Source organism: Pleuronectes platessa, chromosome 24 (genome assembly GCF_947347685.1).
Source record: "Pleuronectes platessa chromosome 24, fPlePla1.1, whole genome shotgun sequence".
Taxonomy (NCBI): domain Eukaryota; kingdom Metazoa; phylum Chordata; class Actinopteri; order Pleuronectiformes; family Pleuronectidae; genus Pleuronectes; species Pleuronectes platessa.
Genome location: NC_070649.1, coordinates 1552948 through 1621544, shown reverse-complemented (window position 1 = coordinate 1621544; position 68597 = coordinate 1552948). Strand labels below are relative to the sequence as shown.

General features: G+C 46.2%; 8 protein-coding genes and 1 long non-coding RNA gene across 11 annotated transcripts in view; 3 read left to right on the top strand and 6 right to left on the bottom strand.

Moving 5' to 3' along the window:
* LOC128431068 (fibronectin type III domain-containing protein 4) overlaps nt 1-566 on the bottom strand; it is an 8867-nt gene extending 8301 nt beyond the window's left edge. Inside the window, exon 1 of the mRNA XM_053417287.1 lies at nt 442-566. Coding sequence (XP_053273262.1) covers nt 442-544 — 103 coding nt within the window. The 5' untranslated portion in view covers nt 545-566. The remainder of the gene's footprint in view (nt 1-441) is intronic.
* A 15420-nt stretch (nt 567-15986) lies between these two features.
* On the top strand, nt 15987-22782 carry LOC128431010 (poly(rC)-binding protein 3). 2 transcript variants are annotated; one of them, XM_053417199.1, is made up of 12 exons: nt 15987-16061; nt 16204-16227; nt 16324-16356; nt 16455-16571; nt 17077-17208; nt 17306-17434; nt 18780-18854; nt 20319-20360; nt 21213-21291; nt 21823-21875; nt 22415-22584; nt 22728-22782. In XM_053417199.1, exons 1-12 carry the CDS (start codon nt 15987-15989, stop codon nt 22780-22782), a joined length of 984 nt encoding a protein of 327 aa, XP_053273174.1. The 2 variants fall into 2 exon arrangements, with proteins under 2 accessions (XP_053273174.1, XP_053273173.1); XM_053417198.1 differs by having other exon boundaries at nt 18780-18923; nt 21216-21291.
* On the bottom strand, nt 17299-19589 carry LOC128431012 (uncharacterized). Its single transcript, XR_008334095.1, has 3 exons — nt 19513-19589; nt 19107-19156; nt 17299-17428 (listed from the first exon to the last, which is right to left on the bottom strand). It is a non-coding gene; the product is annotated as an uncharacterized LOC128431012 (long non-coding RNA).
* A 6462-nt stretch (nt 22783-29244) lies between the features above and the next one.
* On the top strand, nt 29245-30030 carry LOC128431011 (leucine-rich repeat-containing protein 3-like). Its single transcript, XM_053417200.1, has one exon. It carries the CDS (start codon nt 29245-29247, stop codon nt 30028-30030), a length of 786 nt encoding a protein of 261 aa, XP_053273175.1.
* A 3842-nt stretch (nt 30031-33872) lies between these two features.
* Nucleotides 33873-43092, bottom strand: atp7b (ATPase copper transporting beta). Its single transcript, XM_053417489.1, has 21 exons — nt 42857-43092; nt 40126-40897; nt 39104-39340; nt 38851-39014; nt 38619-38780; nt 38464-38537; nt 38169-38352; nt 37703-37936; nt 37541-37632; nt 37337-37464; nt 37112-37266; nt 36886-37020; nt 36569-36763; nt 36012-36194; nt 35732-35915; nt 35508-35648; nt 35285-35427; nt 34995-35198; nt 34795-34912; nt 34580-34682; nt 33873-34498 (listed from the first exon to the last, which is right to left on the bottom strand). Exons 1-21 carry the CDS (start codon nt 43019-43021, stop codon nt 34231-34233), a joined length of 4041 nt encoding a protein of 1346 aa, XP_053273464.1. The 5' UTR covers nt 43022-43092; the 3' UTR covers nt 33873-34230.
* Nucleotides 43093-43823: 731 nt separating this feature from the next.
* On the bottom strand, nt 43824-48547 carry eed (embryonic ectoderm development). The gene is made up of 12 exons (XM_053417047.1): nt 48428-48547; nt 47463-47615; nt 47283-47375; nt 47130-47195; nt 46832-46957; nt 46638-46719; nt 46221-46312; nt 45949-46082; nt 45752-45857; nt 45482-45640; nt 45297-45370; nt 43824-44649 (listed from the first exon to the last, which is right to left on the bottom strand). The coding sequence occupies exons 1-12, from the start codon at nt 48545-48547 to the stop codon at nt 44523-44525; spliced, it is 1332 nt and encodes a 443-aa protein (XP_053273022.1). The 3' UTR covers nt 43824-44522.
* A 504-nt stretch (nt 48548-49051) lies between these two features.
* On the bottom strand, nt 49052-54557 carry pwp2h (PWP2 small subunit processome component). The gene is made up of 21 exons (XM_053417037.1): nt 54385-54557; nt 53976-54088; nt 53769-53863; nt 53571-53670; nt 53323-53466; nt 53101-53236; nt 52786-53018; nt 52540-52683; nt 52303-52373; nt 52077-52213; nt 51838-51986; nt 51591-51738; nt 51351-51501; nt 50913-51093; nt 50665-50812; nt 50419-50527; nt 50248-50313; nt 49943-50161; nt 49711-49861; nt 49471-49545; nt 49052-49302 (listed from the first exon to the last, which is right to left on the bottom strand). Exons 1-21 carry the CDS (start codon nt 54400-54402, stop codon nt 49134-49136), a joined length of 2757 nt encoding a protein of 918 aa, XP_053273012.1. The 5' UTR covers nt 54403-54557; the 3' UTR covers nt 49052-49133.
* A 714-nt stretch (nt 54558-55271) lies between these two features.
* On the bottom strand, nt 55272-57469 carry pjvk (pejvakin). Of its 2 annotated transcripts, XM_053417035.1 has the most exons (6): nt 57259-57469; nt 56589-56784; nt 56128-56269; nt 55935-56052; nt 55646-55789; nt 55272-55573 (listed from the first exon to the last, which is right to left on the bottom strand). In XM_053417035.1, exons 1-6 carry the CDS (start codon nt 57467-57469, stop codon nt 55272-55274), a joined length of 1113 nt encoding a protein of 370 aa, XP_053273010.1. The 2 variants fall into 2 exon arrangements, with proteins under 2 accessions (XP_053273010.1, XP_053273011.1); XM_053417036.1 differs by lacking the exon at nt 55646-55789.
* A 992-nt stretch (nt 57470-58461) lies between these two features.
* Nucleotides 58462-63900, top strand: fam171b (family with sequence similarity 171 member B). Its single transcript, XM_053417034.1, has 8 exons — nt 58462-58675; nt 59451-59684; nt 60746-60838; nt 61680-61838; nt 61929-62099; nt 62182-62298; nt 62384-62498; nt 62583-63900. The coding sequence occupies exons 1-8, from the start codon at nt 58462-58464 to the stop codon at nt 63898-63900; spliced, it is 2421 nt and encodes an 806-aa protein (XP_053273009.1).
* The last annotated feature ends 4697 nt before the right edge of the window (nt 63901-68597 follow it).

Genomic DNA, 68597 nt, shown 5'->3' with positions numbered 1-68597 from the left:
AATATGGTGATTTTCTCATATTTATGTTGAGGGAATAGTGGAAATTTAAATATAGAAGACAAAAGAAATAGGCTGAGCATCTTAAAAATACAAATTAAGGATAATTACTTCTTTCTTTCTTTCCGAAATAAGAAGATATACTTTTTATAAATGCACATTCAGTTTTTAACTAAGTAACTTCTAAAAAATGGTGTTTTAATATCATAGCAGGTTTAACAGAGATATCATTCACTGTAGTTAATGTATCTAATGTAAGTAAATAAGATAATTATTGTATTTCTCTCTCTTTATTGACTTCGATGCTCTTGGATGACGTTAAATTAACATCTGGAACAAAACCGTATTAACACAACTTGTTTGCATCTATTTCTAATCCCTGTTTGAACTTGGATTCATAATTAAAACTTAAAGGAATGTAGAGAAGCTACTGGTTGGACTCACTCGCTTCGACCATCCCTGGTGTTTCCCAGCAGGCCATCATCACCACCAGCAGCAGCATCAGCAGCAGCAGCAGCCCGGGCTCCAGCTGCAGAGACCCGGTCATAACCTCCTCCGTGTCTGGCTCTTCACCCTCCTCCTCTTCCTCACCTCTCCTCCGGTCTCAGTGCAAGTTCCCCGGCCGGGTGACCGCTGGCTGCTCGGCCCCCTTCACCTTCATCCTGCACGGTCCCGGGTTTTATCTCCAAGTTGGGCACGGTGGATCAGCGGGAGTCTGTGCGGCTGCGGATTCAAGGAGCCTCCGCTGCGTAAACCCGAGGCGACCCCCCTCAGCCCCGCGGCCCCGGGGAGCAAACAGGTAGCTCGGGCATCGCCGGCACTTCTCCCCGGCTCCTCTTCGTGCGTGACGGCGGGTTCTGCGTCAAATGTCCCCGGGACACGGTGCTCGTGCGCCGGAGGCTGAGCTCAGGCGGCTCCGCTGCGTCCGCCTGGAGGAGAGAGGAGCAATGAATAAGAGAAGGTGTGTTTGTCAAGGAGCGCAGAGGAGGTGCGTCTCTAATCCCACAGATTATATGAGGAGAAGATGTGTGTGTCTGCAGGAGACACACACCCACAGACACACACACGTCACCACACTGAGGATGAACGAGGATGAAGAGGAGGAGGCGGCTCCTGTCTTCACTGGATCACCTTCCTCATCTCTCTGAGGAGGCAACTGTTGATTGTGTTTATCACTTCGACCAGACTCCACTTGCTGATGTAGCGCCACCTACAGGTCTTATATTCATGGATTCATTAAATCGGTTATCAAGCAATTATTCAATTTAAATTATTGTATTAATTTTGAGGTCGATCCTCTTTATTAACGACTGAGGCTCTTTGCTTCACCCACCTCTCTTCAGAGCTGTGTGAGCACTTCATTAAATCATTAATTAACTCATTATAAATTCACCTTCTGGAAAAGTACAGCTCCAGGATATATGAACCCATGGAAACTATAAATCTCTGTCATATTATTGTCTGTGAAGTGTCACAGAACTTAAACAGTAATTGAAGATAGAGCAGCAGATAAACCAGAACAATAATTCCCCATTTATTAGAGAAACCTTCAAATAGATATGGATTTTTCAATAGAAAGCAAACAAGACCAATTCATTTTCCTCTTGTCAAATATCTTCTCATAACATCAACTACAAAGTTCAGCTGTGAAAGAAATCGAAGACGGAACTTATCGACCTCCAGTTACTGGTTTCAGTTTAATAAAACCCAGTTTATTAAAATACAGTTTAATAAACCACCTGTGGAGCAGCGTCCACTCCGGGAAGCTTCTTCACACGTCGTTAATCTTCAGTTGAAGCTTTTCCATTGAGCCTCTGATTCATTTATTCTCCAGTTCGTTCTCTGCAAAAGACTCAGTTTGACGTCTGTGACATTAAATATTGATTCAAGATCAAATGCAGTGTGAATTTCTTCTGGTAGCGATCAGTGGGTGGAAGTAGAAAACAAGAATCTTTCAAATACCATTAGTTTGAAATGTAAAAGGTTAATTTCTCTCATCTCTGCAGATTGTCATTTGACATTTGTCTAGACTGCTGCTTAAATATATTTGTATTTTTACGATTTACTTTCTTTCACACTTTATTCTGCACAGTGTGAACTGTACTTTCTCTCTTTTACCATCTTACAATATCAAATTCCTTGTTTTGATATTAAAGTTGATTTCTATCTTGATCAGTCACATTGAATGTGTTTACCTCTACACACCTCTCTCAATTTTAATCTCAGAGGTAGAGAAGTTTGGCAGCTTTGTCTGACAATCTTTGGGGGGGGGGGGGGGGGGGGGTCACAGATCTGTGAAATTAAATAAATCATCCAGACGTGGAAGCAGAGTTTTGTCTGTGTGGAGGTGGTTCACACATCTGCTCTGGATGCCTGCAGGGCGCCTCCCTGTGGCGCTTGTTGAGAACAACAGGGGGAGAGGACAGCAGTAAGATGAAGAACAAGCTGGAGGGTTTGAATATTCCATCTGGTGTGGGCACGCCTCAGGATACAAGGCTGCAGAGAGAAGGACTTTCTGTAGATAAATAAACTGTCATGACGTCAGTTAAACCTTTAGAGGGAGATTCTTTGAGTTAAAACTGCAGGAATCCTTATAAAATAATCATTTGACCTTTAACCTCTGACCTGACCCTAAAGATTCTCCAGTCCAGCGAAACCTCAGAGTTTATTCGTTGCTTTGTTGTTGAGCTTCCTCTCAGCTCCCAGGAGGACGTGTCTACTTCCTTGTTTACTGCAGAATGCTAATGAGGCAGAGGATCAACAGATTATGATTATGCTTATTCAAGGTTATGCTTTGAATAACTGTGCACTCACTTTACGCTGACTTTTCTTTTTTCAATCATTTTTGGGGGATTAATGTTATCAAAATATCAATTAAACTTAATGAGCACTTTTTTTTAATTGAAATTGGTGACTGGACACTTAAATGATCTGTTAACGATTGCACAAATTAATTATTTCACTGAAAAACTGTCTTTTACGATGCTGATCGTTTGTAATCATATTTTTTATCACATCATAACTCCCTTTAATATTGATAAGATTTCAGTGTACTGACTCCGTCCACCAGGGGGCGCTAGCAGCCTGCAGAACATCATGTGTCCTTTGGCGAGGCCGAGATTATGAGTCAACCAACTTCAGAACACGTCTTCCTCCAGCTGAGCAGAAACACACCCACACACACACACACACACCACATCACTACAACAACAAATCAAAAAACACACAACTGCAGATAAGAAAACACACAAATGCAAATCATACGTCCAATCAGCGACGGCCCTTGTAGACGGCAATTAAAACAAGCTACTGTTGTGTTGTCCCAGTTGTGTTGATGTGCACTTCAGCACCACACAATCCTCCTGATGTGACCTTTTGTCTCCTCCTCTTCTTGAATTAGGTCACTTGTTCAGATGTTTCCTGTTTCACACTTTAATGCAACCAGCACAGATTAGAACCCGCCCTCGCTGCAGCTTGCTTTTTGCTTGGGGGGGGGGGGGGGGGGAAGCTTGTAATTACGAGGCCTAATTTAATTTATTTTTTATTCTGCACTAATGATGGAAGGCAGCCGAGCGTGGTCTGATCGAGCAGCTCCACATATGGCGCCGCAGCCACGAGGAATGTCAGTTTCTGTCAGTGGTGAATCCAGCGTGCGCCCACGTCCATCCTGCAGAGAGAGACCGATGAGGCCGAGTCTTTATCAATGAGGGAAGGAAATATCATATCCATGTTTAATCTGCTGAAACCAGGAGTCAGAATCCAGAGTTTCAGGCTGTCAGATAGAAAACTCAGGATTTAGTCTCTTTGTATTAAAATCAAGGAGCAGCTCATTATTATTAAATGGTTCAGTCTGATTTATTTCAGTTTTTTCTACATTTTCCTTCGTCAAATCTTTTTGCTTTTGAGTCTGAAAGTCGTGGACGAGCAGAAGAAGAATCACGTCCAGTGGTTTCTGATCTGTTTTTAGAATCTGATGAAGTAGATGTTTGACCCTCGAGCAGATGATCCCAACGCAAAGACCTCCAGTTATGATCATCGCTTTGCTAAACCACTTCACTCATTTCCGTCTTTCTGTATGAACACACACACACTAGCACACACAGACACACACAGACACACACACACAGTGACACTTCCAGTGCATTCAGGGCATCAAGTCTCCAGTCCCACTGACACCCAGGGGAAGTTGTGTCCTTTGTCAAAGCAACTGGTTCTGCCACACTGGCAGCTGCAGCTAGGAGGCAGCCGCAGTGTGTGTGTGTGTGTGTGTGTGATTGTGTGTGATTGTGTGTCTGTGTGATTGTGTGTGTCTGTGTGTGTGTGTGAGAGAGAAATCACTGTAAATGAACGTGTGCTGTATTCAGATGTAAAACCACTTACAGTCATACACCCACAGCTTGATTGACAGCTGATCTCTAGCAACGGCACAGCTGCGAGTCCTTAGCAACAGGAACGAAGACGAGATGGGCCGTCCTCTTCGTCCTCTTCCTCCTCTTCCTCCTCTTCCTCCTCTTCGTCCTCTTCCTCCTCTTCCTCCTCTTCGTCTTCGTCTTTTCTCACCAACATTTCCTTGGAGGAGATTCGAGTTAAATCTAAAAGATTAAATCAATCTTCTAAATCAGCAGCTTCTCAGGGTCAAAGGTCACGAGAGTATTAGGGTCAGTTTGACATGAAAGGAATGACTCGAGCCTGAGTGAGGGGAGGACACTGGATTTATGGATCTCATCAAATTACGACTTTATTCTTGAAATCTCGTAATAAGTTGATTGATTAGGTAGAAATAATAAAAACCTGCAGTTGTTTTTGGTTTTAAATTAAGACTAAAACCTTCTCCACTCGCAGCTTCTTTCTATTGAATATGAATCATATGTATTCATGACTTCCTGTGTGACTCCACTGTGGCTCCTCCTCTCCATTCTGCTGCAGCTCTAGGCCCTGAGGTCGTCTCCAGAGCTCTGGGCCCTCGGACTTTTCTAGCGTCAAATAAAAACCGTCCTTCTGAGACTCAGCGATGTTTCCTCCAGTTGTGTGTCGAGTGTGTCTCATCTCCCGCCTCTGGCTCGGTCAGGTCGGATTTCTATCACGCCGCTCTGTGGAGGAACCGGGTCGCTCTGCCTCTGCAATGCACCAGCTCTCTCCTCATCTATCTGCTCATCTATACGTGCCTCTATCGATTGGCTCGTCGTGACTCCTCTGGATTTAAATCATCTCCATCACACGTGTGTATCCTTGCACCGCCCGCCCTGCAGTTTCACTTCCCATAATCCCCTTGGCTCATATCAGCACAGTGCCCCCCCTCGTCGTCATCATCCTCCTCATCTGGTTTCACAGCCTCTCATCTTAACATGTCAGATCCCATCGGACGGTGGGAGTTTAAATCCCATCGGGATTGTTCCAGGGGAGCCCACGTGTCGATGCCTTGATTAAAATAGATTTCCAGCCATATAGCGTTTGTTATGACTCAGGTCCGGTGTTCTGTCCTGTAGATAATCCTCAGACTCTGGCTCTGCATTACATAATCGAGCCAAGATGGCGGCGCAAGATGGTGGCACGAGGGTCCGGGGATATTCTGGCCTCATTTGTGGAGATTCGTCATTAGTAAAAAAATGTTTATGCTTGTCTGACCTGAATAAAATGTTTGACAACCGACAATAAAACCAAAGTGGGGTCAAAACCAAAGGTTTGAAATAGTCATCAATTTAAAATAATAATCAGAGTTAGAGAAAACAAGGGAAATGATTGTTTTTGGTGGAACTTGTGTGTTTGTTTTGATTTCATATTTAAGGTTAGATATGATCTACAAAAGGACGTCTAGAATAAAACTCTCCTCTCCTCTCAGGCCTGCGTCTCCAGACTCATTAACTCAAACAGGAACTAAGTGATCTGCAGCATCAAGCGTCCGGACGCGAACGTTTCAACTTCATCACTTCTCTTAAAATATTCTTTCACAACTTTTATTAGACCCATTTTTTGTTCCTTGTTTCCGTGTCCACAGGAAATCTGAGTTAATATTTCATCCGTCGCCGTTCAGAAGACAGATTGTCGGACTGATCTGGGAGAAGCAGGATCCCACTGGGACTGAAGTGTCTCCTCATCAATGTGTAATGCCCCCCCCCCCCCCCTCCTCCTTTGTGTGACAAACTAAACTAGAAAACTGAACTCGCTGCACATTGTATCCTGCATCTTGTTTTGTGTTTTGCACGCTCACAGAGAAAGAACCCGGCGTTTGAGCCCAGAGGAGCTGGACCCAGAAAGTTCCTTCACCGAACGGAAGTGTATTCATCATGGGTTTTAGCCTGGGGGGGGGCGGAGTGTGTCCATTAACGGCTGCATTGACCACATCAGTGGAGCAGGGTCAGGCCATGTTTTCCATTAGGAGCACGGAGCTGCTTTGTGTGGAGCGGCTCTCGAGTCGTGGACCGAGGCTTTCAGAGCTTTCATTGTGCCTGAGACACGGGAGTGCTGCGGTGACGCCTCCGGGGAAACACTCCGACACAAAGGAGACGAGGGAGACGTTATGAAACGACCTCTTTCTGATTCATGGAGTTATTTATGTTCCAGGACAGATTTCAGTCTCTGTGGTTATTACTGTTATTCCACTCATTTCCTGCACAGAACTAAGAATCTATGTGAATATTGATAATTATGAATATTAAGAGAACTTAAAGGTATTTTTAACCTTTTACATTAAAGGCAAAGTTGTTTTTTCTATGAGTTGTTCACCTTGAACTTCACCTTGGACTGAAATATCTCATTTGGAGGGAGAGCTGTGATATTCATGATTCCCAGAGGATGAACTGGGCAATAAAACTAATATAATTTTAAGAAAAGGTATATTGTTGATGCATTGTGTAAGAACATGTGGTTTCTGTTGTGAATCAAAACGACAGCGCTGATACAGAAGAGCAGCTGCCAAATAAATCCCATCACTTTACAGATTTAAGCACGAACAGATTAACTGAAGATAAAAGTTAGAAATTTATTGACATTTTAAACAAAAGTCAAACTTGTTGGCTGTCCTGTCTCATCTCTTATTTGTGCGTCTGTTACTTCTAATCATTTCTGTTCGTCACTTATCTGTTGAATATGGAATAATGAGCAGCAGCAGCAGGTTTGTGCCCAAAGTGTTGAATCTAAATGTCAGAGGAGACACTGGTGAAGGTTAATGAACAAGAATCTACATCTAATATGAGGAATTATATTGCTGAAAACATGTTGATGCTCTTTACAGGGCGCGTGGGATGCAAACCAAGATTTCCTTCTCATTAGGGGATGTGTTATTCTGACTGAACATCGAGAGGAAGTTGTAAATATAATTTTTAACAGCACAGAGGGTTAAATCCATCGTTGACATCCGGCCCCAGAGTAAGAATTTAAATTTTCTGTGCTCATAGTCAAGTGAATTTTTAATGGCTCTTAATCACACGCGCAGCCTCGGGCTTTGTAAAAGATAAAAATAGAAACGTGAGCAGGAAAAAAATAATCCAACAATAAATCGACTTAACAAAAGAGAAGCAAGAAAAACACAAGTTGTCATATATAAACAGGTTTTTACCACAAGTCGCTTGAGTAAAGAGGGAATAACGGATTAAAGAACTATTCTAAATCACCAATTTCATAAAATACTCAAACAATCAACACAGAAACGTCTCAAATATGTAACTGAATGAAATATGACATATGATTTTATTCCCTGGTTGTGACTCTAACCAGCAGTTTGGGCTTCATTGGGATCCCGAAGGTGGAATTTACATTTGTAGCTTAACCTTGGAAGCGGATGCCTCTGGGATTTGGGAGCAGGAGCTGGAACATTCTCCAACATGATCTCCTCACGCACACCACTCAAACCAGTTCAAACCACTGGGTTTAAACTGTGTGTTGGGACTGACACCCTGGGAGCCGACTGGCCGCGCTCCAGCTTCCTGACGATCAGAGGCTGCACGCACTCACACGTGGAAAACCGACATCGATTGCAGAGGGAGGGTGGCCGGAATAGCTCACAGCCAAAATGAACACTCTTCTATTTGCCTGACCCGCTGTTAAATGCTTTGTTTTTTATCCCCTTGCATTCATATAGAAATCTTACTCATCTAATATTTGATGCGTCTGGAGATCTTTCTAGATGATGATATGAAAACCTAGAGGTCCCCTCACCCCTTCACCACCAGGGCCCCCTCCATGGCTATTATTTTGAAAAGTAAATCTTCCTTGCTGCTCTGTGGGGTCGACGCACCCCCCCCCCTCATCAACAATCAGAGCGATTGACCCTCACTGTGAAATCCCTCACTCTCTCCTTCACGCCCTTCTGCCTCCATTAGGGCCCCGGCACCCTGATTGGAGACATGGGTGGCTATGAGGACAAACTCTGTATGAGGCGGGGTTGTAATCAGTGCTGTTGGGGGGGTGGGGGGGGGGTGGGGGGGGACCAGCCTGGGTTCATCACCTTGCTGGAGGGCATGAGCAGGCAGGCAGGGGGGGGGGGGGGGGTAGTCAACTTATAGGGGCCATGGGAGCTGCCCCAGCCCCTAGTTTGCCAATAATCTGCCTTCTCCGTGCTAAATTCCCAGACTGCACCTCTTCTCTGCTGATCAGGAGCCCCCCCCACCACAACCTCACCTGTGAGGACTTTGACCTTTGACCTGAAGGAGGACATCATTAAACAGGCCTGAGCGACGACTACTGATTCAGTTTTCAGGCTTTTCCCTTTAAACGAGGATCAAATGCTGTCAATTCATATTTCGAGCATTATCTATGAATTCAGTTCTCTGTCGCCCTCCGAGCCACGAGTCACATAACTTCACAGATTAAATCTCAAAGCTCTGAATGCATTGAGCTCTAATGAAGATCTGACAATTACACGTTATGTAAACTTAGTTTTTTTTTTTAATCCGGGGCTCCCACCACTCCTGGTTTTGGAGTTTTGAAGATGTCGCTCAGATATGAAACAGATTCTATTTTGACGTGACCCTCAGGTTTACACCAGACTCTAATTTCCTCTTCATTTCAATGTGGAGCAGATTTAATGCTCTATTTGTAGTTCATCCCACGGGCCATTTAACAGTCGGGTGGGTGGGTAGAGGCATGGTCACCATTTTGTGTTGCATAGGTGCAAACATCATGGAAGCCTCAAACACAAAGCCCATATGAACATCTTCCATTTCAGGACGGAGACTGGGTTTTGATCTGAGAGCATCTGTGCAGAATGAACACAATCGACAATGAGGTGAAACACTTCATTGTGTGCGTTGCCCCTAATCCACACAGCATCACCCCACTGTGTGCTTTCCCCTGGCAGCTCCCTTCAACATGCTGCTGCTGTCGAACCCTAATAATGTCAGATTAAAGCTCTGCACTGCCCATCTGACGTGAGGGCTGGATTTGAGCTGGATTGGAAAATCTGGATGTGAAGCCACCAAAGCTTTGTAATTCAGCACACACACACTCGCACACGGACGCACAAACACACACAGAAGCAGATTAAAAAAGCAGAGAGGATGGAGAGGATATGCATGTCACAGTGTGTGTGTTTGTGCACAGCTGTGTGTGTTGTTGTGTGTTTGGTTTAACTTCTCTGAGACGCACCGAGCCCCCGGGAGAAAAGTTCCTGAACTGACCCGAGAGCGTCCGTCACCACGAACACATCCACCTGCACCTCGGTGAGGTTCTGACAGAAGTCCGTCATCACTCGCACTTGAAGAAGAGTCACTTTCGTGTTTGTTGTCATCAACACAAGGACGAGAGCGGGGGGGGGGGGGGGGGGTGCACGACCCCTCCCCTGGTACACGAGTGCCCCGGAGGCTACAGTTCTGATCCAGGCCACCTCGTCCCCAGACATGCCCCCTCGATGCCCGTGTGCCTCAGTGGGCATGCCTCCCTTTTGTTGCAGTGGCGGGGGAAGAGTGGGGGAGGCGGCCGATGGGGGGGGGTGGTGGGCGATGGTCCCCCAGATTACCCCTCATCATACGGCCTATTTACACTTGACACCAAACAGTACGGCATCGCACCCCATCAGCATCGAACCTGCGCCCACTGAGGACGCCAGAGCGTTTTTCGTTTGCTCTTATAATTTCAACGAGCGTCACGTGTTCCCGTGGTCGCTCATGTGACCCGGCGGCTCGGACCAATAGGGCGGCAGCGTTTGTCCTGGGCAGAGCAAAAGGAAGAGGGGTAAAAAAATCATTTGCTCCGTGCGATTTTTAATCCTGCGTCGCTGAAAGTGGTCATCGTCGGATCGTCCTGTGACTCATTGAAGGTAAACTCATCTTTTTCTGGCTCTTACGAAGAATCATTTGGAAAAACACGTAGAATCTCTTTCTAGAATTAAAAACACTGAAATGCAGATTTTTTTATTATTTTTTAAATTTAAATTGACAAACTGACTCTTGTGTTCAAACGCCTCAAAACTCGTAGCAGCTCAACGGCGAGTCGGGAAAACGACATCAATAATTAATTAACTCGCGAACTTCGCCGCAGTCAAGAATGATCCCGACCCTCCTAACGAGCCGTGACGCCACTTATTGACTCGTTATCTAATTCGGTTATTCGAAGGAGATCAAGTTAACATTTTTCGGAAGTTACCCTCCGCATGCCGTCACCTAATTGGGACGCGGCAAGGAAGGATTTCCCCCCCGCTCCCTAGAGAATAGTCAATTTTCCGGTCAGTCGATTTAGCTGTTCTCGGGTCTGTTGATTGTCATTGTTTGCGTGGTCATTGTCCCCGGTGGTGATTAAGCTCCAGGACGGTTCATTGTTGCCGAATTAGCACCGATGAGAAGTGGCCGAGCTGCAGCTTGGACACGTTCAACGCTCCCGAGCTGCACCGAGCGATTTCACTGTGGGAATGAGAACGTGAATTTAAAAACCAGTTCCTCCCGATGGTCATTACTCCAATTACCATCACGCTGATATTAGCACTGCTGATGACCTGATTCTCAAAAGATGTCATTCGTCGTTAGCTCTAAAGCGCAAACGCCGTTTTTTGACTTGTTCACGCAGACAATGAACTCCTTTGTTCGGGTAAAACATCAAGAATCATCAGTGAAAGTGTTGTTTGCATTTAAACGTGTGATTCTATAAATAGAGCAACGAGGGGAAAACGGTGAGAAAACGTTTTTTTTAACGGAAGCGATTCTCCGAAGCCGCAGAAAGAAGCGAGGACGCGTCTCGGTTTCTCGTGACCGCTCGATGAGACGCTGCCCCGTGTGGAAGCCATGACTTTGTGACAAGCAGTGATCTCACATTACAAATTGTGGCAAATCTAAAATGGCCGACTTAACGCTGGGCTCTTAGCGCCGCGTTCACAGCACAACATGGTGTGCCTGCGCCCCCCCCACACCCCCACGGTTTGGACGACGTGCACTCCTCTGTGAGCGTGCACGTCTCTGCGAGGTACTTTTAAAGCCACTTGGTGAGAGTTGTCCCCTCGTGTCGGCCCCCCCCCCGCTCGTCTCCTCCTCTGATTCGACGGCTCGTGGTGAAGACGTGGCGGCCGCGGCTCTGATTGTGATCGGGGGCTGAGCCGTCAGGACGCTGGGCGGCTGATGTGGCCTGACAGCTCTTCAGAGCTCTGTCGTGGCGGCGCATAGGAAGGCCGATAGGGAGGCCGCCCCCCCCCCCCCCCACTCCGCCGCACCACGTACAAACAAAAGCCAGACGAGACGAGAGCTGCTCATATACCAGTGAACTGAGGGAGGAAACTCCATTTCCTCTACGTGATCTGCCGACAGTTTCTATATCTGACAGGAGCCATTATTCATCACCCTCCCCGCACCCCCCACCCCCCCGACCCTGCTCCTCCTGTATCTTCCCCCAGTCACAAACTTTGTCCACCAGAGGTGTCTAAAAAGTGCCAAAAGGTCCTGGAAGCGTGCAGGACTCATCCATGCAGAAGAGATCCTGTGGAAACATATGGATCATCCAGGTCACCCTCTGTGCTCCACCCCCCCCCCCCCCCCCCCCCCCCCGCTGCCCTACATGCACGCTCACAAACATGCACCGCAGGCCGGGCGAGGATTGACTGCGTTACAACTATTCACCATTAATATAAACCTGATACATTAATGGGGATGTTTTCATTGGTTCAGAGTTATTCAACGGCTGAGAAACAGAGAGGACGATTAAAAAATTGCCATAACGGAAGATTTACAGAAAACAGAGTATGAAGAGATTGATCCCTTTCTTTAAATGGAGGTTGTTTGATCCTTCACCTTGAAACCGACCTTGTCTTTCTTTTTATTTATGGAAAACAGGACATGAACGTGCACTGAGGCAGAAATAATAGACGGAGGGAGAAATAAAAACAAATATAACTCAACTGAAAGTGCAAAGACTCAGACGCCTCCTTCCTAAACATCTCAAATTCAAATGAAATTATTTGGGATTTGGCAAATCCGGCAAAATCTGCAGCAGGATGGAAAACCAGGAAACTTTTAGAGGTTCAGTTTGAGAGGACTGGTATTTGTGAGTCTGTGCTCATCACACTAACACTTGCAGACGTTACACACATTGTGACCAAATCGTTTCACTACATTCTCCGACACGTGTTAAAAAATCCGTGCATTAAACTTTCTCACAGCAATAAATTAATAATGATGTCAACATTTCCCTCAAACTACTGAGATGCTTCATTTCTCTGCCACATTAAAAGCTCTTCAGTGAAGCTCTGGTCTCAAACCTCTGCAGCTTCCGCTCTGCTTGTCGGTGATGGAGGATTTTATATCAAAACGTCATAATGACATATCTGTAGATATGTGGATTAGGACAAACAGATGACAGCAGCTTTGGCTCAGATTAGACGTGCCAGACGTCCATTTAATGATTTTCTTTACATGATTTCACGTCTCTCTCTCTCTCTCCCTCTTTTCCTTTTCTATCCGGGTGATGGTTGCACGACAACAGTGTGATTGTGATCACTGGTTTTCAACACATGCAACCTGCAGGAAACACTCCATTAGTCGTGTATTACATAATGTCATATTCCTTTCATTTGACGATTTCTTTTTGGGCTTAGGTCTAGAATTGTCATGTTTTCTGCTGGATTAATGGATTCTATTAATTCTTTTAAGCTTTACATTTGTTTTTGCTTCTCAAAATCATCTAAATTTACCCACATGAGTGAAGAAATCACTGATCATCAGAATAAAATATCCAACATTTGTAGTTCTGGTGCAACTTGAGCAGTAAATGCTTTTATGAATGTGATTTATTTAAATAATAATACATAAATCACACACAAGGGGACTTAATCCATAATTTTCTACATTTCTTTCATTTTTGTACCAGCATGTGAAGTGATTTGTCAATTAAAAACACATTAAACTGAATTAATAAAGCAGAAATTATTAGATCCTGCTTTTAAACCTGCTGTAGGAGCATCATCCTCTTCTTTTTATATTACCCGCTGTTTTTCTCGATTTCAAACCCTTTCAGGACTCGAGCGACAGAGCGATGTGGACCATGTGGGGGGGGGGGGGGAGTTCAGGGCCGAGTCAACAGAGAGGGAAGCCCACCTCTACATGCACACGGCTGTAATGAGCCACCTCGGCCTCCTTCCAGTCAGAGTTAAGACTTAGAAGAAGATAAAAACATTAAATTCAGTAGAAATGCCTTTAGACACTGATCTGTGCTCGTGTTTGAAGTTGTGTTCTTCCACGTGTGTCGTTCAGCTGCACTTAAATCATCTTTTCCCTCCATTTGTCCAGATGTGTTTTCCCATCATGTCCACACCGGTGCTTCTGCACAACAGCAGCATCGTCTCATTGTTAGCTGCACACAAAGAGGGACGAGGGCACAAAAAGGGAAGAGACCTCGAGTTCTTCAAGAGCAATGCACGAGTCTTTTACTGTGGCGAGCGCCGAGCAGACGCAGGGAGAGATGGGAGGCGGGGGGCGGGGGGGGGAGGTGGGGGAGCCATTTTGTGCACTGCGTTGTCCAGCCGAGCGTAAAGCGTGATTAATTCAATAGCCGCCATAGAGGAGGAGGCTAGCAGCTCTGCAACGCCGAGCGTGACCCACTTTCCCCGTCAGATGTCATGAAAAATTCCCTGCGATCTCTCTCTCTCTCTGCGTTTCTCGTTCGCCCCCATCGCCAACTTCCTGCCTGATTAGCAGAGAGACAATCAGGAGGAAACCACAGAGGTCGATGCGTCTGAAACCGCCAGTACAACTGGACACAGGGCGGGAGAATATAGATTTTTGTTTTATAAATTCAGACCCTAAAAAAAATAAAAACTGCTGGAAGGTTTTCGCCCATTGGGGCAAATGAGTCACGGGGCTTTGACCTAATTCTATTCTGCTACAGGATGTATGAGCAGGAGTCGTGTCCAGGAGGACAACTCTTCAGAACGCAGCTCTTAACGCTGACCTCCTTCGTCTCCGAGGTCCAACTCGTCTCTGTTGACCTAAATCCACACAGCAGCATCCCAGAGTCTTAATCACGGCAAAGCAAGGCTCCTTAAGGATGAATATACAGATTTAAAGGGCCGTTTATTATCGTGCATGAGCGGAGAAAGAGCGCATTAAATATAAAATGTAGTCCGGGATCGTATAAAACTAAATCCTAGCTCTAACGTCACTTCTTTAAGAAGTTCGTTGCCCCCTGAAACCTCACTGGGTCGTCTTGACAGAGGATGAATCCGGTGCCATCCATCATCAGCGTCAGCTCCAATCCCATCCTCAGTCCCCCCCCCCCCCCCCCCGCACCGCTGGCCTGGGTCTTAAACCCGGATTAAGGCTTTTTATGTAATCTGGTCTCCTCTGGGAGATTGGAGAGACAGCTGGCAGCAGAATCCCTGTCCTCTTCTGTCGAACCTCCGCTGGCCTCCCACCAGCGTGCATGCAGCGTAGATTAGAGCCGGGCCGATTTCTGGGGCCAGATATTATTTGTTTTTTAACATATGTGCGGGTCCAGTTGGAAAAACATAAACACCTGATCAGCTCAGCGTGAACTGGAGCTTTAAACTGGTCAAATGAACGAATCAGAAACTGTTTTAATAATCAGTCGAAGTTCATTTCACACCTTTTAAACTCTCCTTGCTTCATGTGCAGGTTTAAATTCTTTCAGAATTAAATCAGATGAAAGTTAGACTCATTTAAAAAAAGTATAAAGCGACAAACTTTCTTTAACAAGTGACTAAACTACGTCTCAGGATGTTGAAGTGATTTTGTCCGTCAAGTTTTTAGAGTTGAAACTGTTTCTCTTAAAGTAAATATCTTATATCAATACTCTTATCGATCATAAATAAATAAAACTACCAATTGCACAGGGGAGGATATAAATTAAAATTTTCTCTCCACATTTGATCTTTCAGGGGCTTATTTACTTATCTATACCAAACATCTTTCAAACTGCTGGTTCAAGAGAAATCTGCATTTTATCATTTATGTGTAATATTTATTATATATGCTTTAAATCTGCATATTTAAAAATCTAATCCTCATTTTTGTCATCACCAGGAACCACTGACTAAATCAGGGTAAAAAACAGGCAAAGAAATAAACATTTATTATGTATAAATAATAAAAAAATGTACCAGATTAACGTGACTGCTCCTCATGTTAATATTCCACACCCACGCTCAGGGACTCAGATTACAGACTGGAGCGCCCTCTAGTGGTCTCTACGCGGCGCTGCCTGACTCATCCCTTCACCTGTCAGTTTGAGGAGCTGCGGCTGAAACGAGTTGGATATGAATAAATATAACTCGACAGCAGAGACATATGCTGACCTACATTTGAATGGCATGGGAACAAAGCTTTTATCTGTATGTTCCCACAACAGCAATAGATGTGTGACACCATTATTCTATTAAATGTAATATTTAATCTATTCAACAATCCTCTATGCTACCCTGCAATTTCACATATATGTTAATTTAATTCTGTTTTAATCCGGCAGGTGACCGATTGGCTGACTCCACCATCCCACTCGCGTTGGCCCTTGAACCTCTCTCACGTGACCACGCCCCTTATTCCTTCACATCCAATCCCAACATGGAGCCCATTAAGGTCCAATCAGAGGGTGGACTGAATGTGACCCTCACCATCCGGCTGCTGATGCACGGAAAGGTAATAAAAACACACATCTTAAATTCACCTTCCTTCTCTTTAACTGTCTATACTTATCTGTCAAAAGAAAGCTGCTGGTTTCTAAAGCTCCCTGTGGCTGAAACTCACCTGACCATGTTGTGTTTGTGTTGTGTTTGTGCAGGAGGTTGGAAGCATCATAGGAAAGGTATTTATCCCCCACACGACAAACAGACCCTGTTAACCATCATCTGCCCCTGGAGGACACACACCAAGCAACTCAATGTGGTTTCTTTTCTTTCAGAAAGGAGAAACGGTGAAGAAAATGCGTGAAGACGTGAGTTTAACATTCCTCTAAATATTCTACTAATAAATATAATACTCATCACAGCTCTGGGTGGTTGATCGTTTATCTTTTGTGTGTTTGTTCTGCAGAGCGGAGCCCGTATCAACATCTCAGAGGGAAACTGCCCTGAGCGGATAGTCACCATCACCGGGCCCACAGACGCCATCTTCAAGGCCTTTGCCATGATCGCCTACAAGTTTGAGGAGGTAGAACGTGTTTTCACACAACATTGATTTAACTACGAGGATATTACAAGTATAAATCCTGCATTTTAGTATTTTATCTGCAGGAAAAAGACGATTTCAACCTGTAACAAAGGAAGAATCTCAAAGAGCGTCTCGTGTGTTTTGTGCAAAAATCCGATCTCACCTAGATGCCACCAGAGCTGTGCTTCAGCAGGATTTCTGACTCACACCCAAATGGAATACAAAGCAGGCTTGGCTTTGTTATGTAGGACAGAAATGTGCTGATCTAACCTTGCAGCACTTTTTGAACGAGGGCCAGTTCTGTGTTTTGATTCGTCTCAGCCCGACTGAGCCAAAGTGTTGAGACACTACACACAGACCTGAGCCGGGGGGGAGAGCGTGCGGGCCACAGAGGCTCAGAGCTCAGAAGAGTGGACTCAGAAATATTCAAACAGTATTTCCATTCAGCTATTTAAAGGAAGTTTTTGAATTCTCTATATCTGATGAAACCTGTGTCTCCCTTCAGGATATAATCAATTCCATGAGCAACAGTCCAGCCACCAGTAAACCACCAGTAACCCTGAGGCTCGTGGTCCCAGCCAGCCAGTGCGGCTCCCTCATCGGGAAGGGAGGCTCCAAAATCAAAGAAATGAGAGAGGTACAGAATAAAGAAGCTTATCTCCATGTCCCTACTGGAGCAGGATCAATAAAAACGTGATCTGATATATCTGTGTTTGATTCCGTCTCACCTCCAGTCCACAGGGGCTCAGGTACAGGTTGCAGGGGACATGCTCCCCAACTCCACCGAGCGGGCGGTCACCATCTCCGGGGCCCCCGAGGCCATCATCCAGTGTGTCAAACAGATCTGTGTGGTGATGCTGGAGGTACAGAATGGAGGGGGGGTGCATGAACAAGGGAACAGTATTAATAGTGATTACATTAGAAGATATATTGTCTGATATACTAACTGTCCTCATAAAGCTGTTATCTTTATAGTGAGGATATTATATTGTTATCATATTACAAAGAGAAGAAATGCATTGAACAGCTGTATGAGATAATAACGGGGTTCAGATTATGAAAATCTTAATGATTATATTTAAATAATTTAAACTAATGTGTCCAAACCTGTCCTGTAGTAAAATGTGTTTTTATCTAATATGATTTCACTTCTAATGCATTTGTTTAATTGTATGTATTTTTGCCAATCATTACTTGTGACACATTCCTTCATCAGACACGTAAACACACACAGAGGAAGTTATTGTTTGTCAATAAGAGGAAATATCAGCTCGTGCCTTTGATCTTTTTGGGTGAAGTGTTATTCAGAACTAGAACGACTCAGTAGAGACATTTCTCAGTTAAAGGTGTTTGGCTCTAATGTTTTATTTGGAACCACATGGACACTAAGCGTCTTCAAGATCAATGAATTATTCTCTATTTAATTGATAAAGAAAGTGATTAAGAGATTCCTGGATACCGGCCCCGGGTTGGAAGTCTTTTAAAGAATCTCTTCACGGGCTGAAAACACAACCCCCCCGGTGGACATAATAAAAGAAGCTGAAGAATCTGATGATTTGCCTCAGATCTGTGGAGGACGCATCATGGCTGCTGCTCTCTGTGGTAGGCTTAGTGCCAGAGAACCTCGGCCGACTCTGACTCTGAATAAGACTCACCCAGCAGATCAATACAGCCGGTGCTGACTCAGCTGTTTTTAACTCTGGAGCTTTCCCTCCAAACTGAATCCACTCACTCGCAGACACGTGTCTCCCTCAGGATAACGCTTCTGATCTCTGGGCTGCACGCTCTCTAGTTGTCTCTCTTCTTCTCGCACCATTAATTTGAACTATCTGCGCAGCCAGTTCTCCATTGGGCCGTCACGATGGCACCCACCGTGGATACTAGGAGATGTGTGACCTGAGCGTAAGTCTCTAGAATGTGGAACCCCCGATATCTCAGAATCAGTGTGTTGACTCATCATTATCCAGTTGAAAGTGGTGCTCCAGGTGAACCTGCGTTTAGTCCTGCACTGATATGGAGTCGGCATGCACACACACGGTGAAGAGCACTTCTGTTGGCCGTCTTCCCCGAGGCACCGTCCCTCTGGTCTCACTTAATGCAACGTCTCACTCTCTCTCTCTCTCTCTCTGTTCCCTCCCTTCTTTCTCTCTGGCTCTAACACTCTCTCCACGTCTCACTCCTTCTCTTACCCTCCTCTGCTCTCCTCAGTCCCCACCGAAAGGTGCCACCATCCCCTACCGCCCCAAGCCTGCCTCCACCCCTGTCATTTTTTCAGGTGGCCAGGTAAGAGCAGACCCGCTGGGGGCGTCCACTGCCAACCTCAGCCTCTTACTGCAGCACCAGCCACTGCCTGTTAGTGTCACACCAGGTTTTACTCACTTCTCCCCCCTTTCCTCACTCCCCACTGCCCCCCCCCCAGGAGCATGAACCCATCACTGTGTTTACTGTGCCCCTCACTGTCGCCCCCCCCCAGCCATTCACAGCAGAACTGAGATAAAACACAAGGAGGGAGAAATGGAAACTTGGCCGACTTACCTTTTAATTATGAGAAGAGGTGGAAGATGCTCGTGATCTCCATGTTAAACCTAAACAGACAAAAACAGCCTAATGTCAGTTTTAATAAATACTGCAGGAACATTTATCACTTTTATTAGTTTGTTCAACCTTCATCACGCACACAGTTTGTATTGTAAACCCACCTGGCTTTAATAAATCTTATCTGATAGATTAATTACTTCAGCTCTATATTTCAGTTGTATCTCCATTAAATCGCTGATTGTCAATTTTTCTTATTCAATTTTATTATTTCACATGTTCTCTGCCACTAAAACAATTGAATTTGATGTGATCAATGAAGTTAAAACAATTTAAACTATAATAGACTAAATCCAAATTGTCTAAAAACACTATAAACTGATCAATTAAAGTTATACACACTTACATAGAGTGTGGGTAGAAACAACACGGTAGTTGGGTTGTGTTAAAATCACAGAACCACACACAGAGCGCAGAGAAACGGAAGTAAACATGAGCAGAGAGCCGGCCACTGATTGGCTGTTTGAGTACAGGTGAGTGAACCAGGTGCGCTGCAACAATACTCAGTAGAGACATCTAGCGGCCTGGATGTTAATTACAGGCGACAGGAGAAACAGGAACAAGGCTTTTGATGTTTTTTGCAGATTATTATTAAAATGATCGCTGAATGATTAATCAATTAATGAACTAGCTGCTTCAGATCCTAATAAATCAGCTGCTTTCATTTATATTAACCCTCAATTAACAACGTTCCTCTTATTCTTGGAGCAGTAAATAAAAAATCGTAAACGTAATAGATAACCTGATAATAAACTAATTGATTATATAAATTGACATGAGATTTGGCTCAGTTGTGATGTCTGTGGCCTCGATGAAGCACACCCCCCCCCGGACAGGTCAGATCACATGACTCCCCCTCCTCCCCCTCCCCCTCACTCCCCCACTGTCAGTGTGTCTCGTATTGATTTAGTTCAACTGGATCTGATTGATGAATAGAAGTTGATGAATTTATTGAAATGTGTAAAAATATAGTGTAAATAAAGAGTTCTAGAAATGTCATTAATTTAAAGATTTTCTCAAATTACATTTAGTTTTTTTGGCTTATTTCTTATCGTTTTTTGTATTTAACGTGTTTAATTAAAAGTCAGTATTTTAGTACTTGTCCTGATGAGATAAGAACGTGACACTAACTTCTTCTTCTGGTGTTTACAGGCTTATACCATTCAAGGACAGTACGCCATCCCTCATCCTGACGTGAGTGCTAACCCCACGGGGCAGTCCACTCTGCAAACTTCTCTCTCTCTCTGAGTTGCAGGCTCTTCTTACTCGCTCTCCACCCTTATTAATATTAATTGTTAATATTAATACCTCTTTATTTTTTCTGACATGTGAATCCTCTATCTTCTAAGCTTTCTGACTCTTGCCCTCTTCTGGGCACTGAACCTCAAAGGGCTTGGCCTGGTGGCGGCTGCTTTCAAGGGACTTTGCTGGAAATAGGAACTTTATCACAACAACACTTTTAATTGTTTATCTTTTAATATCAGAACCAGAAGACAAACAATGAAAGAACTGAAGAAATCGATTTAACAAGCTGCTTCTGTGGTGGTTGCATCTCACAGATTTTACTAACTGGACAAAAAACGACTTTAATCCAAGTGTAAGTCTACAAAGATACTTTGATTCCAAAAGTATATATGTTTTGGAATAATCAGGAATATGGTTCATGCACAGTCAATTTCAATAGCTATTAATTAATCAGTTTAAATATGGAGGCCTCTGGTTCTACAATGGGACGATTGATGGAAGGCTTAACAGTAACTAAGGTGGGCGGGGCTTGTGGGACACTCTTCTCCAGCATCATCCCAGCATCAGGCCAAGTCCCTCATGAGCTTCTCCTCTTCTTCTCTCTCTCTTTCTTTCTCTCTCTCTCTCTCTCTCCGTCCTTCACCTGTCTGTGTTGTTACTTCTCCTCAGAATCCTCTTTTTACTCTTGTAGCATTTCGGACAGAGCTGTGTGTGCGTGTGTGTGTGTGTGGCAGCGTGTGCGTGAGTGTGTTTTTTAACGATGACCTCATAGCACTGCTGTCCTCCTCCTCCCCCCCTCAGCAGTTGAGCAAGCTCCACCAGTTGGCTATGCAGCAAACCCCCTTTAACCCCCTCGGACAGACCACCCCTGCCTTCCCCGGTACGTACCCACCTACACGACCACCCTTTTCTACCAAAGCTCCTTCTCTCGTTTTTACCTGTAGAGACAAACACAATCTCTTCCTCCTTTTCTTCTCTCTCTCTTCTTTTCCTGTCTCTGTCCTTTCTCTTTCTTCTTCTTCTTCTTGTCGTTCTCCTCCTGACGGTCTCTGTGGTGCACTGCCATTGACATGGCCTGCTGGTGGTCTGCTCGTGTTGATGTTGAGGGTTCTTCTGTTCTTTGCTTTGCTTTTCCCCGGAGCATCCTTTTTTCTTTCAACGACTCAATAGCCTCAGAGTGTTGTTGCTTCTTTTCATCCAGAGTAGAATTCACATTGTCAGGTGACAGTTATTTTATACAGTGAGTGAATGTAGGCTCTGCTCAGGGCTGAGCCGGAGCTGCCGGTTTAATAGACAGCGAATGAAAAGCCTCCAGGAGCTTCATCATTGTTATTCACTCCCTAAATGTGCCAAACTCTATTTCCTTCCCTCCTCTCTTCCCTGTCTGATTCCTGTCTGACCCCAGCAGCAGGTATGGATGCCAGTAACCAGGCCAGTACTCATGAACTCACCATTCCCAATGATGTGAGTACATTTGTCATCACGTGCACAATATCCGCCTCTGACTGCGATAAGGGTTTTGTTTGGATTCTTTCAATTTGCTGAGATTTACAGAGATTCTACACATTTACATGAGAATGCAAAAAATGATAAGAAAGGTACAAACGAGCATAAAGTCTTAATTAAAGATGTCAAATAGCAGAGAAGAATATTTTGAGATTGCAAGAACGATAGCAACAAAAGTCAATATTTAGAAGAATCAGCAAATGTGTCCTCGTACCAGAAAATGAAGAAGTTACAACACTTCCACAATGTCTAAAAAATCCACAAACACAACGTGACAGCAGATCAGCTTCTGAGATTCTTTCTCCACAGCAGAGATGTAGCACAGCCAAAGGCAGTGGCCTGTGTAAAGCGAATGTCCTAAATAGAAAAGGACTTGTTGGACCCGAGTAAAGTTAAACACAGAGAAGCTGAGGACAACTGGTCACTGCTCACATGTTAGCATCTATGTCCGCCTCGTGCTCTGGCCATCCTAAGTCCAACCCCCGTTTTCTTCCCAGCTAATAGGCTGCATAATCGGACGCCAGGGAACCAAAATCAACGAGATCCGTCAGATGTCTGGGGCGCAGATCAAAATTGCTAACGCCATGGAAGGGTCATCGGAGCGCCAGATCACCATCACAGGGTCCCCCGCCAACATCAGCCTGGCCCAGTACCTCATCAACGCAAGGTCGGCACTCAGGGCACCGGGGGTTAGAGTCTGGTCCTGTAGAGACGAGGGCTAGAGCTCGAACTCTCCAGGTTGAGGTTCTGAGTCTTTACCTGCTGTGGTTCGATTACTGAATCTTCTCCTGCTTCATTATCCTCCTGTAGGTTCAGAGACGTGGCGGCCATGTGGAACGACCCATCTTCCATGACCACATCCTGAGACCCCTGACTGGCTCCTCCGTTTGGCCCCTTCCAACGACCGACCACCGCAGACAACCCTGATGCTGCCCTCCGGACTCTGGCTCTGGCTCCCCGAAAAAAAAGACCCGACCACCTTCCCCGCCCTGGTTCAAAGTTGTTTATACATCGGGGAGGGTTCGGTGCTCACTTATATTTCAGAGAGCCACATATTAAATCATAAAAAAAACTAAAAAAAAGAATTACAAAAAAGGAAATCTCTGTTGATTAGTATTTTGTTTTTTTTAGAGAACTGTTGAAGCATGTTGAATGTTTATTAGGAACAACTTGTGTTCATCTTTCTTTTCTTTCTTTTTCTATCTATTGCTTTACTTCTTTCTCTCTGTCAGTGCTGCGTCATAGAACATTTAAAAGTATCAGACGTGCTCGTAAAAAGATTGAACTTTTTTTTTGTAGAAAGGTAGATATTTGCATATTACAGCTGCTCAGTGATGCTATCGGCAGAGTGTGTGGTGGGATGTAGCCAAATTATCAAATTCTGATAATATATTTTGAAAAAAAACAACAATTGGATTGTTCTGCGTTTGTCCTAATTTGCATCTTTGTCTACTCACGATTCCAATCTCTACCCATGACTCTTTGCTGCATCACATGACCCTTTTAAGCCAATGGTATCACTCCTAGAGCCTCCCTTCTCGTGTTCATCTCCTATATTTACATTATTGCTTATATTGCATGTGTTCAGTGTCGTATCATTGTGTATTTGAGGAAGCCTGTTCAGTGTACACGTTCCTTCAGACGTTATTATTATATCTTTGTGTTCCCGATCTTTACCCCGAACTTTTTCAGCTTTTCTGTCCACTCACGTCGAGTCCTACTTCCTGCCCAGACGAGAAACTTTCCGCCATAGCCTCCTTCTATCAACACCGATTATTAGTACATAGATGCATGAATGGGAATTAGTGACTAATCAGTGGCGTAAACACTGACTGAAAATTTAAAAATGATTGTTTACTAACGTATTACTATACTGTATTTGTTTTGTACAAGGACTCTTGTGACTTAGCACATTAGTCGACTACGCGGCGCTCATGCAATAGACTATTCAACACTTTACTCTGGACTGCCTCTGATGTGGGAGGAATTAGTTGGACCTAAAAACCAAGTGTTGCGTCCAAACCTTTTCAGCTTCCTTCCCTTGTGCCGGCAGCTGTTCTCTAAGCTGCCTGCAAAACAAAAAGAAATAAGGATCTGGGTCCTCGTGGAAGCTTTCGAGGGAAAAGCCAAAAAACAAGGGAGCGAAGCCGAATCTCACGGCGAAGCAGCCCGAGCGTTTGGACGAAGCCGAGTGGTTTTTTTTGGGGCCAAAGGAATGTTCAGGGGTTCATTGGGGGGGGAACCCACGAGGTCTGGGCGGACGTGACCACTCAGTCTCTTTTTCACGATTGTTCATCTTGTCATGTTCTTTTCGTTGTCATGCGGTTGATTTGACGCTTTACGTTTTGAATGTCTTTTTATTGTCGCAACTGTGTCAGCAGCTTAATTGTTTTTCTTTAAAAAAGGACAGGTTGGATGACAATTTCCTGCTTCACTGGTTCTCAGCAGAACCAGCATGTGTTTATTTATGGTGTGGTGATGCACATATGACTTTTTGTTGATCATGAAACTTAAGCTAAGTTAGTTTTGGTGTAGTGTGGTTCATTTGAGAGGGAGGGGGGTGGGGGGGTGGAGTTCTTCAACCATCCCACGCGTGTTCTACTCATGACGATGCTCTAAATAATATTGGACGGCTTGACTCATCTCATTCACGAGCTTCAGCTGAGCTCAATTCAGCGTTGACGCGTATAAACAGCTGTTGAATGTTATTGTCGAATCACATTATCTACTGTCCCACAATGCAACATTCTTTCTTCACACACAACACTTCTTTTGTTTTAGTTCCAGGAGCCGACACTGAGCCCGAAGGAGAAGTTTGACATTTTGGGAGATTCAGATTTGGACGAAACAATTTCCGTTCCACACCCAGTCATGATTAGATATTTTAAAACTAACCGATCTCTTTTCGACTTCGCCTAAAAACAGGAATAGAAATTCGTCCAAAATGTCAAATTTGTCTTTCACGGCGCTGATGGCCTAAACGTGATCATGTAAATGGACCAAATGCTGTATCAGTATACTGAACGGTGCATAGTCAGCGATTATTCTGCAATAATTCTTACATTTCGATGTGAACTCAAATAGTAGTGCTAGCATTCATCATATTATGGATTTGTGTTTCTTTTTATGTTTGACTCGTCATAGCTTGTACTTCGATGGGAATGTTTGTCGAATCCAAAATCTTAAAATTAAGGGTTTTTTCTGGCAAACTTTTTAGCTTTGGAACCGTTCGCTGGAACCTGAGAGGGAGAAGTAAAGAACTTCCTCGAGGGAATCACGGCTTCTTTACAACTGTGACGGTGCATGTGAGAGTTTTGCTGAAAACGTGGATGATCATCAGCCGCTGACGGGTTTCACGGCACATGCATCCGGCAGATTCATCGTTGTATAATATGAACTGGATTGCTAACAGGAATATTGTAAGTGATGGCAATGTGATTTCAATAACATCAATATTCATGTGTTACTCAATGTTTGAAAAAAAACTGTATTTACATTTGTGTAGGCGAAACGCCCGAGTATACAAACCAACTGCAACTAATGCAATAATAGGGTGCAATGTGCAATTATTTATTCAGTTATTTAGTTATTAGCATAGATACATGGGAGCTGTGTAGCTTGCTGGGCTTTTATTTTATTTTTTTGTTTTATAACTTTCCATGTGGCAGCAACAGCAGGAAAAAAAGGAACGACTAGACATGTTGGTTTTGTTTCTCAGCTTTTTTTTGTGTGTTTTGCAGTTTTGGGGAAAAAAAGTGATAGAACTTTGTAACTATTTTCAATTGATTTATTTGCTATGTGCAGATCTATATTAGTTGTGAGTAATTACATAGGTATTAATTTCAAAGTGTTGGTAAGTATAAAAACAAATAAAGATTCATTTTTTCTTTCTGTGACTTGTTTTGCTCTGGTTTCTCTTTGCTTTGTCTCGATCTCTGCTCGTGAGACTTGAACTGAGAAAGTTGGGAGAATCAAGGAGGTGAAAAGTTCAGAGACAACACAGGATTGTTAGTGTTGTGTGGTAAAGTGTGTTGTTCTGCTCCCAGGTTGGTTCTAAAGCTGAAAACATCCTCAGGGAGAAAAGCTGGTGTATTTGACGGCGTCTGGCAGAGCGGAGGCAGAACACCGGTTTATCTGAACAGAACATTTACGGCTTAAAACAAAAGGCACAAGATGAGGCCTGTAAATCTATTGGTTTCTGGGTTCAGGGCAAGACTCGAGGGGAGTTTTTCCTAGAGAGACAATAAGCTGAGAAATGGTTATATGACTAGAATTCAGCGCAGAGCTTTGCAGAGTGTGTCAGAGTTTATTGGGCGGATGACTGATGGAGCAGGAAGTGAAGTTAAAGTTATAAAAAAACTAAATGTTCCTCAACGTGGAAACAAGTCTCCTCAATCTTTAACAGTAAAGAACCTATAACCCTAAACGATCATGGATCATGTTTCCATTCTTAATGACAACCCAGACGTTTCTGAGGCTCGACCTCAACCAAGAGGACGTCCACGCCGTGCACCAGTCTGTTCTCACCTCCATCAATTTACCCTCAATAACGGCTCAATGAGGATTTGTCCGACTGGGCTCGCACACAACATGGAGGCAGGGCTCTGTCCTTGTGCTGGCGTGGACTGAGAGTTGGAGCGGGTCCATGCTCTCACTCAGCTTCACCGTGAGCTGCAAACAGACAACCTTCTGTATAATGCAAAGGGCTGATGACGACCACGAGGGAGACGACGTGCAAATCCCCAAACGTTGCTGGAAATGTCTCCAAAGCAGCGAGTCACAGATGTTCTGACCTTCTTCCTTTTCCACTCAGAGCTTGTGAGTGAAAGCCTTCATGAGCAAGGTGACCTCTGGCTTCAGAGAGGTCAGTTTGAACTGTGGAGCGACTTTCAGAGGAGGACTTCACAAACTCGTCTGAGGTGAGAACCAGGACGAGGACGCAGAGGGGACAGACATTTTGAAAAGGATTAATCTGGTACATCGCTGAGTGTGACTTTTGAAAACTGTCAAATTAAAGCGAACGGAAATGCTGGACTGGTCAATTTAAAACAATTTAAACGTTTTAATATGCAACTTCGGCCACTAGGGGTCTCTCAATCAAAACAATAGCAAAAGACCTAGTTGATGACGGATCATGGGAGTTTACTGGATATTTAACATTCTTTAACTTAAGTGCTTTTTGATGAAAAGTTTTTTTTTGTTATAGTTTAATTTCCTTTCGTCTGCATCAAACGAACAGAGACAAGAATAAAGAGATGATTTAAATTAAATGTGCAAAGGTGGAGGAGTCGTCCTCAAACCTTCACAAGATGCTCAGATGTCATTTATAGAGGCAAGTGAGCATGAAATTTAAATTTAATACACCAGTGGGTGCAGTTATATAAAGAGGATGATAAGTAAACCACACAAAAGGTCACGGAAATTAATTCAAATACATTTTGAGTATGAAAAACGACGATTAAAGTTTGTGCTGAATGAGAGTTTGAGTCGGAGGTGAAGCTTCTCACAGGACTGGAGAGAGAGAGAGAGAGAGCAACGGGACTGTCTGCACACACACACACACACACACACTCACACACACACACACACACACACTCACACACACACACACACTCACACACACACACTCTGCTGCAGAGCTGCACTGACAGGACCTCATAAGCTGACGTTAAAGTGTTGGACTCCGGCTGCTTTCTCTCCGTTTCACCGGAGACGTGTGTTTATTTATTTGCAGAAGAATGAATTTCTTCTTCTTCTTCTTCTTCTTGTCTCTGCTCATTTATTCCTGGATGTCAAGAGGAACAGAAGAATCTCCCCTGAGACTGTGGAAGCTTATCTGAAGCGGACAGAGTGAAGCTCGGAGGTAGGTGCCGACTCTAATCACATTATACTCTCACTTCTCCTATTCTTATTTCTTCCAGGAGGGGGTTGAGCTGCATGTACATATTGATGATATGAATATGTAAGACTACAAGGATACTAATTCTTTTTTGGGTTAATTCCTCCACTGTTAAATCATATTCCTCAGCATCTTTAGCTTGTTTATAGTGTTTCTAAGGCTGCAAATATAATTTCCATCCTTAATTAACCTGTTGATTGTTTCTGAGAATATTTAAACAATAAAATTTGTTTTTAGTCCAAAATCCTAGAAAATTTCATAGAAGAATAAGAAATTGTAATAATGATTTTTGGTTTAAAACCCAATGATTTTATCTCCTTTATTATAAAATTAGTAGATTTACAATAAAAATATCCTGTTTTCTTCATCGTGACCCTATAATATTCTCAGTAGGATTCATATTGTTTTTGGTTCTGGGTCTTTTGCACCTCCTGCACTTTTTGTATCATCTTCCTGCACTGATGGAGTTTTTATCTGATGATTATTAATATAATTCTCGGACTCTGACATTAATTGTCTTTATCAAAAGATACCGATCAGCTGTTCTGTGCGTTATTATCTCGCAGGAAACCACATCGTGTCCTGGACTCGTCTAAACGTTCATCGTGACCTTCACTGCTCACACACACATCACCACTCTTCTGACTTTTCACTCTATTTAATCACAAATCGCTGTTTTCAAAGTTCATCTGCTGCATATTGATGAGCCTGCACCTGGTTTAACGCTCCGTGTTTCTCTCTCAGGGTGGATCTTCAGTGAAAGGAGCCAAACCACAGAAACACTCCATTGTTATGATAATCCTGAACTTTACTCCAGAGGAGGACGGAGTCTGAGGAGCAGAGATTTGTCTCAATAGGTGTTTCGTCCACGATGGCACCGGAAAACTGACCAAATAAAAATGAGGAGGTGAGAAGAATTATTCTTCAAAATCAAAAACAAAGAAATTGCTGAATAAGAGAAACCTTTTGTGAAGACTTGACGTTTTCTGTGTCTCACCTTTTCTCTTTGCATCTTATCATCCATCACAGGTTTCTATGAATCAACCAGGACGAGCTCTACGACCCTGAAGACTTTATTATCACCGGGTCTTTCTCCTTCGACCTTTCATTGAGCGAGAATGCAAACCTTCGGCCGCCTGATCGCGTTGTGTTGGACCAGGGACGACCCGGTGACACCGGCTGGGTGCCAGCGCATCAGGTTTTGCCGTAACACAGAGAAACACAACGTCATGCGGCAAAGCACTGCATCGGCCAATCGGCTACATTAGAAAACTTCACCTTCAACCCTCTGATAGGCTCACGTTCACCTAACTTCCTGGATGCACGTCATTGGTCATTGGTCATTGATATCTGAAGGAACCCAGCCGCAGCCTCGCAGCCCCTTGCGTGGTTCCGATGCAGGGCTGACCTCGGTGTGACCGCCCTCTAATGGGGGCCTCTCGATGGTGCAGCTCATCGGTAAGACCTCCTTCCTGTGCGTCTCTAGTGGGAACGCTGTGCCTCCTGTCCTCCGTCATGCCCACGTCCACCTGCCCTCAGACCTGTCACTGCACGGACAGAAACGGCGTGGTGGTGCAGTGCACCTCCCGCAACCTGGAGAGCATCCCCCCCAACCTCCCCCCCGACACTGTGGTTCTCCTGCTCTCCTCAAACCGCATCAAACACGTCACGAAGGAGGCGTTCACAGACCTCCGCCGCCTCCGGGAGCTGGACTTATCTCAAAACGCCATCGAGAGCGTGGAGGCCGGCGCCTTCCAGGGGATTTCAGAAGGCCTGCGGAACCTGGATCTTTCAAACAACCAGCTCAGCAGCCTCCCGAAGGACACGTTCGCCAAGCTCCACGCCCGAATCCGCCTCTCCCACAACCCCTGGCACTGCGAGTGCTCCCTGCAGGAGGTGCTGAGGGAGCTGAGGCTCGACCCGGAGACCATCAACGAGGTCATCTGCTTCACGTCGGTGCAGGAGGAGTACGTGGGACAACCGGTGATCCAGGTCCTGGACTCGGGCATCAACTTTTGCAACTTCCACCACAAGACGACCGATGTGGCCATGTTTGTGGCCATGTTCTGCTGGTTCTCCATGGTGACGGCGTACATCATCTACTACATCAGACACAACCAGGAGGACGCCCGGAGGCACATGGAGTATTTGAAGTCTCTGCCCAGCACCTCGCACGTCAGCAAGGACTACGACACGGCCAGCAGCGTGCTCTAGAGCGGGTCTGAAGGGACCAGCTGAACCAATGAACACAGATGAACGTGCACCAGTGAATATGTTTACAGAACATAAGGAAAAGTGATAACAGCTTTGAAGCAGGTGATGAAACTCTGCTGTGATAGAAGCAGCACGAGGCACAGAGGCGCGTCAGCATCAAGCTGTGGAGTAAAAGCAGCGGAAGAATCTTTAAAAGCTGCTGAATGAAACTTCTAACTTGATAAAAAGTTACTGAACATGTGACGAGCAGGAAACACCGCCTCAGCATCTCGATTAGTTTCTTCTTCACGATTCTAATTTATAAAGCAAAGACGCATCTCTGAGGTGAGCGTTATCTCCGGGGCTAGGCTGAATGTTTAGTGTCTGTTAGAGATCAGATAAGATTCCGTTTATCAGTCCCACAGGAGGAAGACGAGGATCGGTGTATTAATAATAGACTGTAAATAAAGATGGACGAAAAACAGTACAAACTATCTTGATCGCCCCCTGGTGGCTGACTGCGGTACAGTTGATAAACCTCTCCTCAGTACACTTGTGTTTCTCTAAGATCAGTTTAGGTCGTTCATATTTCTTTAGTTTCATTAGTTATTTGATTGTATATAAACGCAGTGAAACGTCCAGATTGACAGGACGTGATGTCATACACATCGACTTCCTCCCTCCCTCCAGAAACGAGCTACAGGAAACTCACAGAGTCGCAGCCGGAGCAGGAGCTGGAACCCGGCTGCTGTCAGGGCGCCAAGCGGGGGGGCGTGAGGCAATTCCCCCCCCCCCCCGGTAAGGATAAAAGCCTGGCCGGCGTCCAGGCATCATCTCAGGACAGGGTCTGCCCTCTAGACCGGTTTATTTAGTCTCTCACTGCTGCATCAACTGACAGAGGGACGTAGGGAATGAGCAGCACAGCTTCGGGGGGGGGGGGGGGGTATTACAGAAATATCACTTCTTAATATTAAGTAGATTTATTAGCGTAAAGCTTTATGATGTGTTTGAAAATAGTCGTTTCTCTGCAGGGAGATTTTGTGGTGAGTAGCAGAGAAAAGAAACGTAAATTTAAGATCTGTTAAATTCCCTGTGTCCTTCTGAATGTAAAAACTTTGTATGTTTTATAATCGAGGATGAGGAGCAGCAGAGCAGATGTTCTACGACGCTCATCTCACATTTAAGGTGGAATTGCCTTCAGGAATCAAACTTTTGACACTTGTCACTTTAATGTGTTGCTTCCAAAAAGGTAATAACTTGATCCCTGGTGGAAGTAAAAATAATCGATTTCTGTCTGAGAGAAACTCAAATCACATTTCTAAAGTTTGAGGTGGGAGAGGAAAGTTTCATGCTCCTCTAGATGCAGGTTGACTTAGTAATGCTAGATAGTACAGGATGGTAAATAAACTAAAAGTCTTATTCTGGTCATGTTAAAGTCATAGGAGCTGAAACACGATGGAATATAAGTTTGTTTCATGTATTTAATTCAGGAACATTAAAGCTCATCAGTCCAACATCTGCTCTTCTCTGTCTCTTCATTGTTTCTGGAGCGATGTTTATGTCACATGCTTTTTCACCTCCACAATAAAACATATGCATCAAGTCATCTGATCCCTGCCTGCAGATTATTATGAAGAAACACCCACAGCTCCAGATATGGAAGTCATACATCTTCAGCTGCATAGATCTGGATGAGGCAGAATATTAATACGTGTCCTGGAGCCCAGAAATAACTCCATCCTGCTTATACATAAATCTAAAGAGGCTCACACCGAGTCCATTTATATAATCACGTGAACGACTTCATTCATTTCTTTTCTTTCTGGATGTTTCAAAATCGCTTGTGACAAACTTGTGCTCATCATATTTCCAGGAAGAATAGATTCTGCATCACCTACATCCCTCCACCAGGGCGGCGCTCCAGCACGTCACTGTCATTTCTACCTCTCAGCCTCAGCCAAACGCTCACCTGAGTGATTCTCCTCCTCCGTCCGAGTCACCACACTCTCCTCAAATGTGTTGTTTTATTAATGTTGTATTATTCAGTGTTCGTGCTCCGATCCATCAGCGTGTCAGTGATTTATGATCTGAATGAAAAGGTGGGATGAAACCTTGTTTGAGGAGATTTATCATTTCTCTACCGATGAGCCTGAAGGTCGTCGTCACTCAGGAACAACGACCTTCAGAGGAGTGGAATGTGTTTGTGTTTTCATTTCCTCTCTAATCACTGTCGGTCAGGTTGAGGCTCTTTCACAGCAGAAGATTTAAATTTAAAAGTGTTGTGACCTGATCCGGAGCCTGAACTTCCATAACCCCACAGATCACATGGGTTCAATCCACTGCTCATTGTGTGGCCGCGTGGGCTGATGAGCATGAACCAGAAGGTTGAGGGTTCAAGTCCCTTCATGGTTGGAAAATGAGATTATAAATCCTACTTCCTGTAACCAGATAATCCATTCTTTAGAAATGACACTGGAGCTTTCACCAAGAAACTAAACCACAAAACTACTGATTAAATAACACACTTTGTCTATCAATGCTCACACGCACACACACACAGACACAGACACACACACACTCTCACCTTTATCAGTCAGAGCTTCTTCCTGGTTCACTGTTCCAGGTTCAGGCCTCGGCTGCAGAGACAGAGGATGAGAAGATGTTTGTTCCCTTCAGCCGTAACACAAACTCTTTCTGTCTTTAATCACAACTTCATTTAACACTGACGTATTTGTTTTACTACACAAAGTTACTGTGGTGATGATGTTTAATACAAGATGACAAACAATAAATGGTTCAGGTTTTGTTTTACTGCACAGAAACAAATACACTGCAGAATGCCACCTGCTCGGAAAACATGCTAAATTAATAAAAACATCCAAAATGAGAGAATCTAACTGAAAAGGTGAAAGAAAAGATGCAAACTCACCTGTTGTGTGATTAGATAAACACACACACACACACACCTGTCAGTGGGATAATCAGGATTCCCATGATGCTTCAGGGTCGAAATCTACGGTGGCTGAGAGAGTTCAACTCACTGCAAATAGAAAACATGAAGTTGCTTCCTTAGTTTCCACATGTTTATTTCTATTTGCATGTGTTTTCTTCATTTTCAGGGAGTTGAACTCTCTCAGCCACCGTACAGATCTTAACTCAGGATGAATTCTCTGTGCACGTTTCAGCGTTTGCTGTTTTACAATAAGAACTCCGAGTCGTCCCTCTGCTCTGATGCATGAGGCTCCTCGGCCACACGTTGTGGGTTTGAGACTCATCCAAGGTCGTTTCCTGAAGGAGCTGAGTTGATCCCAGAAGTCCAGTGATCAAAACCCTCCTCTGAGGAAACTCGACTTCTCCTTCTCTTCTCTGGGTTCCTCAGGATTTGCAGGCTGCAGTTGTTTCGGCCTCAAACATCCACGGTATGATTAAAGGAAATAGTTGTTGCAGCACTTGTGTGTTTTAATGAAATCCCATTCAACAGGATGTCACCTGTGTTCTAATCCCAGTGACGTAGGAGCTAAAAGCAAGTTCCCCAATTCCTTTCTCACATCTGAGAAAGTTTCTATTTTGTGACCGAGACTAATTTCTCCAATTTTCTGACGCTGATAAATCTCTTCACTTGTGATTAATCTCAACACAATGTGAAACCGATTCTTTCTGGTTAACTATAGAATCCAGGGATGAGATCATGAGATTAATCTGCTCCATTAATTTTTGTCTCTGACACGGCTCGAAATACACGTGAGAGAAAATCTGATCTGTCTTCTTCGTATCTATATTTAACACGAGAACTTCACACACGACTTTCCTCTGTTCAACCTTTGTGTTATTTCACAACCTGAGACAAACACTCACCAACAAAGTTTCATCCAGAGAGACAAGGTGTCGCTTTACTTTGACATGTGTTGTATAAGTGCATTCTGCAAGCAGTAACTTAGGATCTGTGGGACGACATTTGTTTACATGTGATCTCTAATAGAGTCATACCTGTCATCAGATATGAAAACTGCTTCAGAGGTCAGAGGTCAGAGTCTGTGAGTTTGATTTTCAGAAGAAAAATCGGAGATTCTCAAATTTTAAACGTGAATAAGCGGCAAATTAAAAGAGCACTTTGAAAGCATCCTTGTCTCTTTTTCACATAAATACATAGAAATACTAAATCCACTGCTTTTGTAAACATGAGAACGAGACGGCCTCAGTCCTTCTTCCCTTTTCTCCTGACTACAGAATCAGGTCCTCCGCGGTGTCGTGGTCCAGCAGCGAGTAGCGGTCCAGCTGATCCTGGACGGGTTTGATGCTCACTCCCTGGCTGGAGAAGCTGGGGGTCACCGCGCCGCCTTGGTTGAGATGGTCCCGAGCTGCGGGGGGGAGATTGGGGCTCCGCCGGCGGCCGTCCCGTCCCAGGTGCGTGCTGATCTGAGACGAGCGGAGACTCTTCATGTGTCCTCTGGCACGCGACTCGTACAGCTCCACAGGGGTTTTCTTATACCTGGAGGACACAGAGGCTTGTTATCCTCTTCTGATTACAGAGCTGTGTTCAGACCTTCACTGTGAATTCATCAGGACTCACATTCTCAGGAGCAAAGACGACAGAACCACGGACACGGAGGAGGCCGCCATCGCAGCCGAGCCCATCCAGGGTTGAAGCACGAGGCCCAGAGGCATGAAGACACCTAGGACCAATGGAGGAGGAGAGTTAATCTGCAACAGCCCCTCGATGATTCTGTTCTGTTCTGATCCAGTATCTTGTCGTTCATGTATTTTCAGTATTTAATCTTTCCTTACCGGCAGCGATTGGAATTCCCACGAGGTTGTAGATGAGAGCGAAGACGAAGTTGATCCTGATCCTCTGCACCGTCTTCCTGGACAGCTCGATGCTCGCCACCACGTCCAGCAGGTCGTTCTGAGCACAGTGGAAGAAGGAGGTTCAACACATAGAACATGTCCTCTAGACTGTGTGTTTGGTTTAAACATGTCAGACTCACTCTGATCAGGACGATGTCCGCCGCCTCGATGGCCACGTCCGTCCCGGTGCCGATGGCGATGCCCACGTCAGCGCGGGCGAGGGCGGGGGAGTCGTTCACGCCGTCTCCCACCATGGCGACTCGCAGGCCTTGCTCCTGCAGCTCCTGCACTTTGGCCACTTTGTGTGACGGCAGCACCTCGGCAAACACCTTCCTGATGCCAACCTGAGGACAAACCAGCACAGGGGCTTTGAGTTCAAGCTCATTCTCCATCAGTTTGTTCATGAATCCTTCCTCATCATGTGTGTCACCTGGGCAGCGATGGCTTTGGCCGTGCGTCTGTTGTCTCCTGTGATCATCACCACCTCGATGCCCCGGCTGTTGAGTGTGTGCACCGCCAACGCCGACTCTGCTTTCACTGTGTCTGCAATCGCCAACATGGCACACAACACGCCTGCAGGGAACACACACACAACATGAGACCAGGCACCACTCAGGCTCAGGCACACAGTCTGATGGTTTGCAGGTTCTCACCGTCTATGGCCACCAGGATGGCCGTCTGTCCTTTGGTCTCATGGCTGCACATGGCGGCATCAACGTCTGCTCCGATGTGGTGACCGTTCCTCCTCATCCACTCCCTGTTCCCGATCAGGACGGAGAAGAACAATCCTTGACCTGTAAGCAAGGAAACTTTACTTTAACCATATCCTGTAACCTACTGGACGCCTGGGATGGATGAGGTGTGAGAAGCCTCCGACCTGCAGGCGGGGCCTCGGGCTCCGGGTGCAGGCGGCTCTCGTCTGTGGTGGCGCCTGGAAGCAGGAAACACTCCTCACTCGGCTGCAGCAGCAGATGCTCCACGTTGGACACTCGGCAGCTGATCCCACAGCCGGGCACCGCCTGGAAGTCCTGGCAGTAACCCAGCCCGTCACAGCCCAGCTCCTGTGGAGAGCACATAGAGAGAGAGCAGGGACATTTACCTGGAGACACTTCAAACACACAACTCTCAGTCCTGATCTGGGTGACCTCCTCTCTCACCTCTTTGCAGTGTTTAGCGACCGCCATGCCCAGCGGGTGCTCGCTGCTGGCCTCCGCTGTGCCCACCACTGCCAGGATCTTCCTCAGGGGCATGCGCGCCATCTCCCACAGCACCAGCACCCGGGTCACACGGGGAACCCCGTTAGTGATGGTACCGGTCTTATCGAACATCACCACTTGGATCTGAGGGAGCAGAGACACACGGGGTCACAGCTCCACCTCCATCATGAGTGGAGTTAGTCCACAGGTATTTATTCAGACTGGAAGCAAGAGAAGGTTTCATGTTTGTGACCTAAAGAGCTGATACAGGAGAGTTTCAGTGATGACGCAGTACCGTCTGCCGCCACAAGGTGGCACCAGCTCATAAGGATACGTAGATCAGATATTAAAATACATTGACAGCATTTATGTTCTTTACCATCATGTATCTTTATATATGTGCTTATTATGTAAATCTACAAACTGCTGCATCTTGTTCTCTTTGTAGTAAACTAACATAAAGTTAAATATAACAGTAATAAGACGTCAGGATCAGGGAGTGGGGGGGGGGGCATTGCCTTGTGGGCCATCTCCAGCGGCTCGCCTCCTTTGATGAGGATCCCGTTCTGAGCTCCCACCCCCGTGCCCACCATGACAGCCGTCGGGGTTGCCAGGCCCAGAGAGCAGGGGCAGGCGATGGACAGAACCGTGATGGAGGCCTGGAAGGCGAAGCGCACGATGACCTCGGCGTTGGAGATGTTCTGGTTGTAGCCCTGTGAGGACGAGACACAAACATGGGTTTAAACCAATGACCCAAGCATCATCTCCGCATGAAAACACGTGTCTGTCTGTGTGTGTGTGTGTGTGTGTGTGTGTGTGTGCAGTGTGCACCCACCGGGAAGTTCTCTTTCACTATTTCAAAATTGACAAACCCGATGGCGATCCAGGCCACGAGGGTCAGAAGAGACACGAGGACGATGAAGGGGACAAAGTATCCACTGAGTCTGTCTGCAAACTGCTGGATGGGAGCCTGAGGACACACCAGAGGGACACCTGCTCAGGGGACGTCCTCTTCACCAGGGTCAATGTGATGAGATTAAAGTTGACCGTGTGTGTCTCACCTTGGACGTTTGTGCTTCTTCCACCAGTCTGACTATCTGACACAGAGTGGTGTCGTTGCCCACGTGAGTGGCCTCCACCAGCAGAGCACCGTGAGCGTTGATGGAGCCGGCGATCACCGAGCTGCCGACCTTCTTGCTGACAGGCATCGGCTCACCTGACAGAGCAGAAACAACAGGTTGAGAACAGAAGTCTTTTGATTCCCTGCAGCTGCTTCCCCCTCTCACCTGTGATCAAGGACTCGTCGGCCATGGAGCTTCCCTCGATCACTTTCCCATCGACCGGGAACTTCCCCCCCGGTGTGACCTTCACGACATCGCCCCGCTGGACCAGCTCCACCAGCACCTGCTCCTCACTGAGGCCACACAGCTGGTTATCTCTCAGTCAGACACTGTAAGTCTTATCTTTACCTTCTGCATCGTGAGTCTGACCTGATGATGGAGAGGTTGGGTCCGAGCGTGACCACAGTGGCGTCGGTGGCTTGAAGTGACATCAGCTTGGCCAAAGCCGCCGAGGTCTTACTCTGCAGAAATGGCCACAAATCAAGTATTATAAAACGTCTTTGTGCTTTTTAAAATGAATCTATTTTCCACCTTTGCGACGTGCTCCAGCCAGCGACCCAGGGCGATGAACACGAAGAGCATGGGCGGCGTGTCGAAGAAGGTGACGGGGCTCTGGCTGGCTCGCTCGGCCATGGCCACGACCAGGACCACGCAGGAGTAGACGTAGGCGATGGAGGTGGCCAACACGATCAGCACGTCCATGTTGGCCGTGCGGTGCTTTAACGAGCGATACGCCTGCACGTAGAAGTACCGGCCTCCGAAGATCTGGAGGGAAGGGAGGGACAGAAAAGGCAGACTTAGATGAACCTGGTTTGTGAGGCAGGTGCCAGGAACTATCCAGTGTCTCAGACTCGTTCCAAGTTTGACAGTCACAGGAAACAAAAGGCCCCTTCATGCAGAAGCTCCCGACCCCAGTTACACTCTCACAGAAAGGAAACCAAACCATTTCTGAGCAAGTGATCTGGATTTAAAACGGAAAGGTCAGCTGGTCTCTTACCTGCACAGGTGTACAGAGTAGGAAGAAGGCCAGGTTGAGGAGGGAGAGGCCCGGCAGCAGGTTCTGCTCCTGGGGCATGGAGCCTCCGTGCTGGCTGTGCTGACTGTCCATCACCATCATGTAGATCATGAGGCCCATGACGGGGACGCCGAAGACCAGGCTGAGCAGGAAGGAGCCTCTCCACCTGCAGACGTTCCACAAATAAGACCCCACAGAAACCAGCCACATGCAGCCTGAACTCTAAAAACAGAATATTCACATCATCTATAACGTTTAAGTAGTTACAGATACTTGCTGTCTAATTTCTTCTGAGTGGTCGAGGTTGTCCTTGTATCCCGGCTTCTCCAGACTGGCCTCAAACCCAAGACTCTACAGGGAGAAACCACAACGCTGCTGTCACAGATCTACACAAAGATCATGTGTGTATGTAACACAACAGGTGAGATGTACCTGGATGAGCTTGATGATATCTCGAGCTCCGAGCACTTCAGGGTCAAACTGGATCTTTGCCTTTTTGGTGGCGAGGGCGACGGAGGCCCCGAGGATCCCTTTGGTCGCGGTGAGCCTGGACTCGATGTTGTGGACACACGATGCACAGGTCATACCCGTTATCTGAAAGTGAACCGTGGTCAATGAGCCTCAGGCTGGTTTGGGCTGGATCACGTTGTGGTGGAGGACTTACTGAGAGGTCCAGCTTCCCGTGGGAAACTGCGTTGTCTTCTATCAGTTTGGCCCCGAAGCCCAAGTCCTCGATGAGCGCCGTGACTCCGAGGGCGTCTGTGACGTACGAGTCATACTTCACCTCAGCCTTCCCCGCCATCAGAGACACCAGCACTGAGATGATCCCTGGAAGAAGGATTCCTGTTAGATCTGCTTCTTCCCTGGATAGTGGGAGGAGGAGGAGGAGCCAATGGAGGCTGGGTGATCCCACCTACCCTTGTGTTTGAGCAGGTTCTTCTCGATGTTGGAGACGCAGGAGGCGCAGGTCATCCCCGTCACACTGATGAAGCACTTCTGCACGTTAGCATCGGGGGAGCGCGTTGGTTTGTTCCTCTGTGATCCGCTGCCGTTGCTGGCTCTCGCCTTGTGGAGCGTCTGTGGGTCGGGAAGGTGAGAAGGTCCCGAGGTCACGGGTCTGGACTTTTCAAGACTCTGGATCCTCTTTACAGGCTCTGACGAGAACAGAGGAGAGATGATTGAAGGTGGACGCACAGAGATGAACCCGTCCTGCCCCATTAATTTTAATAACAACAAGCTAAATATAGTTTCTTCCTCAGTAAGATGCAATAAAGTGATCGTGCACACTGCAGAAATGAAAGAAATTCAGATTTGATCCTCGTTATTATTGTGGGATGTGAACCTGTGATTAAGAAACCACAGATTGAGCAGCAGCAGAGATTTAATTTGCCTGAATCCTTCACAACACATTGACAGAAAGATAATGAACCTCTGAGGTGAGACTTAAATATGAGCGTGTGAACAAGAAGCTGCAGCTTCCTCCTTTAAAACCCAAAACCTCCCACTCGACCTTTAAAGCTGGAGATTAAATCATGAAAGTTGAGTTAATTCCACGTCTTGGCGAGAGCAGCGTGAGTCATTAGGCCCGGCCGCTGATTGAAAGTCCTCTGACTCCGAGTGGAGGGCATACTTGACTGGTTTCCATGAAAACCAGTGGAAACAGTGGTGGCCTGTTGCCCCAGTGACCTGCAGCATTCTGCAGACTGGACATGAAAGAGCTTCGGTGCTGCCACGGGAGTGTTTGGTTCACAGATTGATTCTTTGTCCGTAGCAATAAGTCCATAAAGAACAAAGCTCTCCTGAATGTAGATGAATCATTTAATTAGAGGAATTCGTTTGAGGGCATCTAACGAGGAGCTGAAAAACCAGTTCAACGCCTCCTCTGATCCACACGGCTCAGTGAGACATTTAAAAGTAAACCGTTCTGATTGGTCGATACCTTGAAGCCATGCGTCGAACCCCATGTCCTCGACAGCCGCCCTGAGCTGCTCCGGCGCCGTCAGACAGGGGTCAAAGGTTATCGTCCCCTTCTCCTCCTCCAGAGACACAGATATGGACAGTGTCCCGCTCATCTGAGAGATCCTCCCTTCTATGGACTGCACACAGGAGCCACAGGTCATCCCTCCGATCCACACGCTCACGAGCTCAGTGGACGGCGTTGAGACGTCCGTCTGCCAGCAGCTGATGTCCTCTGAGGACAAGTCCACGGTTAACAGAGTGGCTTCGAACCCCATGTCCTCGATCTCGTCTCTCAGCTCCTCTTGTGTGACAAGAAGAGGCTGAAACACGACCAGAGCTGCTTTGTCCTGAAGAGACACCTGGATGTCTGAGACTCCTGGCAGCTCAGAGACATGTCCCTCGATGGACTGAACACAGGAGCGGCAGTGCATCCCGTCCACCCTGATCTGCACCGCCGCCTCCACGCTGTGTCCCAGGCCCCCGAGCGCCAGGGCCAGCTCCTTGGCTGTGATGGCCGAGGTGTCATAGTCCACTTTGGCTAACTTCCTGGGTAAAGACAAGCTGATAGCGAGCACCCCCTTCAGCGCGGAGGTTCTGGACTCGAGGGCCCGGGCCTGGTGCTCGGAGCTGAGTCCCCGGAGGTGCAGCGTCACCCTGGAGGCAGATGGGGGAGGAAGGTGGAGCTCAGTCGGGCTCTCGTACTCGTAGGCCAAGTTGTCAAGGCCTTGTTTCCCAACATCACAGCAATTCCCCTAAAAAAAATCAAAGGAAAGTGAAGCAATCAGACGTCAGGTCCATGATTCATGCATTCGCAGCTTATCTGTGTCCTAAACAGACTCTTGAACTTTGACCCTGAGGAAACGTCACAAAACCAAACGCGGTTGTTGTAAAGGTTGTCAACTTTCCCACAGTAAACGCACATAGTTGTGTATCTATAAGTGAGTCTGTGGGCTAGGAACAAACACAATAAAGACTTGTAATTTCCTGTTCACTAAGTCTGCTCTGTTTACACTTGTTCACTTCATCCCGAGGACAAAGAGAACATCTGGAACTGATGTAAAGAGAACTCAAATAAAAAAGACATTGGTCTATATTTTAACTTACATTACAGGTCAGTTGATTCACTTGCTTTCTTCTCATCTACACTTGAATCTTACATGAAAAATAATGTTTCTGGACACTTCCCACACACACACACACACACACACACACACACACACACAGACCACATGACTGAGCCTCCACATAAGCTGGACAACGTGACTCTGCTTAAGGTCAAGATCACCGGTACCTCACAGAGCGGAGGAGACGAGATGGACTCTTACTTTCACTTTTCTTCACACGTTCATAAAACACATTTACACATCGTGGAAAGTGGATTCATAAACATCTCTCCACGTCTCGGGAAGTTCATGTTGTTGTCAGATGAGATTTTGTCCAGGTCAAAAGCTGTAAATCGCTCCAGATGGGACTCAAACCCACAACCCCAATCAGACCTGTGAAACCTGGATCTCCGTGTCTCCATGTGAGCCTTCGTGCTACAGAACAACTCACACTGACATGTTGAAAGTCGAGTTCACGATCGCTGGTCAACTGTTCAAAGTGCAACACTTCTCCAAACAAAAGGATTTTAGAGATAAGATTAAATTAAAATAAAAAACTGGAAAACCTGACTTTTAAAACTAGATAATTAAAGTTTATATAATGCTCCTGAAGCAACACACTTGTCTCCTCGTGTTGTTGGACACTGACTGTCCCACTGACCTCACCTGTGTGATCACAGGACACGTATGTGGCTTTGATCCAGACAAGCTCAAACAATACGTTCATTCAGCCTCCGCAGTAACTGGAGGACAGATGTTACACACGATTCACCAGATCCAGAAACTTTCTGTCCACTGACATTAAAACTCACTGAACAGCAGAAATGATCAGTTTCTGACTCATTAAAGATTCAAAATCACCTTCGTCTTCCTGTTGCATCCAATATTAATGACCCAATGATTCATAAGAGACAAGGTTTTATAAATAAGAGTTATTTTTGGTACGTGCATGTTTACATGTGTGTCCTCTGACCTTGAGCATGATGTCACAGAAAACGTTTATCATTTTATATGTAATAAATATGGTTTACAACACACCATAATGTCGCTGGGAGCAGTCTGATGGTTTTGTGGAGTAATAACAATAAATCATTTCTTTAAACACATTTAACAGACTTATCTTTATGTGACGTCATCTCTTTATCTTTTGTTTTATTGCTTTGTATTTGTTTGAGGTAATGTCGTCTCCTTCGTACTGTTTTTATATTTACATTTTTTACATGACTTATAGTTTTTATCAGATTAAATCCATTATATGTAATTGCCAGTTTTCTGTCTTTGTCTGTCAACCCGTGTTAAAGGTGCTGTTTAATTAAAGTTATTAAAACATAATTTTAAGTTTTTACAGCAGCTTCCGTGTATGATACTTAAATTAACTATTATCTTCTTATTACACATTAAAACCTATTATGAAGCATTGATTAATAGCTTGGGGACTTAAGGTGTGAAAAGAAAACAAGTGGCTCAACAGGTTCCCATCAGAGTCGCTGCTGTGCCAAACTAGAGCAAAGTACAAGAGGTGGACACGAGTCCTTCAGAATAAGACTGTGGAGGACTGTGTCTGCTGGGACACGCGCTGCAGTCTGTCCCCTGGAGGTCCCTGTGTACCTGAAGGTCCGGAGCGCATCGTCCCGTCACGCAGGCCGCCGTGTGGAGTCCCCTGCAGTCCGGCCCGCAGCCGCATTCAACCATACGGATCTGCTCCCCTGCGCCGTGCGTCAACGGGGACTCGAACCGGGACCCGCTGGTTTTGGGCGACTTCGGTGAAAACATGTTGGAGCCGCAGCTGCTCCGAGGCTCGGTTTGTCTTCACCTGTCAAACGTCGCAGGGACAAAGTCCGCAGCGCGCGGGACACACGAGGGGAGCGCGGAGCCGTGCGCAATGGCACAATGCGCAATGGCACGGTGCGCAACGGTGAGGCGCAGAGCGAGTGCGCGCGCTCGGGTGTCTCAAGTGTGGGGTGTTGGATGAGGAGGGGGTCACCGGGATAGAGGGTTTTAATCACATGATTCAAGTTTCACTGGATTGTCATTCAGACCATAAACAGGTGAAGTGCACAGGAGCCGGAAGTGAAACTGGATCCAGCTCAGAAATCAAGAAGGTTGTGGCTTCCTTCATTATAGTCTTTCAAACTTCAGACATGAGGACGATTCACAGGAAAGCATCACGGAAATCCTATTTAACTTCACAAATAATTGAAGTTAAATTAGTTAAATCTATTGTAGCTTTAAAGGAAACTATTCTTGAGAAATTTCACACCAGTTTCAATAAACTGACATTTATTTTGGTTATGATGGAAAACTCCTGTTTCTCCGTCCATGAAATTAGACTCAACCTTGAGGGGGAAAGAATTCAAACGTAATATGTGTAGAAAAATAAGTTTTATTTAAGGTAAATTCAAATACACAATCTCCAGAGATAAAAACAACTTCTCCGTCCCTCTCCGTGGGCTTTTATTTTTGTGGAACTTTCCAAACTAAAAACCTGATTGCTACTGTAATAAAAAGCTTAGCCCCCCCCCCTCAGATTAACTAAAATGGAATTCCTCCACACAAAGTGACTCTGGAGGGAATATTTACAAAAATCACTTTTATTGACTGAACCTAATAAAGCTTCAAATGTCACTATAATACAAACACTGTAAACGATGCAACAACAGTCAGTGTGTGTGTGTGTTATTGTGTGTGTGTGTGTGTGTGTGCGTTCAAAAAAGACAAAGAAACACAGGAAATATCAGAATAAGTCAAATAAAAAACAGAAAAAAATATCTTCATTTTGTTTTGTGTACTATTGATGGTAAATGTGGAACACTGCAAAAAATAAACGCAGCTTTTCAGCCCAACAGGTGAGAAACTCAGTTCGATACCCGGTGAAGGTGTTATTGATTAATTATTGATAATAGAAATAAGAAGGCACACAGAGGAGGGGAAGCTCTGCTGTTATAATCACTGTTCCTATAAAGTCAATATATGAAATCATAACATGTATTCATGGCAGGGAACAGACTTCACACGTCTCTGGTGTTTTGTTCCTCGTTCTCACGTCAGACCTGGTCCTGAAAACTTCGTAGAAATCTGGAAACGTGACCGATCTCTTTTCGGGAAAAGCAGGTTCTTTTTTTTATAACAGGAAGAAGAAGAAAAAACGCAGAAAACACCCGAGACCAAACGTTCATTTCCTGTTTTTCCGGCGTCGACCTGTACAACATGTCGGGGGAAGTTAAAAGCAACAGGACCATGATTTCTCTCTTTCTCTCTTTCTGATGGGCGAGTCTCAGCGCTGTCGATCCCAGCGCCAGATCGAAGCATCGTCGCACACCGCGATCAAAATGCTGCTGTCGCGGCTGAAGCTGGTTTGCCGGATGGCCGACATGCATTTGGGGAGAGTCAGCGTGATGCACCTGGAGACCAGAAGAAGACGCCATCACGTTGGGGTTTTACTCTAGCTAGTCTGAATATTGAGCTGTGAATGAAACCACTGTGGTTGGATAATTGTAACCCTCACTTCTCCTTCCTGCCAAGTGCAGGATTCAAGATCAGGTTTGTTTATTGTCCTGGACTCCAGACACTAAGTCGAGGCCGAGGGGTTAAAGCGTTCGTCTGTTTGCTGTCGCAGCTTCAAAGCTTTGGAACAGTTTATATCGAGTTTCCTTAAATTGTTTTTATTCACGTCTAAGACTTAATCTACCTCCGCCAAAGGGACATGGGCCAAAGAGAACTCGTTAAGTGTTGAGGGGAGATCAAGACATTTCTTAATTGCTTTCTATAACATAGTGAGTTTGAATGTTCTTGATATTTTCATAGATTTCTCAGAGAATAATTGATGGGAAACTGTTTATGAACGTGTGTTACTTAGTGCAAATAAAAATCTGAATCTAGCAGAAGTGTGGTTCCATAAGGAGACTGTTTCATTCCTGAACTTCTTTATGTTTTTATTGTTCACACTGTTTTAAAGGTTCTAAGTGAAGTGGATCTGTCTTCACAGTTTGTTTTGCACCACTGATCACAATGAGAGTCCTTGATGAAAACAGAGAAGTTGTGAACTTACTTTGCTTTGTGTGGATCTTCCACTTCAAGGTCCCACACGTACAGTTTCCCCACCTGGTTCCCCAAAGCCAGCATCTGTCAATCAGCATCAAAGCAACATCAGTAAACATTCAAGGATCCTCACGGGGTCAAAGAGAAAGTGACATGATCATAAATGCAAAGACAAATAAGACTGAGCTGTGTGACCTTCTGCCAGAAGTCCATGGAGAAGCGCATGTACCAGATGTCACACTGGCTGTAATCGAAGCGTCCCAGAACCGTCACGTTGGACTCGTTGGGTTTGATGTGATCGATGTCGTCCTCCATCTTCCCTGGTTTCCAGCACACGATGGCGTTTTCACAGGACTGGAGACAGGAAGTGACAACGATAAACACAAGGGATATGATAGACTTTAAGAATCAAAACATTACACTGAAATAAATCCAGAAATCTGTCTCTTTATTAAATCTGCTTGCCTTTGAAAGAATAAGGTCGCCCAGCCACCGCACACAGTCCACGTAGTTCCTGTGGATGTCTCGTGTTGAGAAGTCGGGGAAGTGGATTTTCTGAGAAACAAACGGCCTGAAGAAAACACAAGTTAATTTTGAAATGATGAAAACACGATAAACAATGTGAAACAGGACAAGAAACCACTAAAATAATTATTCTTCACCTGTTGGTCTTCGACGGGTTGTACTCATAAGATCCTCTAATGGCTTTCTGCATCCTCTCTGAATTGATCCTCCACAGTTTGAGGGAGTGGTCCATCCCACACGACATGATCTTCTCACCGAGGAGATCAAAATCCTAAAGTGGATCAAATGCAGAGGTTAAAAACCCTTTAATAAAAACTGTAAACCATCTTTGAGTCAGGTTTGTTCTGTGAAGTAAATAACTACATGTCAGCAAACACATGTTGATAGGAGGTGTGATGACAACACTCACGGCGCTCAGGACTTCGTCTCGATGACCTTCCACGCCGCCGAATATTGCCACTAAGGTGTCGGTCTGTATGTTCCACAGACGAAGGGCGTGGTCTGAGGAAACAGGCAGGAAATAATCAAATGAAACAAAGGAAGATATTTCATGAGAACCTTAAAAGAATCACAGCGTCTTCATGTGAAACTGGATTCTGTGAATGTTTAGTGCTCATTTTCAAACACATAAGGAAAGAATCTAGTTGAATTAGAGTCAAAACTCAATGAGTGAATTCTTAAATCAGCCGAGGAAACTAGAATGTGACCCTTATCACAGAAGTGACCCACGAGGATTTATAGTTTTCAGATGAGGTCACTAAAGCCTCTAAAAATATATTTTCACTTGAAAACATGTTGTTTATGATTGTTATGGTCAAGTTTTTACCTTTGCTGACCGACAGGAGGAGATTTGGATCCCTCGGGTGAAACTTGAGCTCGTTGATGGCGTTTCCGTGACCTACATAATGCTGGATGTGACAGAGAGGTGTTATTAAAGATATGATATATAGATAAAGCTCTGATGATATAAGTCACAGGTACAGACGTGTGACCCTGAGAGCTAGTTCCAGGTGAAGTTACCTTGATGCACTGCATAGTGATGTGGTTGATGACCCGGATGATACCACGGGAGCCGGCCACAGCCAGCAGGGGGTGACTGGTGCTGGTGTCATAGGTCCAGGCACACGTGTAGAAGTTCTCCTCCGCCTTGACACACATGAAGTCAAGGAAACCCACCGGACACTTTGAAACTAGCATGCAAACATTCCAAGTATGTTTCCTATCTATGTTTTATAGATGACAGCTGTAGGAAATGAAAACCAGGACTCATGTTGACAGAAACTGGGATGAATCAGAAGAAGAGGAGTAGAAAGGATACGTCAGCGTCCACATACGACTGCAGGAGTCGGACTTCTCCCTGAGAGTGACACTCATACAAAGTTACCTGGAGAAGAAAAGAAAACACTGGTGAGTTATGAACAACAAACAAAAAGTATTGAAGCAGCTTAACAGTAATAAGGTCGTCACTGACCCGGTTGCTCCCCACGGTGGCGAACACCAGGGGGTCTCCCTCCTTGCTGTGCCAGTTGAACTGGACTCCAAACAGCGGCTGGCCGTGGTCCTCCTGTGGAAACCAGTAAGTGGTGATCAGCAGAGTCACAGTGTAAAGAGATGATGGAACCTGGGCTCAGTGTGGTGTGTGAGCACGTACCCTCAGGCTGTTGACACATTTGAAGGAGTATCTGCAGTTCTTGGACTTCCACTTGCCCTTCCTCCAGCTCTTCCTGCCCGGGGCGTTGGCGGTGTTGGTGGGCGTGCCCGGGCGCTCTGCGGTGGTGCCACTCTCCACGCTGGCAGCGTCATCCTGCAAAGACCGAGACCAGATCAGACTCCAGCACCTTGATACCAGTTTGAAGTACTTCACACATTATAGTGATAACAGCTCATGTATTAACACTAGAGGCAGGTTGTCTGTGTCACAGCTTTAAGAACAACACACATGTGCAGTAACTACAAACACACAATGTTACTTCATATGCAACTATTGTCACTCTACTTCTTTGAGTGTGTGTAGTTAATATTGGACTTTCCTACAGTGAGCTCTTTACACCTGGTTTTTACTTTAGTTCTGTTTAACTTCTGTCCTCGTGCTCTCGACCCTGTGTTTACCTGCATGTGACACATTGACTACACGTGTTAAACTGTGTGAACACAAACATGGAGACACTTCTGTGTGTCACACAGCTCGTGAGCCTTTAGCAGCTCGTCTGTCTGAACTCAAACTGTAACAACAGCTTCATTAATATATATATTAATAAAGTAAACACGTTCTTCAGCTTCCTCTTCCCTGGACCCAGCTGCTACCTGTGTGCCAGCTGCAGCAGGAAACACACTGCACCTAGCTGCTAGCTGCTAGCCCCAACTTCCCTCTGCACGTGAACATCTGCACACAAAGTTCCGGTGTCTGTTTAAACAACTCGATCTGTGCGCGTGAAGATGTTCGACAGGATTTAAAAGTCGTGACACGTCAGAGCAGCTGTGTGGAACCAGGGGAGAGGAACAAAGCTGCTAGCTAGCTGCCTTAGCACCCCGGCTGCTTTAGCACAATGCTAACCGGCTCACGGCTAACAGCGGCTCGTCAGTCGTGTAAGAAACACCACAGGTTCGATTCCTCACGTTCTCGTCTCCGGACACGTCCGGGTTACTGTTCTCGTCGCTGCTCAGCTTCTGTTTTTTCGCCGGTGTTTCTTTTCCCGCTTGAGAAGGAGACTCGGACATGTTCCTATTTTCCCTCATTTTGCCCCAAAGCTCCGCCTCTTCCGCTCCGGTGCCGCAAGGGCTGCCGGGTAACGTAGTTTGATTCGCTCGGGGAATTCAGCTAAATTTCATTCAAATTGATTGAAAACTACCAAATTTAAATGATTAGATCTGCTTTTCCTCTTTAAATATCTTTACTTTCATTTTAAATTTATATTTAAGGTCATGCAAACACCAAATACTGCAATAATCATGAGATAAGCACCATTTGCAAAAGCATTAGATGCATTCAAAGTCCTAAATATTGCGATAATTAGTTTATTAGGATTAAAACTCCCTCTGATAAATTACATTATAAAAAGAAGCATCAACCAGGTGCAACAAAGCAGTCAGGAAAAATCTAATATGAGTGTTTTCTGCTTTATTAAATGTGAACAACAATCGATAACGATAAGGATGAATGTGCAAGAAACTCCACACAGGCAGGTGTCACTACAGAGACCTGGATTACCTGTGTAAGCCAAATTAAAACATGAGAAAATGTACATTTACATATGAATTTATTAAAAAACTGTTTACAATTACAATGTTTTCTCACAGTCCAACAATATTCTTCTCTCGCTGCCTAAAGAATCATCTCTGCCTCCTCAAACGAGGCTTCGCTCATCCCCTCTGACAGCCCTTCATCATCCACCTCCTCCTCCTCTTCCTCCTCCGATGCTGCTGCTCTCTTCACGCCCCTCTGCTTCGACAGGGCCTCAGCGTAGCGGATGTTGTACATGTTGAAGTCACACCTGTACAGAGACAATACACAATGACAGTTACTGAGTGCCATTCTGTGATGAAACTGTGCAACCACAAGATTGTGTTTTCATCTCTATGTATATTAATTCTTCTGCTTGTGTTCGTTGGGTTCAAAGTGAGGCAGAAGAGGTTAAAGTTGCTGGATTGTTGGGACTCACAGTTTCGACAGGTTGTCAAAGTGGATCTGGATGCTCTTCTGCAGCGCCTGGAGAGTGGGCAGTAATGCTCCTGACCTGCAAACCCAAGAAAACCAGTCAGAATCGAGTGAATCAGAACAGAAGCAACCACTTCATCACTCTTACAGCAGAATACATCCCTGTACGAGGCTGCAGAGGGCGCTGTTGCTCAGTTAATCATACATAGTGTTGCATTTAAATCTTTCACAATATTCTTCTGACCTGTTCTTGAGTTTCTGTCCGTGCAGCATGAGCAGGTTCTGGGCCCAGGTCATGTAGAACTGCAGGTGACCCGACTTCTCCAAACACGACGCCACGAACCCGAGGAGCTTCTCCACGTAAATGTCCGGAAGTGAACTGCAAACCACCGCGACTGAAGGACAAGACAAACACGAGCGATCAGCCATTTTCAGCTTTATAATGAAGTGAAGTGTTTGAAGAAGGGTTCACTCACTCTGCTCGTGTGGCACCGTCTCCAACACCTCCAGCTTCAGAGCCTTTTCATTGAGCCTGAACGCCAGGACGATGGCCGACGTCCACTCCTGGAGCCGCAGCTGCTTGCGGATGCTGGCCGGCGTCACGTCCAGGTCCAGGTCGTAGGGGTCAAACACTATAGAACCATCCAGGGAGTAGACAAGCAGGCCCTCGGTGGTGGTGGCCGCCCAGCTGCGACCTGAGAGAAGACGGAGCTACTTAAGTAAAACACGTGACAGCGGCGCCTGGATCTGCTGCAGGGGAAGTTGTAATTCCGCCACCTACCAGTAGGAGAGAAGCGCAGCGAGGTGACTTTGATCTCTGGCTTGAAGTGGCGAGAACTCATGTCACCTTAAAAAACACAGAGAGCAAAGATATACAAGTTTAAGAGAGATTCCTCCACGTCGGGTTGGAGTGATTAATGATTATTTTCCTTGCTGGAGGAGACGTTTGTACCTTTCCTGACTCCCGGGAGGCTGATGTTGACGCCGTCTCCGTCCCCTGCTCCCTCGTCCACCAGAGCCAGGCTGCCGAACTCCGTCATCTTCCGTCTGTCCAGGAACTCCTGAAGGTCAAACAAGATGTTTGAGCATCAACATCACAGACTCATATTTTTCCATCTTTTAAAATGACCAAACCACATTTTTAATAATCCAACAGCATTGTGTGTAGTCACTTTATCTCTGAATGTAGTATTTTTACCTCCATGGCATCGAAGGACAAGTTGCAGGAGATCTCAAACTTCTTCATGAGCATCGTCTCCTTCACGTTGTAGATGCAGACAAACTTGGACTGACCTCCGGCTAACACCGACTCCCCGTCCGCAGAGTAGCACACACACGTAAAGGACCTTTGTGCAAAATGAGAATTGAGCACACAACCTGAATCAAAGACTAATCCAGCAAAACAACCAAACCGGAACACAGCTGGAGGCAGATGTTGTGACTCACTTGCCCTTGGCCGACTGTTTGGCTGTGATTTTGTCCGTCTCTTTGCGGCCCATCTCCAGGTCGTGGCGTCCGGCGATGGATCCGGTCTGCGTGGCGTTTTGAGAGTTCCAGAAAGAGATCTCCCCGTTCAGAGAGGTCACGGCCAACTCCTGACCGTCAGGGCGATACGTCACTGACAAGCCTGGGGGGCAACATCGAAAAAATACTCACTTGTAACACGTTAAAGAACCTTAACACGTATAAAGTAGAATAAGCTACAGGTGTTTGGTCCCTTAAAGCAGAGACATCACAGCACTTTGTTTAATTAACTCTCCCAGGAGCCAAGATACAGTAGTAACAAAATGTCAGACTTTGGTGCCCTCTTGTGGCCAAATGGTAAAAGCACAGTTCAGTCCAGTGAAACATCTAAACAGTTTGCTCCTCCAGACGGTTGTTTACCATCAGACGTGAGGTGAAGCGTCTCCTTGACCTGCCAGCTGTCCAACATGTCCCACAGCCGCACGGTGCGATCCCACGAGGCACTGGCCAGGATGGACTGCACGGGACTGAAGCACAAGCAGCTGACTGGACCCTCGTGACCCCCGAGCACCTGACCAGCCACAGGGAGGAAGGCGATGAGGCAGAGGATACACACACATTATCTAAAGGTTATGTGTGTGTTGGTGAATGTGTGAATACCTCCAGCAGTCGGCCGGTCTGCATGGACCACAGGAAGATCTCAAACGAGTCCTGAGCTCCGGCGCACACCAGCTCTCCGCTGCTGTCGACCGCCAGGGTGGAGAACTGCGCCGGCCGGGGCGAGGTGAACGTCCGGAAGTTTCTGTACCTGTAAATCAAACAAGAGCAAAGCGCAGACGTCACACAAACACATTCTCCTTCCCCCGGTGTCCCTCTCTGTCAAACCCTGGAGGCAGCGGTAGCTCACCTGTGCAGGTCGAAGGCTCGCACCGTCCCATCCAGAGAAGCGCTGACGATGACGAAGCCGCTGGAGGTGAAGGTGACGTTGGTGACGCTGCTGCTGTGCTCGGTGAAGGTGACGAAGCAGAGGCCGCTGTTGGTGTTCCACACTTTGACCTGAGGGAAAGGAAACCGCAGGCTGACGTCAGATACAAAGACCTTTCACTGCTTTCCTGTGGCTCAAACTGGAGGACGTGATGGACTCACTTTCCCATCGTCGCCTCCTGTCGCCACGTACTGCCCGTCCGGAGAGTAAGCCAGCGACGCCATGTTGTTGAAGTGTCCCTGCTGCTTGAAGACGTACGACTCGCTCTGCCACTCCCACACCAGCAGCTGACCCATCCCTGAAACAATCAGACCATCAGTCAGTTGCTGCAGCAGGAAACCACGAGTCCCTGCAGCACAGACCCAGAGACACAGACCGACTTCTTACCTGAGCATCCAAAGCCGATCCAGTCTCCAGAGCTGTTTATGGCCACTGAAGCAATTCTCTGATCTGAAATACTGAAGAGAAATAAACATTCAAAAAGTCAAACTGGCTGCAGGAGATTGTTCTTCACATGATCCTGTTTAAATCGATCTGAAATAATAACTATAATAGTAAATTATTAATCCTTTTTGCAGTTGAAACCCAAGATCTCTGTTTACAGCCGAGCTGACTATCTCTCACCTGAGGGAGTGAATCAGGTTGAATTCTGGGAGTTCGTGCAGGTGGAAGATTCCGGAGGCGAAACCAGTGACCAGGATGTGAGTGGGCTTGTGGTACGCGGCCGTGGTCAAGTTGTTAAAATCTCCCTCCTTGTTGAAGAAGTGTCTGCAGATGGAGAATAAAATAAATTAAAGGAAAGAAGCAATGCAGCTGCTTTTCAATTCTTCCTCTAAACTCTCCAGCAAGAATCAATCTGAGGCTTCTTACTTGCTCCTCTGCTTGTATCGAACGTTCTTCGTATTCTCTTTGGGGGGTCCAGCTTTCCCTCTGATGACCTCTCCCTCTTCTCCTTCGAGCCTCTCCTCCTCCTCCTCTTCTTCTCCCTCCTCTCGTTGCTTCAGGAGCTCGGGTTTGTCCCGGCTCTTCTTCAGGACGAGGCCGTCCAGCTCGGTGTCGCTCTCCCACACACACAGCGTCCCGTCCTGGCTCACCGTGTACAGCTGGAAACACAGATTTAAGTTTATCCGTGTTTTCTTATCTACTATTTTATGTAAAGTAGTGGAGGGAAGAAAAGAAACTCACATCCAGACTGTCCTTCTCGAAGAAGCAGCCCACGATCATGTCCTTGTGTCCTCCCAGCGAGTAGTAGATGAGGTTGGCCCAGCGCTCGGCACCGAACACCCACGTGGACATGTCTTTGCTGCCCACCACGAAACACCTGAGGGGGAAACAAACCATTTCCACATTTTAACCAACTCAGCTCGTTGCTTGAATGTCCGTCAACCTGCTTGTCCCCGTCCTCACTTGGAGTCGTCCGTCCAGTCGATGCAGGTGGTTTCATCGTACGGGCCGTAGTAGCTCTTGTCCAACACGAAGGCGTTGAACTTGCGCTGCTTCCCGGGAGCGTGGTACATCAGAGCTACGTTGTCCTTCGTCACAACAAACTTCCTGAGACGGAAAAAGACAAAGTTCAGCCTCGTGTTGTTGACGAATGTCTCAGGAAACTGTCTTAAGTTAATTAGGAGAAGCCAAATGGAAAGGTTCCTCCTCACCTGCCGTCCGGTGAGAATCTGATGCTGTTCACCGGCTTGTGAAAGTGGAAATGATGGAGGACGGCTCGGGTGACGAGACTGACCAACAGGGCGGCTCCGTCTGGACACAAACACATTCACATTCATGTAGGAATCAAACTCCTGCTCTAAGTGTTTTTCATAAGACATCACACAACCAGTGGGATTCAGCTCTCTCACCCTCATCCACCACTATGGCCACGCTTCCATCAGGAGAGACGCCCACACACGTGATGTTCTTAGAGGTGGAGACGGGCAACGTCTCAGACGTGTTGCTGGAAGACAAACGGAACTTTTCATGTTATTTTGGTTTTCTGACGTAAAGCACTTATTTAAACTTGACAGTATTTGACCTTCCTCCATGTTTTATGTTATTCTGTGACTTACTTCTTCAGGTCGAAGACTGAGATTCTGTTTCCCACCGGACTGATCACAGCGTTTCCATCTTTGGAGAAGCTCAAGTTTCCCTGACGATAAACTGCACCGAGCAGATTCGAAAACTACACAAACACACACAGAGGATTGTTTATTAAATCGCTCAGACCTTCCGGTTTGTGTAGGAAAATAAACCAGGAACACATCGAAACATTAATGAAATCATGTAAACAAGCAGCCGAACTTTAGTGGGAAAGCTAACACCTCAGAGTTTAATTTTTAAATGTGACAAGCGGTTTATTTACAGCAGCAATAAACAAAAACATCTGGAATTAGCTAATTCTGAAAGTAGCTTCCCATACATTCGATACTGTGGAGTTAGCTCCCAGTGGCTAACAGCAGCTAGCAGTCAGCTACTCACCCTGTACGCGAACTTCATTTTGAAAAATGTTCCTTAAACTCGCAGCGTTTCTCTTCTGTTTATCTTTGAATCATTGAATCATTGAATCGTCAGAATAAAACTCCTGCTTTGACACATGCTTCTTCTTCTTCTGCCTCCACACGTGTTTCGGTTGTGTTGACACTTTACACTTCCGGCTTGAGCGGGGCGGAAACACACGAGACAGCGCCCTCAGGCGGCGGGGAGGGGAAACGAGTCAAATATGAAGCACCATTCTTTTCTCATAAGAAAAGCTACTTTCTTAAATTAATTTATATACTAAATGACAATAAAATGTAAGTAACATATAAACACAAAATAAAACTTTTTGTTTTATTATTAATTCCTTTTAAAAATAGTATAAATACCCTTAAAAACACACAGAATATAATTATACGACTTTGTTGTTATTTATTTTAATTTTTACATTTTCAATCACATGGATAAATCAGAATAACTCCCATCTTAAATGAATGCACATTCATAACAGACATAAACTGTGACGTCTATTCAGATTATCAATAACAAGGTTCATAAACCAGCATTAATCAAAACCAGGTCGTTCTTTTTCACATGATCCCTCGGGTCCATTTTTTAAAACCCTTACTGAATAATTAATCGTCCGGCACACGTGAGGAACTGGACCGGGGCCAGAGATCAAATGGAAAAGCCACACTGGATAAAAGTGAGAGACCAAATGGAGTTCAGCTCTTTTACTGAAGTTGGCTCGTGATGAAGTGACGGTTCACGGATGTTTCAATGTTCAGTTTTCATGGTTTTTATTCAAACATCTGAAAAAACAGCACGGTAAACAGTGACACTTGTAGAATCTGAACCAAGCTGCTCCCACGTGTCAGAACTCCTCTTCTTCACCGAAGCGTTTTGTGCCAAAGGTCAAAGCAGGGCACCACGTGCAGGCGGACGTACTTCTGGCCTCCGGTCGAGCACTCCAAGCAGCCGTACACGGTTTCCCGCCGCTGGTTCCCCATGCCGCACAGCGCGCAGGGGCCCTTCGGGATGTTGTGCTTGAGGAGGTTGACCCGGGGGTGGGAGCTTTCCCTCAGGTAGGTGGTGGACACGTCCGTCATGCTGGCGGCTTTCTCGTAGTAGTCCGTCACCATGTCGTCCATGTAGGTGTCGGAGTGGGTGAGCTCCTCAAACGTCCGGTCGTCTGCACAGGAGATGGATCAGGAGAAAGCCATGCAACAGTAATTCATCGTGCAGGGGAGGGTTTTCATCCTACCTGCTCTGAAGGGGTTTCCATAGATGATCCCGGACAGGAAGCGGCGCAGTCGACCCATAGAGAAGTGACCGATGTAGCCTCCGAGCTGCTCCCGGATCTGCTCCCGCTCGAATCCGCCCTGAGACTCAGGAGCAACGCAAATATCTGACACAAGAAGAAACATCAGAAAACAGCTTTTGGTTCTGACTCAGATGCAACTAAATATTATATATACTATTACACCTGCTCTGTTTCATGTGAGACACAGTTTAACTAGTGTGTATTTGTTTGTGTGTGTGTGTTGTTGTACCGAGCCGGCCGTCCAGTCGAACAAACAGCTGACAGATGCTGAAGGCGATGGTGGTGTGAGCCGGGATGACGATGGCCTTGTCTCGACCTCTGGGGTTCCTCCCGTCGTCGATCTGAAACTGTGACGACACAAATATTAAACCCATCCACCTGAACCCGAGCAGAGTGAGTCTCCTCTGATCTGAGGACTCTACCCTCATGGTGGTCCCTCTCATCCCGGCGTGGACGGTGAGGGAGCACTGCCGCGTGGTGCGGATGCTCTCCACGACCACGCAGAGGACACAGCGCCGGCTCTCCTTGGACTGACGGACCAGGCAGTGATCCAGGTCCACCTTCCTGAGAGATAACACAATAAACTCTGATCTCTACGCATCTGACACCAATCATGTAAAACACCTTCAGTCTATGTGTGTGTCAGTGTCGGGTAACACAATCATTTATTCATCCACACAGAGAACCCCCCCCCCTCTCAAGTTCCCTCTGTCATGCAGAGGTCAGAGGTCACACATCAACGTCACAGGAGTAAACATCAAAATCTGAAAAAGTATAATCTACATGGAGGAAAATACGTTTTGTAAGATTGTTAAGATGCAGATGAATCCATATCTGAGGTGATGTCGTGATGATCTGACAGCCGCAGTGCATGCTGGGATACCTGGAGTTGAGCTCCCGCAGCAGCGTGGGCACCTCCAGCTCGTGTTTGGTCACGATGCCGAACGAGGCCTTGACGGCCACAGAGTCCGAGCCGCTGATGTTGAAGCCCACGTCGTTGATGATGTGGTTCCCCAGGCGGCCGGTGAGGGCCACGTCCGATTTGTCCTCGTAGTTCAGGAGCTGATAAGACGAGACGCCTGTGAAGTTATAAAAAATATATGTTGTGAATGGAACTAAGTAGATTTACTAAAATTCTTATTTACACTAAGGACTATGGTGTCTGGAAAGATGCTTTTTAAATCCACCTCATCAAATTTATTTTAAATACTAAACAGCAATGAATCAGGAAATATAAAGGAGCAGTTTAAAGATATAAGAAACACGTTTAGTTTTTTTATTGGGAAACTATTCCTCCCAGCATTATTTATAAAAACACGAGGGATAAAATGAGCCTGAAAATGAGCCACCGACGCTATCCTTCACATTATTTCACATCTAATCGAGTTTCTCCCACCAATAAAACTAAACCATTAACTATTGTTGGAATATTTTAATTTGATGGAGTCTTTCTTCGATAAAAAACATTTAAAAAAGCCTAAATTAATATGTGAAGCTGAACTTTGATCCAGATCCTCTCCCAGACCCTGATCCCTGTGTCTTCTCCACTGTACCTGCTGTGATCTCCTTCTCTCCCACCAGGATGTCCTTCAGGGAGAAGGCCGTGGAGGCGAACTTGTTCTTCTTCCACAGGTGCCTCTTCCTCTTCCTCGTGACCAGGCTGAGCGGCTGGTACCGGTCGGCCTCGCTCAGGCTCGGGACGGGAATCAACCTCCCGGTGTCTCCCACCTGCTTCACAAAGTTCTTAGTGGCAGCGGCAAACATTTCAGTGTTAGAGCAGAAAAACACAGGAACAAACACTGGAGCTGGTGTTTGTCGAGCTCGTCTCAGTGAGGAGCTTCAGGAGTTTGCTTTCACACTCGTGATGAATAATGAAGGTGGTGGGTAAGAGAATATGGCACGAGGTGTGTGTGTGTGTCTGTGTGTGTGTGAGTGTGTGTTCACCTGGTCACTGTGGGCCTGCTGCTTCCTGTCACGTGATAAATCAGCTAGAAAAACAAATTACACCTTTCAGCAGCTTTCTTTGTAGTGGGTTTAATATGTGCTGCTTTAGAAAACACACACAAGTGACACAGACGCACAATCACGTTGAATTTCATGACTTTACAAACGAGGAACTGGATGTACAGCGTGTTCCCCTCGAGATACATATATATACGGATTTTTTAATTCATAATTTTGAGATACGTCTTGTGCAATAGCAGAATATTTTAGTTTATTTTAGTGTTGTCACTTGGACGAAGTTAAACTTTGTCTGTATTAAAAACCGGAGTAGCTAGACACACCACCAGGGGGCGCAATATGGAGCCCAATGATGTAATAGCATCTTCCGTCTTCACAAAGATCCTCAACAGGTCAGAATGTCTCACTCTCTCATTCTTTCAATCGGCTTTCACCGACTTTCAATCTATAAATAGGAAAAATGCTTCAGTCAATAAAATGTGATAAAAAAGATAAAATCAATACAAACATAAGAATAAATTTAAATCAAACCACAAACTAAATAAGAAACAACACAATTCAATTACTCGATTTTCTATTTAGGGCCGTGTTGATGAGCATCGTGTTTCTCCACCGAGTGACTCATCTGTGCTGGTAGACGATCTGACTCACGCCCAGCATCAGCACCAGCGCATCTTCTGACCGCGGGAGTCCGCACCGCCACCGACGCTGAGGGGGGATGAGGCCGTAACGATCACCGGACCCGGTTCTTCTCCGTGGTCCGTAATGTCTGTGAGCCTGCTCCCCCTCTCGCCATGCCCGCTAATGAACGCTGCCTGCCGCCGCTGCTGCTCCTCCTGCCGTCGCTGCTCCTCGTCTGCTGCCTGGACGAGGCGGCGAGGGCGGCGGAGGAGGGCGGCGGCCTGCCCTCCTCCTCGCCCGGGGACAATGGAGACCACGCCGCGGTCATAGACCCGACCTCCCCGGGAGCCACCCGCGGCCCCTCGGCCCCCTCGGCCCGGACAGAAGGTGATTCTCACACAAAGGCCTCCAGCTCATTGTTAGAGAAGATGCTAATTACCTGTGACTCACGACGGAAGCAGCTCTGCACGCATCTCACATTTATTGTTTTTGTGTTGACGCTGTGTTTTTTTCCATCACAGCTAATTTGCAGATATAAAATAACAGAATAAACAGTTTGCTTAATACTTTTCTGAAAAGACTTTAATGTTTAAAACCTTATTTCCCTGCAGCCGAGACTATAATACCTGTTTTTAAAGGTAATGACCAATTAAAGTAAAAGATGCAAAGTGAAAAACCTCATCAGATTAATTAACCCTGGATTCCTGAGGCCTAAACTGACTATTTAATCTCCTCTATAGATTATTGAATATAATTTGCAGGATTATGTATAAAGTGAAGGTGGGAAGGGTTTTATCTCCAGCCGGGGATAATCCTCTGCTGATACACCGATGACCTCACTGCTGCAAAGTCTGTGTTTACATCTGGGTTGTGAGCAGTGTCGTGTGAACTACACAATGAAAACACACACTGATTCTTCCCTGGGTGAACTGCAGCAGTCTACTCCAGGATAAAGATGAATTTACATGTTTTACTGTGACGATAAGAAGGAGACTCGTGCTGGGAGGTGAACCGTCTCACATGGCGAGCGTGGCTCTTCCTCCTCAGCCCTGCTGGCCTCATCACTTTTTCATGGCGAGGGAAATGTCTGCATGCTGATGGAGCGCATGCAGAGACTCATGACGTTTGAAGATTTAACTCTCTCTGTGCATCCTCTCTCCAGAGCCCCGGTTCGCCCTCAGAGTGCTGGTGAGGGACGCGGTGACCCGTCAGCCGCTGCCGGGGGCCTCGGTGGACGTTTACCTGAACCACTTGCTGAGCAGCTCTGTGGCCACCGGGCCGAGGGGCGAGGTTCTGCTCTGGGTGGCCTACAGCCCGGGCCTCAGTCTGACCCTGCTGGGCACCAAGGAAGGCTACGTCCCCAGCCCGCTGCCATGGAGCACCACAAAGAGACCCAGTGAGTTATCAGGGCTTCTGGGAGGAGCACAAAACAAACTATTAGGCTCTGAAAGACACAAAACCAGTATAGGGATATAGAGATAGAACTGGAATGACTGGTTGATACTCACTGGTCGACCAGGTCCAGGGTCACAGCTCCCTCTGACCTTCATCTTGAAGGGTAAAGAGGATTTTCCATCGAGGCCCGATCCGTCTGCAGAACAAACACAATCAAGGCCTTAAGTGGAAGTGCTTTGCTCAAGGGCACATGGCTCCATAGAGACACATGAATAGAATAATGAAGAGGAAGATAAAGGTTTAAAAACACCACACACACGTTTTCTGTACAATTAGCCACGCAGCCATAATTCACACAGGCCCCTCTGCATTATTCAGAGTCATTAGATATTAATGACACTGTCTGCAAACACACAACTTGTCACTGAGGCTCGTTGGTGATGAAGCAGTCTCATGCTCTCACTGAACGCTCTCATGTAACTGGACACCGTGTGCTACAGTCATTTTATTGATTGTGTGGAGCGGAGGTTCAACGTATCCCTGCCTCAGCAAACTGTCTTTGTCCTGCACAGGGAAGGGGGGGGTGGGGGGGGGGGGGGGGGGGGGGGGGGGTGAGCCACACCGCTCTCGTGCCTGGGAAAAGGAAAGGGGGCCTGGGCCTGACTCCATTGTTCCTGATCCCACGTCCTCCTGCTGCTGCTGGGCATTAAACAGGGCCGGAGCAGGGAGGTGGTGTTTCACAGCAGAGAGGGAGCAGGTGTTGTGAGGGACAAATCAAATAAATGTGTCATCTGTGCTTCGCTCTGCAGCGTCAGAGGCGCCTCCCTTTTGTGCTGCTGAACCCTAAAAACAGGCTGCATGGGGTGGTGCCATCTGCTGGTTCCCCTGCAGACCTGCAAGGAACTAAACAGCTTCTAGATCATAACAACACAATTAAAGACACAAAAGCTCGAGCTCTCCGCCTGTTTGCCTGAAGACATTTGCACCAGAGCATCTTTGACATGTAGAAGTTGTGATTTCTCTGTGAGTGATTCCTGACCTGGAGGTTTCTGTCTCCCTCAGTCTTCTCTGCGGTGACGCTGCTGCTGCTGCCTCACAGTCAGGGCAACGTGTGGATGTTTGAAGACTCCGTGCTCATCACCAGGAAGTTACCTGGTACGTGCAGAAGACTTCTCATTGTTTTCACTTTCAACAACACAGAATCAAAGAGCTTCACAATAAGCAAGACGAACAAATCACGTTAAAAGGACGTAAATAAAATGAAAACAGGGTTTCTGATAGAGGGAAGTATTGAGAAATTAAGTCATTATAAAATAAACCAACAGGAAGGGAAACTTTTACTATACTTCCTGATCTTCTGATGTTTTACCTCAAAGGTTCAAGCTCAAACTGTTGGTGTCATATGTACAGTCCCAGTTTCTTTTAGCGTTCAAAAAAATATATAAGAGTAGGAAAAATATAAATATGTACAATAACACATCAGTACAATGTATTAGGACAGAAAGTAAACAGAGTCCTGGTCTCATTGAGTCCGTGTGGAGTCAGGAAGTTGATGATCAGCAGCTCTCCTCTCCTTCTCGTGTCCACGGTCATTTCCCAGTCACATCACATCATGTCACCAGACCAACCACCTCACAGGGCTGAGAACAGGGCCTTGCTGGGAACCAGTGCTCATCACTGGGCTGTTTGATGTTGTATAAAATGACACACGACTTAAAATACGACTTTATTCCCATAATATTCTGTCTTTATTCTTTAAATCCTTAAACTGGCCCCTGTCATAAAGAACACAACCTTCACTATCCATCATTCCTTTTATAGTTGGGTTCTACATTTTAAACTGTTAATAAAACAAAGACACTTCTACTGTTTAGAGCAAAATCATATCTGTTGTTTTCTGCCTGATAAAAGTCACACTGAATCAAAGCTACATTATTTAAATACACCTCAGGTGAGTCCAGATTTATTCTTCTAATTTCCCACCTTGTTCCCACAGACAGTTCATCTCAGCCGAAGGTTAAATTCCCCAAGAGCCTTCTCACCGTCTCCAATAACAGCAGCATCTCCACAGTGAAGGCCTACCTGACTGTGCCACAGCACCACCTAGCGAAAGGCTGTGGCAACTGCACTCCTGGCATCATCGGCAACAAATCAGGTGAGGCCTCATAAATGCTCAAACCAGTTTACTCCCAGTCTGGACTATTTGAACCCAGTTTTAAACGTTTCCTTGTGATCTCCTCTGCAGTGTTCAGGAGCATAGAGCTGAAGGCGGTGGCGGCCGTCAGTGTTCTGCTGTACTCGGGGGACGAGGAGCTCCAGGTTCGAGGGCCCATTCAAATCAGCCTCCCCCTGGGGCACAGCAGCCACCTGCGGGCGTCGGACACTGTGCCGGCCTGGGCCTTCAACATGAAGACGGGTATGGATACAGATCAGGGGGGGGGAACTTTGATTCATTTGTTGATACCAATATGTACAGCTAACAAACCGTCTGTTTGAAGGTGCTTGGGAGAAACAGGGTCTTGGAATAGTAAAGAAAGTTGGTTTGGAACTGGTTTGGACGTACACCGCTTCCCATTTGGGATTCTGGATCGCGGCCCCCCTGCCCTCCTCTAACGGTTCGATTACAAACCTCAAACATCAAAACACATATACACAGTTTGATTTCTCTATTCATAAATACGTATGAATTCAACCTTTTAGATTTTGGAAGCACGCTGGAGTTCCTTTCCCACCACACCTACCTTCTGATTGGAGTACTGGGAGGAACGCTGGCTGTGGTAATCGGATGTCTGTCCTTGCTGCTGTGTCACTGCGGGTAAGAAGTCTCAGAAATGTGAAATGTAAAGTCAGACGTGTAAAAGCAGACGTGTAGAACTTCACCATCTTGATTCTGTTCCAGAGGTTCGCAGCGGGAGCCCAGGAGGAGGAGGGCTCGCTTCTCCAAACTCACGGTTGTGAAGAAAGACCAGACCACCTCCACCCACATGGAGGAGGGTCTGTTGTTCCGCCCCGGGGACAACAGCCTCGCGTCCTGCAGCGTCCAGTGTGACCCTTCGTCCACGCCGCGGCACAAGGCCAACTTCAACATCTACGTGGAGGATCCAGGGAGTCACGCGGCGGCTTCTCTTTACCACAACATCAACTCAGATCGGATGAAGGGTCTGCAGCCATCGCCCAACTACATCAACAGTGAGGAGGTGGCTCGGCTTCGGGAGAAGTCGGAGCAGAACCGGGCCAACATCAACTCTGACAACTTCTTTCCAGATAAGCTGCTTCACATCTATAACCAGGCGGTGGCCATCATCCAGGCCCCGGAGCTGTTCAGTGGTCAGGAGCTGTCGGGCTTCAAGTCGGCCACTTTCCCCCGGAACGGAGTCGAGTACGATGCTCACTCCGAGCCTGCAAGTAGAGACAGCTACACCCAGACGCTCCCCAAAGCCCCTCACCACCACTCCCAGGGTGGAGGCAGCCCACAGCAGAGCAGCCAAGATGAGCCGCAGCCTCTGGAGACCCCCCCTCCAGGCCAGGGCCCGAACGCCGGTGTGTGGGGGCGCTACAGTAACCTCCTGGAGTCCTCCGTCTCCGTGCCTGGGACTCTGAACGAGGCAGCTGGTATGGAGGCCTTCAGCGGGGGGCACGGTGTTCCCAGTGACCTGCAGGGGATCTCCGAGCGCACACTGCTGGAGCTGACCCGGGGCAAGTCGTCCTCGTCTCAAGCCCGAGCCTGGTTCGTCTCGTTGGATGGGAAACCGGCCGCATCGGTTCGCCACTCCATCATCGAGCTGCACAGCCGCCACCGCCCGGCGAGCAGCAACGACACCAGCCTGGACTCGGGGGTGGACATGAACGAGCCTCTGCACAGCATCCGGGAGACGGAGCGCGAGCGGCCTTCGTTCAGGGCCTCGTCCCTGCCGCACCACGGCCGGGCCGGGCGCTACGGTGAAGACCAGGACCTGAGCAGCAGTGAGAGTGGCACCACCGCGACCTGCACCCCCGAGGACCCCTACCTGAGGAACATTTTAGACGGGAGCAGTGGGGCTATCCCCAACATTCCCGAGGAGAGGGACGGGATGGACACGTCCAGCGCGCAGGAGGACAGCGAGTCCAGAGGGACGCCTCCTCCACGGCGCCTGAGGAAGGTGAGGGAGAGGGTGAAGGCGGAGAAGAGGAGTGCCAAGCACGTCCGCGAGGGGAGAGCGGTAACCAAGAGAAGTTAGAGCCCGGCTCACGATCCCGCTCATCCAGACAAGCATTGTGATTTCTTTTAAAAGTCCCGTTAGCTATTTAACCCCGCGTGAGCTACAAATCAGTTTCTGCATCGTTGTTGTTCCGTTATCGTTGTCCAACTTTGCCAAAGAAACGCATAAGCTAGCTACAGAAATATCGCAGCTTCCACGTCACGTCGACACATGAAAGTTCGTGCACCGCGTTCCCCTCGTCCTCCCGGATCTGAAGATCACCAGCGAGATTCTTCACAGCACGTTACCCAGAGTCCTCAGTGCTGGCGTTGAAGAGGGTGCCTTCTCACTGCACCACGTGTCCGGCCGGTTGGACACGGGTACCGGTCGATGTGTAGTGCTCTTGCTTCTCACCATAACTGCCTGCTGACAACTCAACACCACACGGAAGCTTTCCCGGTTCGTAGCGCCGCCGCCATCTTGATTTCACATCTGATCTCGTCACATCAAACGCTTTGTCTCGTCAGGTGTCCTCTGGTCTGTGAGACGATTCAGCTTTAACTCCCCGACTCCCTCCGAGCACTGATGTACATTGTAAACATTGTAAAAGCTAAGCTGCCGTTTTTAAGTCACGTCTCAAACTCAAGGTTTTTACGCCTACAGTTGTGTAAGAATGCATGAATATGAATGTTTCTCTTCTGTGTGTTAAATCATCTTGAAAATTTTACTTGAGAGCGAACGTAACATCATTATAACTGTTAGATTACTCACAGACTGAATGAATCAGAGTCTTATAACTCAGTCAACAACCCAGGACTACTTTTAAATATCTAAATAATATTTTTCACCACATCCATGGGCACAAAATGATGGGATTGATTAGTGTGACTGGATTCTGTCTTTTCCCCTGAAACTGAAAAATGTTCACCTGCTGATCAGCTTGACTTCTGTTGCTTGGAGAGATGTGATTGAAGAGAGAATGGTGGTTTTTAATGTATTTTTAAAAATGAAGTTTTAAAGACAGTGACACTGAACATGTAATTACAACTATTAAATGGATTCGTGATCAGATTTTAGCTGCTCGTCGCTCACCATGAAAGTTAGTTCACATATACTTGTCCTTTTTTTAGGGATTCTACAGATTTCAATACGCTTAATGTAACGTTAAGAAAGAACGACAACACAGAGACATTACAAACCTGCATGTCTCCAACACAAGTCGTTATAAAGTGCGATGAAAGTATTGTTAAATGAACGTTAACATAATTAAGACCTACCGAGACGTATATGGACTTTCTAAGGCCTAAAATTAAGATTATTAACTTTCCTTTTCTTACCCCGGCCACGCCCTGTTTTCGATGATCCTTACTTTTCATGTAGCGCCACCATCAGGTCAATATTTCATTGTTCACGTACACCTGCTTAGCATTAGGTCTCAGATTGGCTGATGCGGCCGTAAACTCTTACTCTTGCTTGGTTTTAATACATTTTTAATATAACTTTTTTTTAACCTGAACCCATTTGTAACACACAAACAATCCCCAAAACTTAAAGAAAACAAAAATCTTCACAGTGTAAATATTACAATTACAACAAATAAAAGTGATGTCATCGCCCATTTGTTACAAAGTTTAGGATAAAAATATGAATACGAGAAAAAAAAGGTTCCACTAGCAATATTTATCATGAATTAAAAATGAAGTGAAGCAACAATTTTGCCATATTTAGTCTTCCTCCATGGTGCGACTGTAAAACCTTTTAATGCTGAGTTCATTTTCTATGTTCACGCCTCGATTCTGTTGCCACGTTTCATATGATGTGTTTTTTTTCTACATTAATAGTAAAACAAACATCTTGTGTATCATGTGACTGTGACTGAGGTGTGTTTCTCTTTTTATTGTGTTATCAACGTGGATTATTTATTTGAGTCTTAGCCTGGAGGCCGAGCTTTGTATTTTTTAACTGTAGCAACAAGTCGAGCACTTAAATCATTTCAGTAAACCAACAAATCACCAGTGACTCCTCCCAGTTTGTCTCCAGCGAGGACACCAGCAGTTTGTGAACACTTTGATTTTACCACCCGACTGCCACTCCCATTTCAAAGTGCCCTCGCTGAGTGTGTTTGTGTTGATTTGTTCGATCCTGAGCTCCTCGTGTGTCGAGCCTTTCAACATTAGTTTCTCCCCCCCCCCTCTTGTGTTTAGTAATGGTAGTGTTATTAGTCTTTTTGTGCACTATAATTAATAAAACTACTTGATACCAACTGTTGTTCGGGAGCTTTTGTTTTTATAAACAATCTACGAAGCTAAACTTCAAACGTCTGTCTTCCTGTGATATGAGCTCATTAGGACTCCGGTCATCTTGAGCTCTGAGGTGAGTTTCTCCGTCTCGTCTTGAGGAGTGAGGCCGGATCTTTTGGGCTGAGCTGAAGTTCTCCGCACAGGAAAAGCTGCAGCAGCAGTGTGAACTGGTTCTGGTCGGTGAGAACCAACAAACAGGTTCATCTGCTGCTGCTCTCTGAGTTTTGAGGAGACGGCATCAGGGAACATTTGACTTTGTTGTTTCTGCAAAACTCCTTTTCCTCTCTGAACAGACATGTCAACAAACTGGTCACTTAGCTTGTGAGGGAGGTGGATAGTTTCTGATGGATCACGTGAAGGAGCAGATGAAGCGTTCCTGTGCAGCAGCGCCACTCCGGGGATGAACAGGTCCTTTAAACCATCTTCAGGTTTGGTTAATCCACTGGAGGAGCAGGAGGTCTTCTTCTCACTGGCTCTCCAGTTCAAAGGGTTATAAATGACAAATCCATCCAGAGGGCAGGAGTTCGACTTGCGCAGGATCTCGTCCACACAGTCCGCGTGGAGCTAAGGAGTGAGTGAACACGTGAGGGGGGAAAGGAAGAGATGGAGAGGGGGGGGCGCTATATAACATACTTAAATTATAACAGACTTTTAGAATAAGGACTATAATGAAGCATGGTCCTTCCAGTCTCACCTTGTGCTGACAGGGCAGAGTCCGGACGCGCTGACCGAGGGTAAAACTCTGCAGACAGATCCGACACTGCTGCCCCTCGTCCAGGAGCCGAGACCCGGACCTCACCTGGACAGTCGGGAGAGATCCCAACACGTTTTCTGGAAGATGGTCTGAAGCCAAAGGCCGGAAGCTGGAGATAGAGATGGAAAATCTAAATTAAGAAATTGATTTCTGGCTAAATTGAAGAACTCACCTGTCACTTGTTGACTGAGAGGCGTCTCCCTTTGCTTCATCTCTCTGGTCCACAAGGTGCCACTCATCTTTTCTTTTCTGTTTCAAGTATATTCAGTTAGTTTGAACGTTTCTTCAGAGCCTCGAGGTGAGGGACCGGCTGTTATTGAATACACACACAGAGCAGCTTACTGTTCGTGAAGCTAGCAGATGCTGTGAGTGGCAGCCTCTCTTTGAACAGTCCTCACACAGGTACAGGTAACTGCAGACTGTGCATCTGGAAAACATGCATTTTAGAAGACACGTGAAAACAGCATCATAAGGAAATACATAGTTATAATAAATTTGAATTATTCATTCAATCAGCCCTGTGGCTCCATGTCCATGCAAACCACTGCTGTCTCTGTTTCTGCTGGAACCAAATCTGAAGAAAAGACTCCAAGACTTTATTTGGCATGTGCACAACAATCACGTTCAGGTGGTTACAGGCCCCTTCTAACATGATCCAAAATATTGAGAAAGAAAGCAAAATATACACCTAAAATATAATATAAGAACTAAAACAAAATATATTAATGAGTACAATGTAAGTTATACTGATTAGTGCAAACATTAGAAGGTTTAGCATTCGTATGGTCTGGAGGTAGAAGCCGTCCCTGGAAGCCGCGGGCCTGGATATATCAAATCTCAGGCCCAAAATATATCCATATATCTATATTTGACCTCACGGGTATGACTTCCATAACCTTACTTGAAACATTTGCCAGTGATTGGGCAGATCCTGCAGACGTGACAGGAAGCTCCCAGGTGTCTGTTCGGCTTCTCTCTCTCTGCAGCCGTGAAGAGCTTCTCTGCGTTCTTCACCTGCTCCTGGAGAAACGTCCCCGAGCTGAAGTCCTCCCGGCACAGAGGACACTTCACCGTCTCCTCGTGGCCCAGCAGCCTCTGGTGATCGGCCCACACCTTCATGCACGAGATGTGGACGTTGTTGCCGCAACCGGACCTGAGGGAGATGAGGAAGAGAAAATCCAGCTGAAAAACAGATTTCATTGTGTTGTGATTGCAAGATGCATCCTGTTCTGTGAATATCAAGAGATTTGAGCCTGGGTTTTATTACATCCGAAAATCTGTGCTGTACGTGCTGCGGTGGAAGTGACGGTTCTGGACCGGGTCATGTTCTGGTCACAAGTGGAACAAAAAGCTGACCAGAGCTTCTTACATCACACTGAAACATGACCGAACTGAAACACTGACCCCAGCCCGACCCCCGCCCACCCAACACACACCTGCAGTAAGACACCGGCAGTTTTCTCTCCAGCAGCTCCTCCTGACAGATGGGACACACATCCTGGGCATGGATCGGCTTCCGGCAGACACTTCCAGGCTCCGGGCCCGGGGCGGCTCGGCTCCAGGCCCCGGGAGCGGCGGGGGGATCGGTTTCCATCCGGTGAGCTTTGGGTCGGTGTAAACCGTCCAGCACCTCCGAGATCTGTCTCTCAACAAGTCCGTGTTGAAATGAATCTGGAGGAGAG

Excerpts from the sequence above, each read along its gene's own strand:
- LOC128431010 (XM_053417198.1), top strand. The coding sequence starts at position 15,987 with ATGGAGCCCATTAAGGTCCAATCAGAGGGTGGACTGAATGTGACCCTC. Across the intron at positions 16,062-16,203 it reads GGCTGCTGATGCACGGAAAG|GAGGTTGGAAGCATCATAGG; the intron begins GTAATAAAAACA and ends GTGTTTGTGCAG. Across the intron at positions 21,292-21,822 it reads GACCACCCCTGCCTTCCCCG|GTATGGATGCCAGTAACCAG; the intron begins GTACGTACCCAC and ends CCCCAGCAGCAG.
- LOC128431011 (XM_053417200.1), top strand. The coding sequence starts at position 29,245 with ATGGGGGCCTCTCGATGGTGCAGCTCATCGGTAAGACCTCCTTCCTGT.
- atp7b (XM_053417489.1), bottom strand. The coding sequence starts at position 43,021 with ATGTTTTCACCGAAGTCGCCCAAAACCAGCGGGTCCCGGTTCGAGTCC. Across the intron at positions 38,353-38,463 it reads CACTCAGAAGAAATTAGACA|GTGGAGAGGCTCCTTCCTGC; the intron begins GCAAGTATCTGT and ends GAACGTCTGCAG. Across the intron at positions 37,633-37,702 it reads GGCTGGAGCACGTCGCAAAG|AGTAAGACCTCGGCGGCTTT; the intron begins GTGGAAAATAGA and ends CCATTTCTGCAG.
- eed (XM_053417047.1), bottom strand. The coding sequence starts at position 48,547 with ATGAGGGAAAATAGGAACATGTCCGAGTCTCCTTCTCAAGCGGGAAAA. Across the intron at positions 47,376-47,462 it reads AATGTGTCAACAGCCTGAGG|GAGGACCACGGCCAGCCGCT; the intron begins GTACGTGCTCAC and ends TGGTTTCCACAG. Across the intron at positions 46,083-46,220 it reads GAGACGAAGTCCTGAGCGCC|GATTTTGATCTCCTCGGTGA; the intron begins GTGAGTGTTGTC and ends GATCCACTTTAG.
- pwp2h (XM_053417037.1), bottom strand. Across the intron at positions 53,467-53,570 it reads AGATTCTCACCGGACGGCAG|GAAGTTTGTTGTGACGAAGG; the intron begins GTGAGGAGGAAC and ends TTTCCGTCTCAG. Across the intron at positions 50,314-50,418 it reads CCTCCCGGGAGTCAGGAAAG|GTGACATGAGTTCTCGCCAC; the intron begins GTACAAACGTCT and ends GTGTTTTTTAAG.
- pjvk (XM_053417035.1), bottom strand. The coding sequence starts at position 57,469 with ATGTTTGCCGCTGCCACTAAGAACTTTGTGAAGCAGGTGGGAGACACC. Across the intron at positions 56,270-56,588 it reads CTGCGGGAGCTCAACTCCAG|GAAGGTGGACCTGGATCACT; the intron begins GTATCCCAGCAT and ends GTTATCTCTCAG. Across the intron at positions 55,790-55,934 it reads TCGACTGGACGGCCGGCTCG|ATATTTGCGTTGCTCCTGAG; the intron begins GTACAACAACAC and ends TTCTTGTGTCAG.
- fam171b (XM_053417034.1), top strand. The coding sequence starts at position 58,462 with ATGCCCGCTAATGAACGCTGCCTGCCGCCGCTGCTGCTCCTCCTGCCG. Across the intron at positions 62,299-62,383 it reads CCCCCTGCCCTCCTCTAACG|ATTTTGGAAGCACGCTGGAG; the intron begins GTTCGATTACAA and ends TCAACCTTTTAG. Across the intron at positions 62,499-62,582 it reads TTGCTGCTGTGTCACTGCGG|AGGTTCGCAGCGGGAGCCCA; the intron begins GTAAGAAGTCTC and ends ATTCTGTTCCAG.